Source organism: Coregonus lavaretus (genome assembly GCF_964263955.1).
Source record: "Coregonus lavaretus genome assembly, chromosome: 26".
NCBI classification, from domain to species: domain Eukaryota; kingdom Metazoa; phylum Chordata; class Actinopteri; order Salmoniformes; family Salmonidae; genus Coregonus; species Coregonus lavaretus.
The window spans coordinates 16273113-16345201 of record NC_140013.1 but is presented as its reverse complement, the minus strand read 5'-3'; the positions used below and the strand labels follow the sequence as shown (position 1 = coordinate 16345201).

At 42.2% G+C, this 72089-nt stretch overlaps 3 protein-coding genes across 3 annotated transcripts; 2 read left to right on the top strand and 1 right to left on the bottom strand.

The window, feature by feature from the left end:
- Nucleotides 1-5625: 5625 nt before the first annotated feature.
- Nucleotides 5626-8763, top strand: LOC311101538 (L-amino-acid oxidase-like; the record flags this gene model as incomplete). The annotated part of the gene is made up of 8 exons (XM_084142676.1): nucleotides 5626-5661; nucleotides 5846-5948; nucleotides 6470-6684; nucleotides 6858-6970; nucleotides 7180-7381; nucleotides 7526-7594; nucleotides 7759-7895; nucleotides 7998-8763. 8 exons carry the CDS (start codon nucleotides 5626-5628, stop codon nucleotides 8761-8763), a joined length of 1641 nt encoding a protein of 546 aa, XP_083998802.1.
- Nucleotides 8764-17686: 8923 nt separating this feature from the next.
- LOC311102111 (succinate dehydrogenase [ubiquinone] cytochrome b small subunit B, mitochondrial-like) lies at nucleotides 17687-41366 on the top strand. The gene is made up of 4 exons (XM_084143342.1): nucleotides 17687-17810; nucleotides 18772-18882; nucleotides 20870-21020; nucleotides 39945-41366. The coding sequence occupies exons 1-4, from the start codon at nucleotides 17762-17764 to the stop codon at nucleotides 40108-40110; spliced, it is 477 nt and encodes a 158-aa protein (XP_083999468.1). The 5' UTR covers nucleotides 17687-17761; the 3' UTR covers nucleotides 40111-41366.
- LOC311102110 (interleukin-18-like) lies at nucleotides 41213-47105 on the bottom strand. Its single transcript, XM_084143341.1, has 6 exons — nucleotides 46874-47105; nucleotides 44551-44646; nucleotides 44368-44379; nucleotides 43086-43223; nucleotides 42233-42381; nucleotides 41213-41879 (listed from the first exon to the last, which is right to left on the bottom strand). The coding sequence occupies exons 2-6, from the start codon at nucleotides 44642-44644 to the stop codon at nucleotides 41643-41645; spliced, it is 630 nt and encodes a 209-aa protein (XP_083999467.1). The 5' UTR covers nucleotides 44645-44646; nucleotides 46874-47105; the 3' UTR covers nucleotides 41213-41642.
- Between the last annotated feature and the right edge of the window lie 24984 nt (nucleotides 47106-72089).

The following is a 72089-nucleotide window of genomic DNA, read 5'->3' as shown; positions in this document are numbered from 1 at the left end:
GTTGAGGTAGTTGAGGTAATATGTACATGTGGGTAGAGTTAAAGTGACTATGCATAAATACTTAACAGAGTAGCAGCAGCGTAAAAAGGATGGGGTGGGGGGGGCAGTGCAAATAGTCTGGGTAGCCATGATTAGCTGTTCAGGAGTCTTATGGCTTGGGGGTAGAAGCTGTTGAGAAGTCTTTTGGACCTAGACTTGGCACTCCGGTACCGCTTGCCGTGCGGTAGCAGAGAGAACAGTCTATGACTAGGGTGGCTGGAGTCTTTGACAATTTTGAGGGCCTTCCTCTGACACCGCCTGGTATAGAGGTCCTGGATGGCAGGGAGCTTTGCCCCAGTGATGTACTGGGCCGTACGCACTACCCTCTGTAGTGCCTTGCGGTCAGAGGCCAAGCAGTTGCCATACCAGGCGGTGATGCAACCAGTCAGGATGCTCTCGATGGTGCAGCTGTAGAATTTTTTGAGGATCTGAGGACCCATGCCAAATCTTTTTAGTCTCCTGAGGGGGAATAGGCTTTGTCGTGCCCTCTTCACGACTGTCTTGGTGTGTTTGGACCATGATAGTTCGTTGGTGATGTGGACACCAAGGAACTTGAAGCTCTCAACCTGTTCCACTACAGCCCCGTCGATGAGAATGGGGGCGTGCTCAGTCCTCTTTTTTTTCCTGTAGTCCACATTCATCTCCTTTGTCTTGGTCACGTTGAGGGAGAGGTTGTTGTCCTGGCACCACACGGCCAGATCTCTGACCTCCTCCCTATAGGCTGTCTCATCGTTGTCGGTGATCAGGCCTACCACTGTTGTGTCGTCGGCACACTTAATGATGGTGTTGGAGTCGTGCCTGGCCATGCAGTCATGGGTGAACAGAGAGTACAGGAGGGGACTGAGCACGCACCCCTGAGGGGCCCCCGTGTTGAGGATCAGTGTGGCAGATGTGTTGTTACCTACCCTTACCACCTGGGGGCGGCCCGTCAGGAAGTCCAGGATCCAGTTGCAGAGGGAGGTGTTTAGTCCCAGGATCCTTAGCTTAGTGATGAGCTTAGAGGGCACTATGGTGTTGAATGCTGAGCTGTAGTCAATGAATAGCATTCTCACGTAGGTGTTCCTCTTGTCCAGGTGGGAAAGGGCAGTGTGGAGTGCGATAGAGATTGCATCATCTGTGGATCTGTTGGGGCGGTATGCAAATTGGAGTGGGTCTAGGGTTTCTGGGATTATGCTGTTGATGTGAGCCATGACCAGTCTTTCAAAGCACTTCATGGCTACAGACGTCAGTGCTACGGGTCGGTAGTCATTTAGGCAGGTTATCTTAGAGTTCTTGGGCACGGGGACTATGGTGGTCTGCTTGAAACATGTTGGTATTACAGACTCAGTCAGGAACATGTTGAAAATGTCAGTGAAGACACTTGCCAGTTGGTCAGCACATGCTCGGAGTACACGTCCTGGTAATCCATCTGGCCCTGCGGCCTTGTGAATGTTGACCATAGTCTATACCTTTTGCAGTGTTCTAATAGTCTAGTGTACTATACAGTGGGGAAAAAAAGTATTTAGTCAGCCACCAATTGTGCAAGTTCTCCCACTTAAAAAGATGAGAGAGGCCTGTAATTTTCATCATAGGTACACGTCAACTATGACAGACAAATTGAAAAAAAAAAATCCAGAAAATCACATTGTAGGATTTTTAATAAATTTATTTGCAAATTATGGTGGAAAATAAGTATTTGGTCACCTACAAACAAGCAAGATTTCTGGCTCTCACAGACCTGTAACTACTTATTTAAGAGGCTCCTCTGTCCTCCACTCGTTACCTGTATTAATGGCACCCGTTTGAACTTGTTATCAGTATAAAAGACACCTGTCCACAACCTCAAACAGTCACACTCCAAACTCCACTATGGCCAAGACCAAAGAGCTGTCAAAGGACACCAGAAACAAAAATTGTAGACCTGCACCAGGCTGGGAAGACTGAATCTGCAATAGGTAAGCAGCTTGGTTTGAAGAAATCAACTGTGGGAGCAATTATTAGGAAATGGAAGACAAACAAGACCACTGATAATCTCCCTCGATCTGGGGCTCCACGCAAGATCTCACCCCGTGGGGTCAAAATGATCACAAGAACGGTGAGCAAAAATCCCAGAACCACACGGGGGGACCTAGTGAATGACCTGCAGAGAGCTGGGACCAAAGTAACAAAGCCTACCATCAGTAACACACTACGCCGCCAGGGACTCAAATCCTGCAGTGCCAGACGTGTCCCCCTGCTTAAGCCAGTACATGTCCAGGCCCGTCTGAAGTTTGCTAGAGTGCATTTGGATGATCCAGAAGAGGATTGGGAGAATGTCATATGGTCAGATGAAACCAAAATAGAACTTTTTGGTAAAAACTCAACTCGTCGTGTTTGGAGGACAAAGAATGCTGAGTTGCATCCAAAGAACACCATACCTACTGTGAAGCATGGGGGTGGAAACATCATGCTTTGGGGCTGTTTTTCTGCAAAGGGACCAGGACGACTGATCCGTGTAAAGGAAAGAATGAATGGGGCCATGTATCGTGAGATTTTGAGTGAAAACCTCCTTCCATCAGCAAGGGCATTGAAGATGAAACGTGGCTGGGTCTTTCAGCATGACAATGATCCCAAACACACCGCCCGGGCAACGAAGGAGTGGCTTCGTAAGAAGCATTTCAAGGTCCTGGAGTCTCCAGATCTCAACCCCATAGAAAATCTTTGGAGGGAGTTGAAAGTCCGTGTTGCCCAGCGACAGCCCCAAAACATCACTGCTCTAGAGGAGATCTGCATGGAGGAATGGGCCAAAATACCAGCAACAGTGTGTGAAAACCTTGTGAAGACTTACAGAAAACGTTTGACCTGTGTCATTGCCAACAAAGGGTATATAACAAAGTATTGAGAAACTTTTGTTATTGACCAAATACTTATTTTCCACCATAATTTGCAAATAAATTCATTAAAAATCCTACAATGTGATTTTCTGGAAAAAAAATTCTCATTTTGTCTGTCATAGTTGACGTGCACTTATGATGAAAATTACAGGCCTCTCTCATCTATTTAAGTGGGAGAACTTGCACAATTGGTGGCTGACTAAATACTTTTTTTCCCCACTGTAGGTCAACACTGCTGTTCTAATATATACTATTGATTCCACTACCCAATTTATATTTATAAATACAGTGTAAATACAGTCCATTATTACTATGCATACTACCTCTTCTATTACTCCAACTACATGTTATTTTTGACTTGACTCTTTTCATCGTTATTATTGATTAATGTACTGCATTGTTGAGGGAGCTAGCACATATGCATTTCACTGCACCTTTTATACCTGCTGTAAACTGTGTACGTGACAAATACATTGGATTTGATTTGACTCATGTGGCTCTACTTCGGCTGTTGAAAGGATCTATTCTAGTGTTCAGCGGCTGCTCAAATGACCTGAAAAAAGATGCCACAAAGAACATCAATGTGGCACAATGTAGCGTGGGAAATGCTTAAATCTAGAATCCTTAAAGGTTACATCAATTTGTGGACTTAGAAATTAATTATATAAACAGTGGTGGAAAAAGTACTCAATTATCATAATAGAGTAAAAGTAAAGATACCCTAATAGAAAATGACTCAAGTAAAAGTGGAAGTCACCCAGTAAAATACTACTTGAGTAAAAGTCTAAAAGTATTTGGTTTTAAATATACTTAAGTATCAAAAGTAAATGCAATTGCTCAAATATACTTAAGTATCAAAAGTAAAAGTATAAATAATTTCAAATTCCTTATATTAAGCAAACCAGACGGCACAATTGTCTTGTTTTTTTTTTATTGGCGGATAGCCAGGGGTACACTCCAACACTCAGACATAATTTACAAACAAAGCATTTGTGTTTAGTGAGTCTGCCAGATCAGAGGCAGTAGGCATGACCAGGGATGTTCTCTTGATAAGTGTGTGAATTGGACCATTTTCCTGTCAAAATGTAACAAGTACTTTTGGGGGTCAGGGAAAATGTATGGAGTAAAAAGTACATTATTTTCGTTAGGAATGTAGTGAAGTAAAAGTAAAAGTTGTCAAAAATATACATAGTAAAGTAAAGTACATATACCCCAAAAAACGACTTAAGTAGTACTTTAAAGTATTTTTACTTATGTACTTTACACCACTGGATATAAACCCATTGATTCTTGAAGAATATAACTTATAAAGGCCTCATGCGCTTAGTTCAATTGTTGTACCCCATCAGAACCCCAAATGTAAGCTTGTTTTACTGAAATGTTTGTAAACAATGTAAATGTAAACAAACCCTTTATAGCCTCAAAACATGGTTCAAACTATAATTTTGATTTAATGGATGGTCAGTCCTAATTGAGGGTTGCTGGTATCAAATCCTAGATGCCATTGCCTGCCATTGTGCCCTTGACCAAGGCAACAACAGCTCCCAGGTGCCACCTCTCCAAAACCTGGATGTGTGTCTTTCAGAGGGGTTGGGTTAAAAGCGGAAGTCAAATTTCGGTTGGACCTTGTGTGCAATTGACCAATAAAGTGATCTTAATACATTTGAGAGTGGTTATATTTATCCAGGCCCATCGCTCAGCTTTTTACTAAAACATATGCGGGGTAGCCGCTTTGTTATTGTTTCAATTAAGGATTCTAGATTTAATAAGGCTCAAATGCGAATCTGTCTACAACACCCAATAGAATAAAAGCCAGGTGAACGTCAAAGTTTTACTATAAATCCCAAATGACACCCTTTTCCCTTTGTAGTAGACTACTTTTTACCAGGATTCAAAGCGCAATGTAGGGATAGGGTGCCATTGGGACGAATTTTTAAGTACGAAACATTTCGGGAGATTTATTTTCGTCTTGTTTTTTTTTCTGTTTACCATGAACATTTTTGTTATAAAGAGTAATATAAAAAACACATAGCAATCAAGTTATTATGCACGGTGAAAGGTGCATTTTGGAGCACATTCATTGCATTATCACAGTTAATGTGTTGCTGAGTGTTTACATCACATCAATTAAAAGGCTTGTCAAGCACCTCTTGATATGTATCCAATTCTTAATTTACGGAAATGAAGGAATTCCAATGATGTAACGCTTTTGAAACCTTCACGTTTGCTTTCGATTTGCACTCTCCCGGCACTATAAACGAAGACACGCTTATCATTTGACATCACAGTAAGGTGAGTAGACGTTCTGATTTATTTAACCTAACATTCAATGTATGTATCCAATTAAATATAACTCACTACTTCGAATCTTAAAATACAATGTCTCTATCTCAGGTTAGGTAAGGCAAGGTGCACTTCAGGTGACACTAAAATACACTATAAAACAGATATTATGTTGGTGGGAAGGGGGAAACGAGGTATGCTGGTGAATAGTAAACCTCACTAATCTAATTTGTTCAGTGTGGTTGAATCTCGAGCCGGAGTGGGAAAATATTTCTTTCCGACCTCAGAAGCCCACATAGGTCCCTCATTAAAATGTGTTGGTGCAATTTCACACATACCATGTGTGATTTCCAGTTTTTCATGGTAAGACGCCAACTTGTAAGAATCCTAGAAAAGATTTAGGCTAAGTAATATAGCTAAGCTATATAGCTCAGAGATATTTGTTTCATTCATGCATATCGCTTTTGAGAAGTTTCCATTGATGAAGGAGAGCGGTCTCCAATGAAGGTAGCCTACCTGTATCTCAGTTTAAGTGTGTAGTTCTTAATTTAAAATAATGTGTAACTTAATATTGGTGGGGTAGGGGGTTCACTATTATATAACATTCATAATATTAGTAAAACAAAGTCAATCACATTATCTAGGCTACATGCCTCCACGTTTCGCTTTAGGTTTCTATTTCTCTGTTGGGCGTCAGCATCACTAGACAAGGGAAGGCAAGGACTCTGGGCTTTGGAGTCAAGATGATACCCTATGTTGCGTTGTGCAAATATTGTAAGTATTTTCCTTTTTCTTCAACACATCTGACTTTAGCTTAGTTATAATGACAAATTGACTTGTGGTCAAAGTTCATAGCCTATATTTTTGTTCATTTTAAGAATTTGTAAAAATGCATTGTTTCAGGGAGTCCAGACATACATTGAGCCTACTATCAAAATAACAAGTACTGCATCACATTATGGGGCAATGCAAATACAATAAAAAATTTGATCATCTATGTCTAATTGCAAAACAATAACTTCTGCTTTTGTAAAAACGTGTTGAATTCCTACAACTTATTGGAAAGTCGAGAAGGTGATGTTGTTCAGGAACATTCTAAAAGTCATTCTAGATCTAGTTTTGTGATTTTGGTGTGAAAATAAGAATAGCCTAGCAGACTGTATGCCATTAATGTATGTTGCATCTACTTTAATAATATATCCTTCTGTAGCCCTTTAAAAAATAAATGTGTACATGTTTTTTTTTATATTGTAAGCCTACAGGCCTATTAAACATTTACTTTTGCTCTTTTCCAGTTCCTGTCACTATAGTTGTGATCATAGTTTTCAGTGTCAATGGGTACATTGAGGATCCTCTTTTTGAGTGCCTGCAAGATTCAGACTATGGCGAACTCCTTGAAATTGTGGACAGAGGTCTTCCCTTCACAAAGACACCTCATCATATTGCCATCATCGGTGGTGGTATTGCTGGACTGACTGCAGCAAAGTTTCTGGAGGACGCAGGGCACAAGGTACAGTGTCTTTCATAACATTTCCTGTATCAATGTCAACACAATTAATATCATTGACATATGCTAATTTACGTACGATTTACATACTCAGAAAGGAATTTAGTGTCAGTATTGTAATTATCTGGTTATGACTAATAATAGGCCTACTGATATCTTTTGTTTTTTTGGACAAGGTGACTTTAATGGAGGCGAGTGGTCGAATTGGAGGACGGGTGGAGACCTACAGAGATAGAAGAGAGGGATGGTATGCAGAGCTGGGTGCTATGAGGATCCCTAGCTTTCACAAGTAAGGCCTATTGTCCTACCACATGAAATAGGTAGCTACCTCTTATCCCCTGTCTTCATATGTTATTTTTCAAAAGAGGTCAAGCATCCTATCTCAAATGAATCATTATCTGATACTGGTGCATATCCTATAGAGTTACATATGAATGATAGCAGGTGTTTACTTTAACCATCAATACAAAGTTAACTATGGCATTTTTAATTCAACAGAATTATTTTATCATTTGCATCAAAAATGGGCCTTGGACTGAATCCATTTATCCAGGATGACATCAACACATATTACTATGTGAATGGGTTGCTGCAGAAAACATATACGGTTAAAGAGAACCCAGACGTGCTGAACTATCCCTTGACTGACAAGGAAAGGGGAAAATCGGCTGGTCAGCTCTTCGACTTGGCCCTGTGGAAGGTGTGTGCAAAGGGAGGGGGGCTCCATACACAGCATTAGACTCCTGTGGTGGAACACTGTAATATGTTAAATGTTATGTTATATACAAGTATGTGTCACATAACACAGTTATAACAAATCATTTATACAAATTATTTGTTGTAGATAAGGGATGATATGAAGACAGCTGGCTGCGAGGCCACGTTGAGAAAATATGACTCGTACTCAGTCAAGGTAAGAAAACACTTGGTTGCTTATAGGTAACCATCAGACAAGATACAGGATTATTGTCAGAGTCTAAATTAGTATGCACTTTGCCACTTTCCTTACTAGAAATGGGAATTCATGTTTTTATATGTCTTTATTCAGCCATTTTAATGAGTGTTGTTTTCTGACAGGAGTATCTAGTGAAGGAGGGGAACCTGAGTCGTGGTGCCCTGCGCATGATTGGAGATATCCTGAACGAGAACAGCCTCTTCTATGCATCACTTACTGAGATGCTGTATATTCAGTCGGATATCAACGACAACACTGTGTAAGAACACCACTATGCACATCTAATCAAATTAGACATCCCGCCCTACATCTAGTGTTTGTTAAGTAGTGTATTAAAGTAGTGTTATGTTCTGTTTTTCAGCTATTACGAGATCACTGATGGGTTTGACCATTTACCGAGGGCATTTTACCAGGCCCTCAACTGCACCATCCTTCTCAACTCCAAGGTCCGACTCATCAGTCAAACCAGCAGCTACGTGACCGTATCCTACCAGGACTGGCACAATCCATCCTCCCTGACCAACCTCACAGTAGACTATGCCCTTGTGACAGCTACAGCGAAGGCCACCCTCTTCATGGACTTTCAACCCCCGCTGTCACCCCAGAAGATGGAGGCCCTGCGGTCCGTGCACTATGCCAGCTCCACCAAGGTGGTCCTCAGCTTCAGCGAGAGATTCTGGGAAAAGGAGGGCATCAAAGGGGGGAAGAGCATCACAGATCTCCCCTCTCGTTTCATCTACTACCCTAGCCACAGCTTCCCAGGCACGGCTGGGGGGGCTCTCCTGGCGTCCTACACCTGTTCCGATGACTCCACTCTGTTCCAGGGGGTGAGCGAGGATGAGCTGAAGGCCTTGGTGCTGGATGACCTGGTAAAGATCCATGGGGAGGCTATACGTCCGCTCTGCACTGGAGGGTTGGTGAAGAAGTGGGGGCTGGATCCTTTCAGCCTGGGGGCTTTTGCCATTTACACCCCTTACCAGCAGACGGACTATGCCTCAGACCTGTTCAGGAATGAGAGCAGGGTCCACTTTGCTGGGGAGCACACGGCCCTACCTCATGCTTGGATTGAGACTGCCATGAAATCTGCACTAAGGGCAGCCAGGAACATCAGTAACCTGGCAGGATAGACATCTGGGGCCTGGGCACATCGATTGTATTTTGAATAGCTTGAGAAGCCATGATCGGAGGTTGAATGTTGACAAACTAAATGACGAAATCCAATGGCCAAACCAAAAACGTATATAATGTTTTTTTTTGTACTGTCTGATGATCTTCTCTACTCAATATGAATGGCACAACATGATGAGAGGAGTGTTGACGAAATGTTCAGCAGAACTGAAAATGTTTACTGGGCTACTTATCCATACCTTTTCCCATTTCTAATCTGTATTATTTTTGTGTGTACAGTTTTTTTTTATGTGGGGGGGGGTAGTTCAGCTTTAATATTGCAGATTGATTGTAACATCCATCAATGTAATTGTCTGCATCACTTCCAATCCCCCATATGTTTTTTTTTCTTCTCTCAAATATATATATATATACACACACATATACATACACATATATACATACATACACATACATACATACATATATACAGTTGAAGTCGGAAGTCTACATACACCTTAGCCAAATACATTTAAACTCAGTTTTTCACAATTCTTGACATTTAATCCTAGTAAAAATTCCCTGTTTTAGGTCAGTTAGGATCACCACTTTATTTTAAGAATCTGAAATGTCAGAATAATAGTAGAGTGATTTATTTCAGCTTTTATTTATTTCATCACATTCCCAGTGGGTCAGAAGTTTACATATACTCAATTAGTATTTGGTAGCATTGCCTTTAAATTGTTTAACTTGGGTCAAACGTTTCGGGTAGCCTTCCACAAGCTTCCCACAAGAAGTTGGGTGAATTTTGGCCCATTCCTCCTGACAGAGCTGGTGTAACGGAGTCAGGTTTGTAGGCCTCCTTGCTCGCACACACTTTTTCAGTTCTGCCCACAAATTTTCTATAGGATTGAGGTCAGGGCTTTGTGATGGCCACTCCAATACCTTGACTTTGTTGTCCTTAAGCCATTTTGCCACAACTTTGGAAGTATGCTTGGGTCCATTTGCGACCAAACTTTAACTTCCTGACTGATGTCTTGAGATGTTGCTTCAATATATCCACATCATTGTCCTTCCTCATGATGCCATCTATTTTGTGAAGTGCAGCAGTCTCTAAAGCAGCAAAGCAACCCCACAGCATGATGCTGCCACCCCGTGCTTCACGGTTGGGATGGTGTTCTTCGGCTTGCAAGCAACCCCCTTTTTCCTCCAAACATAACAATGGTCATTATGGCCACACAGTTCTATTTTTGTTTAATCAGACCAGAGTACATTTCTCCAAAAAGTACGATCTTTGTTCCCAGGTGCAGTTGCAAACCATAGTCTGGCTTTTTTATGGCGGTTTTGGAGCAGTAGCTCCTTCCATGCTGAGCAGCCTTTCAGGTTATGTCGATATTGGACTCGTTTTACTGTGGATATAGATACTTTTGTACCTGTTTCCTCCAGCATCTTCACAAGGTCCTTTGCTGTTGTTCTGGGATTGATTTGAACTTTTCGCACCAAAGTATGTTAATCTCTAGGAGACAGAACGCATCTCCTTCCTGAGCGGTATGATGGCTACGTGGTCCCATGGTGTTTATACTTGCATACTATTGTTTGTACAGATGAACGTGGTACCTTCAGGCGTTTGGAAATTGCTCCCAAGGATGAACCAGACTTGTGGAGGTCTACCATTTTTTTTCCTGAGGTCTTGGCTGATTTCTTTTGATTTTCCCACGATGTCAAGCAAAGAGGCACTGAGTTTGAAGGTAGGCCTTGAAATACATCCACAGGTACACCTCCAATTGACTCAAATGATGTCAATTAGCCTATCAGAAGCTTCTAAAGCCATGACATCATTTTCTGGAATTTTCCAAGCTGTTTAAAGGCACAGTCAACTTAGTGTATGTACACTTCTGACCCAATGCAATTGTGATACAGTGAATTATAAATGAAATAATCTGTCTGTAAACAATTGTTGGAAAAATGACTTGTGTCATCCACAAAGTAGATGTCCTAACCGACTTGCCCAAACTATAGTTTGTTAACAAGACATTTGTGGAGTGGTTGAAAAACAAGTTTTAATGACTCCAACCTAAGTGTATGTAAACTTCCGACTTCAACTGTATATATACACATATCCTTTAAAAACAAATATATTTCCCTTTATTACTTTCCCACCCCACCACCCCTTCCCTAATTGGAGTAAACTAGTGAACAACAAAGCTTAGGCCTCTACTTCCAGCTTATACATACTATATATGTTTTATGGACACAGTCAATTTTACAATAATTATATTTTGTTTGTTTTTACTCCTGAACTTCCTCTACCCTCAACCTCTCTGATCATTTTCATGATGTACATCCAGTTTGCTTCTATATGCCATATCTTTCTAACTGTGCTCTTTCACAAAAGCTCTCAACATATAACCTACAGTGGGGAGAACAAGTATTTGATAACTAAGGAGTGGCTCCGTAAGAAGCATCTCAAGGTCCTGGAGTGGCCTAGCCAGTCTCCAGACCTGAACCCAATAGAAAATCTTTGGAGGGAGCTGAAAGTCCGTATTGCCCAGCGACAGCCCCGAAACCTGAAGGATCTGGAGAAGGTCTGTATGGAGGAGTAGGCCAAAATCCCTGCTGCAGTGTGTGCAAACCCCAGCGTCGTCCAGGGTAGGGGAGGGAATGGCCGGCAGGGGATGTAGCTCAGTTGGTAGAGCATGGCGTTTGCAACGCCAGGGTTGTGGGTTCGATAAAATAATGTATGCGCTAACTGTAAGTCGCTCTGGATAAGAGCGTCTGCTAAATGACTAAAATGTAAATGTAAACGTATGATCTCTGTAATTGCAAACAAAGGTTTCTGTACCAAATATTAAGTTCTGCTTTTCTGATGTATCAAATACTTATGGCATGCAATAAAATGCAAATTAATTACTTAAAAATCATACAATGTGATTTTCTAGATTTTTGTTTTAAATTCCGTCTCTCACAGTTGAAGTGTACCTATGTTAAAATTACAGACCTCTACATGCTTTGTAAGTAGGAAAACCTGCAAAATCGGCAGTGTATCAAATACTTGTTTTCCCCACTGTATATACTTATTATGGACACAGTATGCTTACATTATTAGTTATCTTGTTGTTATTAGTTGTTGTTAGTTGTTATTAGTCCCATCCTTCAACTCCATTCAACACCATCCATATTGGATTTCTATTTGCCATATATTTTTCAACTGTACTGTGATGTTTTACAAAAGTTCTGAACCTGTCTATTCTCCTTGTTTCTACAGATTGTAAATTGAATAATAACATTTTTGCTAAAATTATTATTATATTATTGATCGATTGACTATGACTTTTCAGATCACCCAGTAATGCTATCTGCAGGGTTAGCTCCAGGTAAATATTGCAATCCTTTAGCCATTCCTGGACCTGTGTCCAAAAACAAGCTACAAATGGACAGTACCAAAACAAATGATCTAATGATTCTGTCTCTTCGCAGCAAAATCTGCAGAGCTGGGAAGATTGTATCTCCCATATAAATAACATTCTATTGGTAGCAAGAATTTTATATAGTAATTTAAATTAAACAATTCTAAGTTTTGAATCCGGTGTCGTTTTGCGTATCAGTTCATAAACACTATGCCATGGAATCGGTACGTCAAAAATCTCTTCCCAACTATTTTGCAATCTACAGTGGGGAGAACAAGTATTTGATACACTGCCGATTTTGCAGGTTTTCCTATTTACAAAGCATGTAGAGGTCTGTAATTTTTATCATAGGTACACTTCAACTGTGAGAGACGGAATCTAAAACAAAAATCCCGAAAATCACATTGTATGATTTTTAAGTAATTCATTTGCATTGTATTGCATGACATAAGTATTTGATCACCTACCAACCAGTAAGAATTCCGGCTCTCACAGACCTGTTAGTTTTTCTTAAAGAAGCCCTCCTGTTCTCCACTTATTTCCTGTATTAACTGCACCTGTTTGAACTTGTTACCTGTATAAAAGACACCTGTCCACACACTCAATCAAACACATTCCAACCTCTCCACAATGGCCAAGACCAGAGAGCTGTGTAAGGACATCAGAGATAAAATGGTAGACCTGCACAAGGCTGGGATGGGCTACAGGACAATAGGCAAGCAGCTTGGTGAGAAGGCAACAACTGTTGGTGCAATTATTAGAAAATGGAAGAAGTTCAAGATGACGGTCAATCACCCTCCGTCTGGGGCTCCATGCAAGATCTCACCTCGTGGGGCAACAATGATCATGAGGAAGGTGAGGGATCAGCCCAGAACTACACGGCAGGACCTGGTCAATGACCTGAAGAGAGCTGGGACCATAGTCTCAAAGAAAACCATTAGTAACACACTACGCCATCATGGATTAAAATCCTGCAGCGCACGCAAGGTCCCCCTGCTCAAGCCAGCGCATGTCCAGGCCCGTCTGAAGTTTGCCAATGACCATTTTGATGATCCAGAGGAGGAATGGGAGAAGGTCATGTGGTCTGATGAGACAAAAATAGAGCTTTTTGGTCTAAACTCCACTTGCCGTGTTTGGAGGAAGAAGAAGGATGAGTACAACCCCAAGAACACCATCCCAACCGTGAATCATGGAGGTGGAAACATCATTCTTTGTGGATGCTTTTCTGCAAAGGGGACAGGACGACTGCACCGTATTGAGGGGAGGATGGATGGGGCCATGTATTGTGAGATCTTGGCCAACAACCTCCTTCCCTCAGTAAGAGCATTGAAGATGGGTCGTGGCTGGGTCTTCCAGCATGACAACGACCCGAAACACACAGCCAGGGCAACTAAGGAGTGGCTCCGTAAGAAGCATCTCAAGGTCCTGGAGTGGCCTAGCCAGTCTCCATACCTGAACCCAATAGAAAATCTTTGGAGGGAGCTGAAAGTCCGTATTGCCCAGCGACAGCCCCGAAACCTGAAGGTCTGTATGGAGGAGTGGGCCAAAATCCCTGCTGCAGTTTGTGCAAACCTGGTCAAGACCTACAGGAAACATATGATCTCTGTAATTGCAAACAAAGGTTTCTGTACCAAATATAAAGGTCTGCTTTTCTGATGTATCAAATACTTATGTCATGCAATAAAATGCAAATGAATTACTTAAAAATCATACAATGTGATTTTCTGGATTTTTGTTTTAGATTCCGTCTCTCACAGTTGAAGTGTACCTATGATAAAAATTACAGACCTCTACATGCTTTGTAAGTAGAAAAACCTGCAAAATCGGCAGTGTAGCAAATACTTGTTCTCCCCACTGTATATGGGACGGCTGTCAATCCTTTGGTCCTTAAATGAAACTGGTATACTTTTTTATTTATCAGTTTTCTTTAACCAATTATGTTCTTTAATGCAAGGCCGACAGACAAGTTCCTTATTTTTTCCCCCTTCCACTTTCCTCTTCCATTTTTGCGGTAATGCTGCAATTATTTGGTTGTAATTTTGGGTAGAGCAGACATTTCCATATGTTTTTGTAAGCTGCATGTGTGACATAACTCCACCAGTCCTACCGTGATATCATTTACGAAGATTATTCATTTTTTAAACATTTTGTCAAAAATAAATGGCCATTTTGTTACATAGTTTTATTTTCTACAATACTGTAGGCTATGTCAAATGATGTTGTCACACAGATGTTAAAGAGATGTTATGAGCAGTACAATGTAGGTGTAGTTCTTGGGCCTACTTTTATTTTATTTTATATAAAGCTGTATTGCAACCAGATACTTTGATTCTCTATCATGTCCAATTTAGGCCTACCTCTTGAATAATTGTACTGTGGCATATCATCATCTTAGGCAATGATGTTATGGGTTCGAGGCATAAGGGAAAACATAATGCACAGTTCTCTTACAAAATAAAACATTATAGCCTATTCCCCATATTCCAGCTCCCATCAATGGGAACTCTTCTGCACCATCTGCGTGAACCGGTTGGTTATAGACAAGGTAGTGTCAATAAAGCGGTCAACACAGCTCACGAGGCATGTCTCTTTGAACTCGGGCTCCCCTCCATGCACTTGTCCCAGCAGACATCTGTGAAGTTATGCACCTTCAAAAGAAGCAATGAATCAGCTAAGTCAACTTCAGTGTGGAGGTCTCAAACAGAAATATATGATTTCGTAATCAACTTGCAATTCGGTTTATCCATTCTGAGAAGACGTTTGATGGTATAATAAAAAAAACAAATGCAGGATACAGTTCAGAATACAGTTCATGTAGCTAGCTAACTTCGTAGTATAGCTGCTGTTGTATGTAGCTAAGCTACCTACCTGGGCCTGAAACTGCGTTTTTTGTTGTTCAATTGCGATCATCCTTTGGAGGTCTGAAGCGTCAGCCTTTTCTGACGAATTTAAATCAATGCCGTCCAATTACAGTCGGGTTAATTCAACCGGTAGAGCTGAGAATGACCTTCTCTGTAGGCTCGTGCGTTTGTTGCTCAGTAGTATGTTGTGGTTTGCCAATTACCAAGATAATTGACTAACACATGAGTCATGACTCTCCAATATTTTCAATGTTCAGCCTTTCATTTAAGTAATAATAATAATAATAATAATATGCCATTTAGCAGACGCTTTTATCCAAAGCGACTTACAGTCATGTGTGCATACATTTTTGTGTATGGGTGGTCCCGGGGATCGAACCCACTACCTTAGCGTTACAAGCGCCGTGCTCTACCAGCTGAGCTACAGAGGACCATAATTAGCCAACCCATTTTTTTTTAAAAGCCACAATATGTAACTTTTTGGGCGACTTGACCAAATTCACATAGAATTGTGAGATATAGCTCTGTCATTCTCATTGAAAGCAAGTATAAGAAGCGGTAGATCTGTTCTATGTGCGATATTTCTATGCTTCCCCTTCTAAAGTTTAGTTTTTGCATATTTTACTTTTGATTTTATACACCAGCTTCAACCAGCTGAAAATACAATATTTTTGGATATGGAAAATATATTTCACAACTGTTTAGATGGTACAATGATTCTCTACACTATACTTGCTTGTTTTGTCACATAAACTGAAATTAGGCGAACTATTCAAATTTCGCAAACAGGAAATGGTGGAGTATTTTCTGCATATTGCACCTTTAATAAAACAATGTGAAAGGTCTAATAATAGGATACACACATAGATTATGTTAAGGGTTTAGTTCACCCAAATTATATATTGGTTTCCTTACCCTGTAAGCAGTATATGGACAAGGTATGGCATTTGAAGCACAAATCCAATGCAAGTCATGCATTTTCGCAGTGGTGGAAAAAGTACCCAAATGTCTTACTTGAGTAAAAGTAAAGATACCTTCATAGAAAATGACTTAAGTAAAATTCACCCAGTAAAATCCTACTTGAGTAAAAGTCTAAAAGTATTTGGTTTTAAATATACTTAAGTATCAAATTCCTTATATTAAGCAAACCAGATGGCACTATTTTCTTGTAGTTTTTTTTTACAGATAGCCAGGGGCACACTCCAACACTCAGACCTCATTTTACAAACGAAGCATGTGTGTTTAGTGAGTCCGCCAGATCAGAGGCAGTAGGGATGACCAGGGATGTTCTCTTGATAAGTGCATGAATTGGACCATTTTCCTGTCCTGCTAAGCATTCAAAATGTAACGAGTACTTTTGGGTGTCAGGGAAAATGTATGGCGTAAAAGTACATTATTTCCTTTAGGAATTTAGTGAAGTAAAAGTTGTCAAAAATATAAATAGTAAAGTATAGATACCCAAAAAAACTTCTCAAGTAGTATTTTTAAGTATTTTTACTTAAGTATTTACACCACTGCATTTTCGCGCACCACCCTAAAGTATTTCAAAATGGATTGTGTAACTCAATGAAGTTACTTATAGATGATTTGGATATGAAGGACGGAAATGCTAAAATAGGTACCATTGACTTCCATTGGATTTGTGCCACAAATGCTTTATTTTTATTTTTATTGAAACAGTGGCCAGGTAAACAAAACCAAAGCATTGATTGCTGTCGTACCTTGTCCATAGACTGCTTACATGGTATGGAAACCAATATGTCATTGTTTAATTTGGGTGAACTATTATTTTAATATAATCACTGCTATCTGTTCAGATTAAAGGGGTCATCTGCAGTTGCTATATCCATTTTTTAATTTATAAATTAATGATGTACTGTGGTGTACCCATTGATTTTTTAAGAATATAACTTATAAATGCCTCATGAGCTTAGTTCAACTTTTGTACCCCATCAGAACCCAAAATATATGCTTGTTTTACTCCAATGTTTGTAAACAAAGTACATTTAATCAAACACTATATAGCATCAAAACATAGTTAAAGCGTTACCTTTGATATCATGGGTGGTCAGTCCTTGCAACCATAGCTCTGTCTATGAATTTGAGAGTGGTTATATTCCTCTAGCCCCATCCCTAAGCTTTTTACCGAAACAGTGGCAGGGATACGCTTTGTTGTTGTTTCAACTGCTGATTGCCCCTTTAAGATTGACTATTGCAAATGTTTTAAAACCTCACTTTATTATTAGTCCTGCCCAGGGATGTAGTCTAGTAAAACAGGATTTGGCCTAGTTCTTTTTATTAAATCCAGAATTCAAAATTGATTTCAGAGTCATATTTAGTATTATCCTCAGGTAGTATAAGTATTTATCATCTTTCTTGAATGCAGACTTTCTACAGGAGTTGTCAATGTCTGGGACCAGATGCAGACTTTGGGGTCAACATGTTGTTATAATAAATTTGGGAACATAGTGCAATGTGCAGTATTCTATTTTTGCAGATCAACATTGTCCATAAAGTTTGCTCAAAATTGATATGTTTCTTATACTTTAGTATTGGAAATAGCCTATTAAACCAAGATCAAGCAAACATTGCATCATTGTTTGGATTAAAATGCCGTTTATGTGGCAATGCGAATAATACGAAGAAGCATCCGCAGTCGACTATCACCCAGTGCTTATATACTCTTGATCACGGTGACAAAACAGCAACTACATCCGGGTAAATTGTGTGACCTTGGTTGGTTAATTGTCATGGCGGCCATCGTCAGGATAAGTTCTGTCTGCCACAAAGGTGTCAAACGTAGGTGTCTTTGCGTGTAACTTTCTGTTAATTCCAAAAATGTGTGTATTTCATATCGTTGTACTTGATCATTACAGATTTTTGTCCAAAGTAACGTTGTACATATTGTAATTTGCTAGTAGCTAGCCAGCTAACGAATGTTAGCTGATGGATGAGCAAGGCAACGACTTTTGAAGTTCATAGTGACTTCACCTTGTCGGTTCGGGGATTCGAACCAGCGATTGTTTGGTTACTGACCCAACGCTCTTAACCGCTAGGCTTCCTGCGAGAGCTGTCACTGACATCAATTATTGGCGTCACTGCATTGAATCGGATCTGTTTACGCATCTCGTAAAGTAGCCTGAAGCAGCTAAAATTATCAACCTCGATTCTAAACTCTTCATATCAGTTTTAGGCCTCATGCTTGGTAGGAATTAAGGCCATCTCAACATAATCTATCCACGTTTCAAAATATTCTATATACATTTTTGGCTATTCTTCCCCTATCAATCCCACATACTGTGGCATGGATCAAATTAATCCATACTCCTTATATGGTCTTTGGCTTCCTATACTTCAGTTCCTTGAATATCTGCCATTACCTTATGTGACCTCTAGTTGTACTTATACTACTTTTAACAACTACCAAGATGCACACAAACAAGTTACCCTAAAAAACGTATACACCAGATAGGCTACCCCTGATTGATGACAATCACATAACAAATGGAATGGTTTATTCATGATACTCCTTACAGTTTGAGGAAAGAAATACGCTTCCTCTGATTTATAGAGGCCTATGTGTAATAATATTCACATTTTGGAACTGAGCCATGTGTGAACAACTGACTACATTACAGTATAGCCTAACCCGTATTGTTTTTGTTGTTGTTGCTTTGCCTTATTTTATAGCCTCCTTATAATTGAACTGTAAATATTGTGATATAGTTCATGACACTGATTTCTCGTCTTCTCCCCACAGCTCTGTTTTATCGTAGCTCTCTCCTCGCACGACCCCTGGTCGCACAGCAAAAGGACCAAGACCAGTCCTACCCATTGACAGCTAGGATTCATGGATCCTCATCTCTCTATGGTTTGTTGTTTCCACGATATAAGAGCTTTGCTGATAGCCTACAGTTTGCTTGTAGCACTCAAATAATAATGGCCTATATGTTTTGCTCAAGATTAATACCAGTCCTACCAGAACACTGTGGCCATTGTTTGATTTGTATGACTTCTTAAAGTAATCAATGTTCAGGCTAGGCTTCTTATGTAAGGTGATAGTGGTAGGCCTATATTATGAGTATTAGAGCCTACAGCCCTACACCTAAGGGGATTCAAGTATTTTCTTGCTCTCTTGTATACTGAACTGTATCATGCAAGACAGATTTGAGAGAGGGGGATAAGTAATTTATTGGCAGGGAGCCGGTTAATGACGTCCCCACTGGCATGTTGTTTGTGTGGTTGATACATACAGTCCATTCGGAAAGTATTCAGACCCCTTGACTTTTTCCACATCATATTTACATAAATATTCAGACCCTTTACCCAGTACTTTGCTGAAGCACCTTTGGCAGCGATTACAGCCTCAAGTCTTCTTGGGTATGACGCTACAAGCTTGGCACACCTGTATTTTGGGAGTTTCTCCCATTCTTCTCTGCAGATCCTTTCAAGCTCTGTCAGGTTGGATGGGGAGTGTCGCTGCACAGCTATTTTCAGGGCTCTCCAGAGATGTTCGATTGGGTTCAAGTCCGGGCTCTGGCTGGGCCACTCAAGGACATTGAGACTTGTCCTGAAGTTTGGCCGAGCGGCCAGCTTTAGGAAGAGTCTTGGTGGTTCCAAACTTCTTCCATTTAAGAATGATGGAGGCCACAGTGTTCTTGGAGACCTTCAATGCTGCAGACATTTTTTGGTACCTTTCCCCAGATCTGTGCCTCGACGCAATCCTGTCTCGGAGCTCTACGGACAATTCCTTCGACCTCATGGCTTGGTTTTTGCTCTGACATGCACTTTCAACTGTGGGACCTTATATAGACAGGTGTGTGCCTTTACAAATCATGTCCAATCAATTGAATTTACCACAGGTGGACTCCAATCAAGTTGTAGAAACATCAATAATGATCAATGGAAACAGGATGCACCTGAGCTCAATTTCGAGTCTCATAGCAAAGGGTCTGAATACCTATGTAAATAAGATATTTCTGTTTTATTTGTAATAAATTAGCAAAAATGTCTAAACCTGTTTTCGCTTTGTCATTATGGGGTATTGTGTGTAGATTGATGAGTTTTATTTATTTAATCAATTTCAGAATAAGGCAGTAACGTAACAAAATGTGGAAAAGGGAAGTGGTCTGAATACTTTCCGAATGCACTGTAATTAGTTCCCCAAGTGGCAGGCCAGTGACATTTTCAACAGGTTCACTGACAGATGAAAAGTAGGTTAGTGGGTCACGGCACTCCGTTTGAGAGGGACTATATTGTCTTTTAGAACATTAACATCCATTATTTTCTCAGAACAAGGTTAGGCAACACATGGCATGATGTTTGAACTGTGATATCTAGTGAACCATGAAACTTGAGAACCTAAGCAACAACTTATGAGAGCTGGCCACTGGAGGTTGGTGGCACCTTTAATTGGAGAGGACAGGCTTGTGGTAATGGCTGGAGCGGAATCAGTGGAATGGTATCAAATACATCATACACATGGTTTCCATGTGTTTGATGCCATTCCATTTGCTCCGTTCCGGCCATTATTATGAGCCGTCCTCTCCTCAGCAGCCTCCACTGGAGCTGGTGTGTATAGTAGAACCTCAAAGATAAAATCCTCAGTTACAAACTGACTGGGACAATTGTTAAACGCAACAACACAAATCCGTAGGCTAATAGACAAACTTAATTGCTTCTATGTGCTAAAAACACGTCCGGCCTACTATAAATCTCTCTGGCTAAAGAGTTATAAAATACATGTAAATACACTGTTTTCAATGATGAGTCTTTAAATGATTATCCCCCTCTCTCCACAAGAGGTTTGGCTGCATGTGGATGTATGATTGAATGTTTTGCTATTTGCTCTTTTGCAGCTGGCTCTGGGTCCAAAGCTGCCTCCCTGCATTGGACAGGAGAGCGTGTGGTGAGCGTACTGCTGCTGGCCATGGGGCCTGCTGCCTACTACTTCCCCGGACCTGCTGTTGACTACTCGCTGGCTGCTGCCCTCACCCTGCATGGCCACTGGTAAGACAAGAGTTTCCCCTCAAAAAATTGTTCATTGGTTTAAATAGCACTGGCCAGGTGGTCTCACTTCCTTATTCTGGTTAAATGTCTCCCGAGTGGCGCATTGGTCTAAGGCACTGCATCGCAGTGCTAGCTGTGCCACTAGAGATCCTGGTTCGAATTCAGGCTCTGTCATAGCCGGCCGCGACCGGGAGACCCATCAGGCGGCGCACAATTGGCCCAGCGTCGTCCAGGGGAGGGGAGGGAATGGGCGGCAGGGATGTAGCTCAGTTGGTAGAGCAAGGCGTTTGCAACGCCAGGGTTGTGGGTTTGATTCCCACGGGGGGCCTGTAATACAAAAATAATGTATGCACTCACTAACTGTAAGTTGCTCTGGATAAGAGCGTCTGCTAAATGACCTAAATGTAAATATTTACACTAAAACTATCATTTCCGGACTAAAATTGTTGTACATGTTCCGAATAAGCTCAAACCTTAGTTTTTCAGCTTGAAAAAATTACTTGTGTTGTGACTACAGTCGGAAGCTTTTATGAAGGACAATGGTGAATAGAATAGAGTAGGCAAGTGGTTGGGATAACCAACCAAGTCTATGTCCACTACATTTCTGCTCATGCAAAAACAGTTTTGTTCTTAGTATTTATTTTGCTTTCATTTACGAGAGCTTTTAGATTTTTGAAGAGGTGGGCTAAATGTCGCCCTGGGGCACTATGCCATTGCTATACTACTGACTAAATGAAAGTGGCAGGTTTAAAGTACAAATCCTAGTCATGTGTGGTGTTAATACCCCTTAGGTTTTAGTGTTGGATATCCTCAAGGCATGTCCCTCTAATGAAAACCAGCTAATTCCCAGTTGTCAAACTTGTCGCTGAGGAGTTGAAATGCACGCTCATATATATATATATATATATATATATATATATATATATATATTTAAACATCAAGTTCTCTTGTGTGTCCATGTAAATAGCAGTTTTTTTGTATTTATTTTGTATTTTACGTATATATTTCCCTATCACACTTTTCATCCTTCTACTAAATAGACTTTCCTGCAATCCGCCTCACTCAATGCGGAACGGATTCTATTATTTACTCACCTTTTATCTAGAATCTCCAGTTGAAACTATCCAGCCAGCTAACTAGCTACTTGCTATTAGCCGCCGTTAGCGGTTTTCACCCTGAACATCGGATTTTCTGCCAGAATAACTGAATCACTGGACCATAACACCGGATCTAGCTAGCTGCAACCGAATGGATGTCGAATGGATGTTGCTGTAGGCTAATCACCACTGCCCCCGTAGCACCAGTTAGTCTTGAGCCTTGAGCTAGCCCCGGCTATCTACCTCTCTGTCTACCGGACGGGAGTAGCCAGCTAACTAGCTACTTGCTATTAGCCACCGTTAGCGGCTTTTCTCCATTGTCCGTGGCCTGCACTACCTACCAGCCAGCTCTAGCCTGGACTATTATCGGCCAGTCTGCACTGTCTGCACAGCGAGTTATCGACCCAGAACCTATCGGATTTTCTGCTGGAATCACTGAATCACTGGACCATTAACACAGGATAATCGCAACTAGCTAGCTGCAACCAAATTAACGTTGTTGTTGACTAATCAGCCTTGAGCTAGCCTTGAGGCAGGCACATCTCCCGGCTATCTACCTCTCTGTCAACCGGACGGGACCTCCTAGAGTCGACACGGAGCCCTGCCGATCCATCACGACTGGTCTGCCGACGTAATAGTCTGTGGTTTCAACAGGCTTCCCGTTGCGACGACCATGAAGATCCATCTGCTAGCCCCGGCCCGCTAGCACACGCAAACTACAACCGTGCTTCCTGCTCGCTGTGTTGAAGCACCAATTTGAACTGCTCACGGACTCACAAATTGCTGTTCACTGGACCTTATGATCACTCAGCTGCACAGCTGATGCCTGCTGGACTGTTCCTTTACACAGTACCCTGTCCTGTTTATTCTGTTTAGCCTCAGCCCAAACTTTATCGCCATTACCAGTTGTTGTCTTAGCTCTCTCTAATAACACCTGTGATTGCTTTATGCCTCTCTCCCATGTCAATATGCCTTGCCTATTGCTGTTCCAGTTAGTTCTTATTATACAATTTCACTGTAGAACCCCAAGTCCCTCTCAAACTGCCTCAAATAGTTCCTTTGTTCCACACCCCATACACGCCGAGACCGGCTCAATCGGTGCCTCCAGTGATGCTATCTCTTTCATTGTTACCCAAAGCTTATGTTTATCTCCACTCTACTCATATCCTTCCATATCCTTGTCTGTACATAATGCCCTGAATCTTTTCTACAACGCCCGGAAATCTGCCCCCTTTATTCTCTGTACCCAACGCACTAGAAGACCAGTTCTTAAAGCCTTTAGCTGTATCCTTATTCTAGTCCTCCTCTGTTCCTCTGGTGATGTAGAGGCTAACCCAGGCCCTTCCGCCCCCAGTATCACTCCTACTCCCCAGGCGCTATCATTTGTTGACTTCTGTAACCGTAAAAGCCTTGGTTTTCTGCACGTTAATATCAGAAGCCTCCTTCCTAAGTTTGAGTTATTCACTGCGTTAGCACACTCCGTCAACCCTGATGTTCTAGCAGTTTCTGAATCCTGGCTTAGGAAGGCCACCAAAAACTCTGAAACTTCCATCCCCAACTACAACATTTTCCGTCTAAATAGAACTAGCAAAGGGGGTGGAGTTACAATCTACTGTAGAGAGAGCCTGCAGAGCTCTATCATACTATCCAGGTCTGTGCCCAAACAGTTTGAGGTTCTACTTCTAAAAATCCACCTTTCCAGAAATGTCTCTCACTGTTGCCGCTTGCTACAGACCCCCCTCAGCCCCCAGCTGTGCCCTGGACACCATATGTGAATTGATTGCCCCCCATTTATCCTCAGAGTTCGTACTGCTTGGTGACCTAAATTGGGATATGCTTAACACCCCGGCCATCCTACAATCCAAACTAGATGCCCTCAATCTCACACAAATGATCAACAAACCTACCAGGTACAACCCTAAATCCGTAAACATGGGTACCCTCATACATATCATCCTGACTAACTTACCCTCTAAATACACCTCCGCTGTCTTCAACAAGGATCTCAGCGATCACTGCCTTATTGCCTGCGTCCGTAACGGGTCCGCGGTCAAACGACCACCCCTCATCACTGTCAAACGCTCCCTAAAACACTTTAGCGAGCAGTCCTTCCTAATTGATCTCATTCCATCAGTAGAGGATGCCTGGTTGTTCTTTAAAAGTAATTTCCTCTCAATCTTAAATAAATATGCCCCATTCTAAAAATTAAGAACAAATATAGCCCCTGGTTCTCCTCAGACTTGACTGCCCTTGACCAGCACAAAAACATATAACAATTATAGCCCCCGCGATATGCAACTTTTCAGGGAAGTTAGGAACCAATATACACAAGCAGTTAGGAAAGCAAAAGCTAACTTTTTCTAACAGAAATGTATATCCTGTAGCACTAACTCCAAAAACTTTTGGGACACTGTAAAGTCCATGGAGAATAAGAGCACTTCCTCCCAGCTGCCCACTGCACTGAGGCTAGGAAACACCATCACCACCGATAAATCTACAATAATGGAATTTCAACAAGCATTTTGCTACGGCTGGACATACTTTCCACCTGGCTACCACTACCCCGGCCACCAGCTCTGCACCCTCCGCTGCAACTTGCCCATGCCCCCCCCCAGCTTCTCCTTCACACAAATTCAGACAGCTGATGTTCTGAAAGAGCTACAAAATCTGGACCCCTACAAATCATCTGGGCTAGACAATCTGGACCCTTTCTTTCTAAAATTAGCAGCCGAAATTGTCGCAACCCCTATTACTAGCCTGTTCAACCTCTCTTTCGTAACGTCTGAGATCCCCAGAGATTGGAAAGCTGCCACGGTCATCCCCCTCTTCAAAGGGTGTGACACTTTAGATCCAAACTGTTACAGACCTATATCCATCCTGCCCTGCCTTTCGAAAGTTTTTGAAAGCCAAGTTAACAAACAGGTCACCGACCATTTCAAATCCCACCGTACCTTCTCCGCTATGCAATCTGGTTTCCGAGCTGGTCATGGGTGCACCTCAGCCACGCTCAAGGTCCTAAACGATATTATAACCGCGATCGATAATAGACAGTACTGTGCGGCCGTCTTCATCGACCTGGCCATGGCTTTCGACTCTGTCAACCACCGCATTCTTATTGGCAGACTAAATAGCCTTGGTTTCTCAAATGACTGCCTCGCCTGGTTCACCAACTACTTCTCAGATAGAGTTCAATGTGTCAAATCGGAGTGCCTGTTGTCTGGACCTCTGGCAGTCTCTATGGGGGTGCCACAGGGTTCAATTCTTGGGCCGACTCTTTTCTCCGTGTATATCAATGATGTCGCTCTTGCTGCTGGTGACTCTCAGATCCACCTCTACGCAGACGACACCATTTTGTATACATCTGGCCCTTCATTGGACACTGTGTTAACAAACCTCCAAACGAGCTTCAATGACATACAACACTCCTTCAGTAGCCTCCAACTGCTCTTAAACACTAGTAAAACTAAATGCATGCTCTTCAATCGAACGCTGCTGACACCCACCCACCCGACTAGAATCACTACTCTCGACGGGTCTGACCTAGTATGTGGACAACTACAAATACCTAGGTGTCTGGTTAGACTGTAAACTCTCCTTCCAGACTCATCTCCAATCAAAAGTTAGATCTAGAATCGGCTTCCTATTTCGCAACAAAGCCTCCTTCACTCATGCTGCCAAACATGCCCTCGTAAAACAGACTATTCTACCGATCCTTGACTTCGGCGATGTCAATTACAAAATAGCCTCCAACACTCTACTCAGCAAATTGGATGTAGTCTATCACAGTGCCATCCGTTTTGTCACCAAAGCCTCATATACTACCCACCACTGTGACCTGTACGCTCTTGTTGGCTGGTCCTCACTACATATTAGTCGCCAAACCCACTGGCTCCAGGCCATCTATAAATCACTGCTAGGCAAATCCCCGCCTTATCTTAGCTCATTGGTCACCATAGCAACACCCACCCGTAGTATGCATTCCAGCAGGTATATCTCACTGGTCATCCCCAAAGCAAACACCTCCTTTGGCCGCCATTCCTTCTAGTTCTCTGCTGCCAACGACTGGAACGAATTGCAAAAATCCCTGAAGCTGGAGACTTATCTCCCTCACTAACTTTAAGCATCAGTTGTCAGAGCACCTTACCGATCACTGCACCTGTACACAGCCCATCTGAAATTAGCCCACCCAACTACCTCATCCCCATATTGTTATTTATTTTGCTAATTTGAACCCCAGTATCTCTATTTGCACATCATCTCTTGCACATCTATCATTCCAGTGTTAATACTAATTGTAACTATTTTGCACTATGGCCTATTTATTGCCTTACCTCCATAACTTGCTACATTTGCACACACTGTATATACATTTCTGTTGTATTTTTGACTTTATGTTTTATTTTACCCCATATGTAACTCTGCGTTGTTGTTTTTATCGCATTGCTTTGCTTTATTTTGGCCAGGTCGCAGTTGTAAATGAGAACTTGTTCTCAACTGGCTTACCTGGTTAAATAAAGGTGAAATTAAAAAGAAAATGACGCTTAAGAATGCTGGTCATGTGTAATACACCATGGCTTTTCCTTTTGTGCTACTTTTGTTAAGTGTCTAGGACAATAATGAAGCAATTTTTTTAACTGCGCTCCACATATGTTCCAGGAGATCAGTACCATTTAACTTTGCCTTACTTGCTAAGGCTAATGTGTGAGTGCCGCTATTTGAAGTGGATTCATCAAATACCACCATTGTCCAGTTAACTGAGGAACACTATGAGCAAGCCTATGAAGCTCTCAGTCCTCCAAGGCCACTGCTATGGAAATAAGATTGGCTTATCTCTTTAGGCACCATTCAAAAATGTAATCCCTTAATGCTTCCAGTTCTGTTTGTTCTGAGCTACAGTCCCGTGTAGCTCAGTTGGTAGAGCATGGCGCTTGCAACGCCAGGGTTGTGGGCTCGATTCCCACGGGGGGCCAGTATAAAAAAATAAAATGTATGCACTGGATAAGAGCGTCCGCTAAATGACGTAAATGTTCTCAATGTAATGGTATTGCTTCCGTCCCTCTCCTTGCCCCAACCTGGGCTCGAACCAGGGACCCTCTGAACACAACAACAATCACCCACGAAGCATCGTTACCTGTCGCTCCACAAAAGCCGCAGCCCTTACAGAGCAGGGGAAACTACTATTTCTAGGTCTCAGAGCGACGTCATTGATTGAACGCTACTAGCGCGCACCGCTGACTAGCTAGCCATTTCACATGGGCTACATAAACAGGGCAAGACACCCCACCCTGTAGTCTAAACAAAGAATAGCCTAAGGTCACACGATGGTTCCTTGAGCTATTGGTGTGTTCCTCAAGGTCTTAGTGGGTCTTCAGCCATTGAGATTATGCATTTGTCCACTTCCCTCTCCCAAACATTACCCTTGGGAAGCCAATAAAGTCAGGAGGACTATGTCCCATCATGATTATGAAGTCAGGACTATGTCCCATCATGATTATGAAATCCGGACTATGTCCCATCATGACTATGGATGGCTATAACCAGTGGTGTAGTGGAGGGTTAACGCCAATGTTCCCTCTAAGCTGCGTTCAGTAGCCCGAGACTGCTGCCAATCGGATGGCTCAGATTACCGTGTCTGCAGTAACGTAGCAGGCATAAAAGAAAGCTACAGCAAAGTTGTTACTGTGAGATTTCAAAACATTTAAAACCATGACTAGAGAGAGACTGTCAACAAATATTTCAAAGAGCTGCTGTTTTTATGAGTGAGTTCATGTTTAAGTTCTTACTCAGCACTGATAACACTTTGTATTCAACACTTTTATAAGCCATGAAATGCGCGCTCTTCCTATTTCCACTCAGCGCTACAACAAGCACTGCAGCAGTAATGAATGAGTAGGAAAGTGTATCTATAGGCTTGCATTGTTGTTGTTAATAGCGGCTTGGGTCTTTTTATAATCATAGGAGTAACAACATGAATTTGTGCACGAGGCAGAAATAATGCGGTGTAACTCGAGTTTCGTTATTGGCTTGAAGACCGTGTAGCTTTGGTCAGTGTCAGTGGAGGAAAGGGAGAGAGGAGGGATGTTGAGAGGCGGAGCCTCAGTCTGCTGCTCTCTCCCTCCGCTGACACTGACCATCAGATGCAGCCACCATCAGCCCAGTAAAATAAAAATAAAAAGCAAATTATTTAAATGTATGCTCACTCAGCTGTGCCTCACAAGTAATACAGCAACTGATCTATTACCGGTGTGATCATATAGCCTACCTCCATTTCCTCCCCCCCCCCATATAATTCTGTAGAAAATGGCCCGAAGAACAATGCATTGGCAGAGCAATTCAAGCAAAGCCATATGTGGTGATAATGTATTGGGCCTATAACTTACTGCACAAACTTCATTGCTACAGTACTGTTTTTAATTGGTTAATGTTGCATAGGCTTACGTTTTTTAAGTCCTGTTAAAAAATAATCTCAGCGGTAGATCTTGGCTTGCATTTTGACAAAGTGATCTTGACTCAAAGGTTGGTGACCACTGTTCTAGAGTTTTCCCTGTTAACACTATCAACGTTTCCCTTTACTGTGGCAATTGTGATTGAATCAACGCAATATTAGTCACTTTCAACGCAACATACCGAAACAAAACGAACTATGCAAGATATTTTGTTGTAGGCCGAACGCATCGGAGTAGGATTCTATTGCATTGACACCCACTACTTAGCCCGTACTCTACACAGACCGGTGCGGCATAAACAATTAGAGCTGCAGTAGGCCTATATGCAAATAGCCCATTGCCATATATGGATCTGTGCCATTTACTTTGAAATAGACTGTGAGTAGTAGTGCTTGTTTTGAGATCAAAGCGAGAGCTGCATGTAGCCACGTGTGCACATTTTGTTCATATCCTTTGCTAGTTAGTGAGTTATTAGCCCAGTTATAGATAATTTGTAGTCAGCAATAGGGGAGTGATTGCTTCCTACGAGCACAAAATGTGTACATTTCTAGACATATTTGAAAAGCGAGTCAGGTAAACAGCTTTTTTTTTGGTCTTAAAGGGGCAGTGTTGTATTTTAAAACAGGCTTGAATAAGCTAAGTAGGCAGACGGTAGCATAATTTGTCTGATTCTCTAAAATAATGGTATGGGAATAATATTTTGTTTGTAAAGTGTTTTCTTGCGTCAAACAACAAAACAACATTTTCAGTCAACTCCTTGTCTGAAGGAGAAGTGGATAAAGAGGTTAATGTCAAGCCCTGCATGTTTGTTTCAAAAGTCTCATGGAATGTAGGCTGACATTGAACACCACACATTGGCTGCTACTGTAGGCTGAATTATATAACAGATATTTCTGTTTTCAAATGTTATGGAATATTTTCTCCAATGTTTTTGATGGTAGGCCAGTCTGGTAGGCCTACATTATGATCAAATAGTCACTGTAGTTAAAACTGTAACTTAAAGCAGTTACAGCCTGTGTTCACAGTAAACGCGTGCTGGAAGTTGCACAGAATTTTCACAACGTTTAAATTCGCGCTCAGCAGACCTGACATTTGCTCATGAACTGTGTATACAGTTGAAGTCAGAAGTTTACATACACCTTAGCCAAATACATTTAAACTCAGTTTTTCACAATTCCTGACATTTAATCCTAGTAAAAATTCCAGTTAGGATCACCACTTTATTTTAAGAATATGAAATGTCAGAATAATAGAGAATTATTTATTTAAGCTTTTACTTCTTTCATCACATTCCCAGTGGGTCAGAAGTTTACATACACTCAATTAGTATTTGGTAGCATTGCCTTTAAATTGTTTAACTTGGGTCAAACGTTTCGGGTAGCCTTCCACAAGCCTCCCACAATAAGTTGGGTGAATTTTGGCCCATTCCTCCTGACAGAGCTGGTGTAACTGAGTCAGGATTGTAGGCCTCCTTGCTTGCACACGCTTTTTCAGTTCTGCCCACAAATGTTCTATAGGATTGAGGTCAGGGCTTTGTGATGGCCACTCCAATACCTTGACTTTGTTGTCCTTAAGCCATTTTGCCACAACTTTGGAAGTATGCTTGGGGTCATTGTCCATTTGGAAGACCCATTTGCGACCAAGCTTTAACTTCCTGACTGATGTCTTGAGATGTTGCTTCAATATATCCACATACATTTCCTTCCTCATGATGCCATCTATTTTGTGAATTGCACCAGTCCCTCCTGCAGCAAAGCAACCCCACAGCATGATGCTGCCACCCCCGTGCTTCATGGTTGGGATGGTGTTCTTCGGCTTGCAAGCATCCCCCTTTTTCCTCCAAACATAACGATGGTCATTATGGCCAAACATTTCTATTTTTGTTTCATCAGACCAGAGGACCTTTCTCCAAAAAGTACGATCTTTGTCCCCATGTGCAGTTGCAAGCCGTAGTCTGGCTTTTTTTATGGCGGTTTTGGAGTAGTGTCGTCTTCCTTGCTGAGTGGCCTTTCAGGTTATGTCGATATAGGACTCGTTTTACTGTGGATATACACTGCTAAAAAAAATTAAGGGAACAATAAAATAACACATCCTAGATCTGAATTATTGAAATAATCTTATTAAATACTTTTTTCTTTACATAGTTGAATGTGCTGACAACAAAATCACACAAAAATTATCAATGGAAATCAAATTGATCAACCCATGGAGGTCTGGATTTGGAGTCACCCTCAAAATTAAAGTGGAAAACCACACTACAGGCTGATCCAATTTTGATGTAATGTCCTTAAAACAAGTCAAAATTAGGCTCAGTAGTGTGTGTGGCCTCCACGTGCCTGTATGACCTCCCTACAACGCCTGGGCATGCTCCTGACGAGGTGGCGGATGGTCTCCTGAGGGATCTCCTCCCAGACCTGGACTAAAGCATCCACCAACTCCTGGACAGTCTGTGGTGCAACGTGGTGTTGGTGGATGGAGCGAGACATGATGTCCCAGATGTGCTCAATTGGATTCAGGTCTGGGGAACGGGCGGGCCAGTCCATAGCATCAATGCCTTCCTCTTGCAGGAACTGCTGACATACCCCAGCCACATGAGGTCTAGCATTGTCTTGCATTAGGAGGAACTCAGGGCCAACTGCACCAGCATATGGTCTCACAAGGGGTCTGAGGATCTCATCTCGGTACCTAATGGCAGTCAGGCTACCTCTGGCGAGCACATGGAGGGCTGTGCGGCCCCCCAAAGAAATGCCACCCCACACCATGACTGACCCACCGCCAAACCGGTCATGCTGGAGGATGTTGCAGGCAGCAGAACGTTCTCCACGGCGTCTCCAGACTCTGTCACGTCTGTCACGTGCTCAGTGTGAACCTGCTTTCATCTGTGAAGAGCACAGGGCGCCAGTGGTGAATTTGCTAATCTTGGTGTTCTCTGGCAAATGCCAAATGTCCTGCACGCACAACCCCCACCTGTGGACGTCGGGCCCTCATACCACCCTCATGGAGTCTGTTTCTGACCGTTTGAGCAGACACATGCACATTTGTGGCCTGCTGGAGGTCATTTTGCAGGGCTCTGGCAGTGCTCCTCCTTGCACAAAGGCGGAGGTAGCAGTCCTGCTGCTGGGTTGTTGCCCTCCAGGGCCTCCTCCACGTCTCCTGATGTACTGGCCTGTCTCCTGGTAGCGCCTCCATGCTCTGGACACTACGCTGACAGACACAGCAAACCTTCTTGCCACAGCTCGCATTGATGTGCCATCCTGAATGAGCTGCACTACCTGAGCCACTTGTGTGGGTTGTAGACTCCGTCTCATGCTACCACTAGAGTGGAAGCACCGCCAGCATTCAAAAGTGACCAAAACATCAGCCAGGAAGCATAGGAACTGAGAAGTGGTCTGTGGTCACCACATGCAAAACCAGTCCTTTATTGGGGGTGTCTTGCTAATTGCCTATAATTTCCACCTGTTGTCTATTCCATTTGCACAACAGCATGAGAAATGTATTGTCAATCAGTGTTGCTTCCTAAGTGGACAGTTTGATTTCACAGAAGTGTGATTGACTTTGAGTTACATTGTGTTGTTTAAGTGTTCCCTTTATTTTTTTGAGCAGTGTAGATACTTTTGTACCTGTTTCCTCCAGCATCTTCACAAGGTCCTTTGCTGTTGTTCTTGGATTGATTTGCACTTTTCGCACCAAAGTACGTTAATCTCTAGGAGACAGAACGCATCTCCTTCCTGAGCGGTATGACGGCTGTGTGGTCCCATGGTGTTTTTACTTGCGTACTATTGTTTGTACAGATGAACGTGGTACCTTCAGGCATTTTGAAATTCCTCCCAAGGATGAACCAGACTTGTGGAGGTCTACAATTCTTTTTCTGAGGTCTTGGCTGATTTCTTTTGATGTTCCCATGATTTCAAGCAAAGAGTCACTGAGTTTGAAGGTAGGCCTTGACATACATCCACAGGTACACCTCCAATTGACTCAAATGATGTCAATTAGCCTATCAGAAGCTTCTAAAGCCATGACATCATTTTCTGGAATTTTCCAAGCTGTTTAAAGGCACAGTCAACTTAGTGTTTGTAAACTTCTGACCCACTGGAATTGTGATACAGTGAAATAATCTGTCTGTAAAAAATTGTTGGAAAAATGACTTGTGTCATGCACAAAGTAGATGTCCTAACCGACTTGCTAAATTATAGACTGATCATTTCTTTGTCAGTGGGCAAACGTACAAAATCAGCAATGTATTTCATCCCCTGCTGATTTTGTACATTTGCCCACTGACAAAGACATAATCAGTCTATAATTTTAATGGTAGGTTTATTTGAACAGTGAGAGACAGAATAACAACAAAGAAATCCAGAAAAACGCATCTCAAAAATGTATTTTAATGAGGGAAATAAGTATTTGACCCCTCTGCAAAACATGACTTAGTACTTGGTGGCAAAACCCTTGTTGGCAATCAGAGGTCAGACATTTCTTGTAGTTGGCCACCAGGTTTGCACACATTTAAGGAAGGATTTTGTCCCACTCCTCTTTGCAGATCTTCTCCAAGTCATTAAGGTTTCGAGGCTGACGTTTGGCAACTCGAACCTTCAGCTCCCTCCACATATTTTCTATGGGATTAAGGTCTGGAGACAGGCTACTCCAGGACCTTAATGTGCTTCTTCTTGAGCCACTCCTTTGTTGCCTTGGCTGTGTGTTTTGGGTCATTGTCATGCTGGAATAACCATCCACGACCCATTTTCAATGCCCTGGCTGAAGGAAGGAGGTTCTCACCCAAGATTTGACGGTACATGGCCCCGTCCATTGTCCCTTGGATGCGGTGAAGTTGTCCTGTCCCCATAGCAGAAAAACACCCCCAATTTTTGGTCTCATCTGACCACAACACCTTCACCCAGTTCTCCTCTGAATCATTCAGATGTTAATTGGCAAACTTCAGATGGGCCTGTATATGTGCTTTCTTGAGCAGGGGGACCTTGCGGCCACTGCAGGATTTCAGTCCTTCACGGCTTAGTGTGTTAGCAATTGTTTTCTTGGTGGCTATGGTCCCAGCTGCCTTGAGATCATTGACAAGATCCTCCCGTGTAGTTCTGGGCTGATTCCTCACCGTTCTCATGATCATTGCAACTCCACGAGGTGAGATCTTGCATGGAGCCCCAGGCCGAGGGAGATTGACAGTTATTTTGTGTTTCTTCCATTTGCGAATAATCGCACCAACTGTTGTCTCCTTCTCACCAAGCTGCTTGGCGATGGTCTTGTAGCCCATTCCAGCCTTGTGTAGGTCTACAATCTTGTCCCTGATATCCTTGGAGAGCTCTTTGGTCTTGGCCATAGGTGGAGAGTTTGGAATCTGATTGATTGCTTCTGTGGACAGGTGTCTTTTATACAGGTAACAAACTGAGATTAGGAGCACTCCCTTTAAGACCTACCATTACAATTATAGACTGATCATTTCTTTGTCAGTGGGCAAACGTACAAAATCATCAGGGGATCAAATACTTTTTTCCCTCACTGTGTGTGTGTGTATATTTTTACATTTTAGTCATTTATCATTTAGCAGACGCTCTTATCCAGAGAGACTTACAGTTAGGAAGTGAGTGCATAATATTTTTCATTTTTCATACTGGCCCCCCGTGGGAATCGAACCCACAACCCTGGCGTTGCAAACGCCATGCTCTACCAACTGAGCTACACTTATGTATATGTATACATATATGTATGTGTATATTTATATGTGTGTGTGTATATGTGTGTATATGTATATGTGTGTGTATACATAAATGTATGTATATGTATATACATAAATGTATGTATATGTGTATGTATATACAGTGGGGAGAACAAGTATTTGATACACTGCCGATTTTGCAGGTTTTCCTACTTACAAAGCATGTAGAGGTCTGTAATTTTTATCATAGGTACACTTCAACTGTGAGAGACGGAATCTAAAACAAAAATCCAGAAAATCACACTATGATTTTTAAGTAATTAATTTGCATTTTATTGCATGACATAAGAATTTGATACATCAGAAAAGCAGAACTTAATATTTGGTACAGAAACCTTTGTTTGCAATTACAAAGATCATACGTTTCCTGTAGGTCTTGACCAGGTTTGCACACACTGCAGCAGGGATTTTGGCCCACTCCTCCATACAGACCTTCTCCAGATCCTTCAGGTTTTGGGGCTGTCGCTGGGCAGTACGGACTTTCAGCTCCCTCCAAAGATGTTCTATTGGGTTCAGGTCTGGAGACTGGCTAGGCCACTCCAGGACCTTGAGATGCTTCTTACGGAGCCACTCCTTAGTTGCCTTGGATGTGTGTTTCGGGTCGTTGTCATGCTGGAAGACCCAGCCACGACCCATCTTCAATGCTCTTACTGAGGGAAGGAGGTTGTTGGCCAAGATCTCGCGATACATGGCCCCATCCATCCTCTCCTCAATACGGTGCAGTCGTCCTGTCCCCTTTGCAGAAAAGCATCCCCAAAGAATGATGTTTCCACCTCCATGCTTCACGGTTGGGATGGTGTTCTTGGGGTTGTACTCATCCTTCTTCCTCCAAACACGGCGAGTGGAGTTTAGACCAAAAAGCTCTATTTTTGTCTCATCAGACCACATGACCTTCTCCCATTCCTCCTCTGGATCATCCAGATGGTCATTGGCAAACTTCAGACGGGTCTGGACATGCGCTTGCTTGAGCAGGGGTACCTTGCGTGCGCTGCAGGATTTTAATCCATGACGGCGTAGTGTGTTACTAATGGTTTTCTTTGAGACTGTGGTCCCAGCTCTCTTCAGGTCATTGACCAGGTCCTGTCGTGTAGTTCTGGGCTGATCCCTCACCTTCCTCATGATCATTGATGCCCCACTGTATGTATGTGTGTATATTTATATATATACTGCTCAAAAAAATAAAGGGAACACTTAAACAACACAATGTAACTCAAAGTCAATCACACTTCTGTGAAATCAAACTGTCCACTTAGAAAGCAACACTGATTGACAATACATTTCACATGCTGTTGTGCAAATGGAATAGACAACAGGTGGAAATTATAGGCAATTAGCAAGACACCCCCAATAAAGAAGTGGTTCTGCAGGTGGTGACCACAGACCACTTCTCAGTTCCTATGCTTCCTGGCTGATGTTTTGGTCACTTTTGAATGCTGGCAGTGCTTTCACTCTAGTGGTAGCATGAGACGGAGTCTACAACCCACACAAGTGGCTCAGGTAGTGCAGCTCGTCCAGGATGGCACATCAATGCGAGCTGTGGCAAGAAGGTTTGCTGTGTCTGTCAGCGTAGTGTCCAGAGCATGGAGGCGCTACCAGGAGACAGGCCAGTACATCAGGAGACGTGGAGGAGGCCGTAGGAGGGCAACAACCCAGCAGCAGGACTGCTACCTCCGCCTTTGTGCAAGGAGGAGCAGGAGGAGCACTGCCAGAGCCCTGCAAAATGACCTCCAGCAGGCCACAAATGTGCATGTGTCTGCTCAAACGGTCAGAAACAGACTCCATGAGGGTGGTATGAGGGCCCGACGTCCACAGGTGGGGGTTGTGCTTACAGCCCAACACCATGCAGGACGTTTGGCATTTGCCAGAGAACACCAAGATTGGCAAATTCGCCACTGGCGCCCTGTGCTCTTCACAGATGAAAGCAGGTTCACACTGAGCACATGTGACAGACGTGACAGAGTCTGGAGACGCCGTGGAGAACGTTCTGCTGCCTGCAACATTCTCCAGCATGACCGGTTTGGCGGTGGGTCAGTCATGGTGTGGGGTGGCATTTCTTTGGGGGGCCGCATAGCCCTCCATGTGCTCGCCAGAGGTAGCCTGACTGCCATTAGGTACCGAGATGAGATCCTCAGACCCCTTGTAAGACCATATGCTGGTGCGATTGGCCCTGGGTTCCTCCTAATGCAAGACCTCATGTGGCTGGAGTGTGTCAGCAGTTCCTGCAAGAGGAAGGCATTGATGCTATGGACTGGCCCGCCCGTTCCCCAGACCTGAATCCAATTGAGCACATCTGGGACATCATGTCTCGCTCCATCCACCAACGCCACGTTGCACCACAGACTGTCCAGGAGTTGGCGGATGCTTTAGTCCAGGTCTGGGAGGAGATCCCTCAGGAGACCATCCGCCACCTAGTCAGGAGCATGCCCAGGCGTTGTAGGGAGGTCATACAGGCACGTGGAGGCCACACACACTACTGAGCCTAATTTTGACTTGTTTTAAGGACATTACATCAAAGTTGGATCAGCCTGTAGTGTGGTTTTCCACTTTAATTTTGAGGGTGACTCCAAATCCAGACCTCCATGGGTTGATAAATTTGATTTCCATTGATAATTTTTGTGTGATTTTGTTGTCAGCACATTCAACTATGTAAAGAAAAAAGTAATTAAGATTATTTCATTCATTCAGATCTAGGATGTGTTGTTTAAGTGTTCCCTTAATTTTTTTGAGCAGTGTAAGTACAGTGGGGGAAAATAGTATTTAGTCAGCCACCAATTGTGCAAGTTCTCCCACTTAAAAAGATGAGAGAGGCCTGTAATTTTTCATCATAGGTACATGTCAACTATGACAGACAAAATGAGGAAAAAAATCCAGAAAATCACATTGTAGGATTTTTAATGAATTTATTTGCAAATTATGGTGGAAAATAAGTATTTGGTCAATAACAAACATTTCTCAATACTTTGTTATATACCCTTTGTTGGCAATGACACAGGTCAAACGTTTTCTGTAAGTCTTCACAAGGTTTTCACACACTGTTGCTGGTATTTTGGCCCATTCCTCCATGCAGATCTCCTCTAGAGCAGTGATGTTTTGGGGCTGTCGCTGGGCAACACAGACTTTCAACTCCCTTCAAAGATTTTCTATGGGGTTGAGATCTGGAGACTGGCTAGGCCACTCCAGGACCTTGAAATGCTTCTTACGAAGCCACTCCTTCGTTGCCCGGGCGGTGTGTTTGGGATCATTGTCATGCTGAAAGACCCAGCCACGTTTCATCTTCAATGCCCTTGCTGATGGAAGGAGGTTTTCACTCAAAATCTCACGATACATGGCCCCATTCATTCTTTCCTTTACACGGATCAGTCGTCCTGGTCCCTTTGCAGAAAAACAGCCTCAAAGCATGATGTTTCCACCCCCATGCTTCACAGTAGGTATGGTGTTCTTTGGATGCAACTCAGCATTCTTTGTCCTCCAAACACGACGAGTTGAGTTTTTACCAAAAAGTTATATTTCGGTTTCATCTGACCATATGACATTCTCCCAATCCTCTTCTGGATCATCCAAATGCACTCTAGCAAACTTCAGACGGGCCTGGACATGTACTGGCTTAAGCAGGGGGACACGTCTTGCACTGCAGGATTTGAGTCCCTGGCGGCGTAGTGTGTTACTGATGGTAGGCTTTGTTACTTTGGTCCCAGCTCTCTGCAGGTCATTCACTAGGTCCCCCCGTGTGGTTCTGGGATTTTTGCTCACCGTTCTTGTTATCATTTTGACCCCACGGGGTGAGATCTTGCGTGGAGCCCCAGATCGAGGGAGATTATCGGTGGTCTTGTATGTCTTCCATTTCCTAATAATTGCTCCCACAGTTGATTTCTTCAAACCAAGCTGCTTACCTATTGCAGATTCAGTCTTCCCAGCCTGGTGCAGGTCTACAATTTTGTTTCTGGTGTCCTTTGACAGCTCTTTTGTCTTGGCCATAGTGGAGTTTGGAGTGTGACTGTTTGAGGTTGTGGACAGGTGTCTTTTATACTGATAACAAGTTCAAACAGGTGCCATTAATACAGGTAACGAGTGGAGGACAGAGGAGCCTCTTAAAGAAGAAGTTACAGGTCTGTGAGAGCCAGAAATCTTGCTTGTTTGTAGGTGACCAAATACTTATTTTCCACCATAATTTGCAAATAAATTCATTAAAACTCCTACAATGTGATTTTCTGGAGAGAAAAAAATCTCAATTTGTCTGTCATAGTTGACGTGTACCTATGATGAAAATTACAGGCCTCTCATCTTTTTAAGTGGGAGAACTTGCACAATTGGTGGCTGACTAAATACTTTTTTCCCCCACTGTGTAATATATATATATATATATATATATATATATATATATATATATATATATATATATACACACACACAATGCTATGAAAAAGTATTTGCCCCCTTTCTAATTTTCTCTACTTTTGCATATTTGTGATACTGAATTATCTGATCTTCAACCAAAACCTAATATTAGATAAAGGGAACATAAGTGAACAAATAACACAACAATTACATATTTATTTCTTTTATTTCATAAACAAAGTTATGCAACACCCAATTCCCCTGTGTGAAAAAGTAATTGCCCCATAACACTCAATAACTGGGTGTGCCACCTTTAGCTGCAATGACTCCAACCAAATGCTTCTTGTAGTTGTTGATCGTAGTTGTTGATCAGTCTCTCACATTGCTGTAGAGGAATTTTGGCCCACTCTTCCATGCAGAACTGCTTTAACTCAGTGACGTGTGGGTTTTCAAGCATGAACTGCTCGTTTCAAGTCCTGCCACAACATCTCAATTGGGATTAGGTCTGGACTTTGACTAGGCCATTACAAAACTTCAAATTTGTTGCTTTTTAGCAATTTTCATGTAGACTTGATTGTGTGTTTTGGATCATTGTCTTGCTGCATGACCCAGCTACGCTTCAGCTTCAGCTCACAGACGGATGGTCTGACATTCTCCTGTAGAATTCTGATACTGAGCAGAATTCATGGTTCCTTCTATTAAGGCAAGTCGTCCAGGTCCTGAGGCAGCAAAGCATCCCCAAACCATCACACCACCACCACCATGCTTGACCTTTGGTATGATGTTCTTACTGTGGAATGCAGTGTTTGGTTTTCGCCAGGCATAATGGGACCCATCTCGTCCAATAAGTTGACTCAAGTTTGCCAAAAAGCACCTGGATGATCATCAAGACTCTTGGAAGAACGTTCTATGGACAGATTCAAAAGTATAACTTTTTGGACGACATGGTTCTAGTAATGCCTGGCGAAAACCAAACTCTGCATTCCACAGCTGGCACAACCAGTTATTGAGTGTAAGGGGACAATTACTTTTTCACACAGCGGAACTGGGTGTTGCATAACTTTGTTCATTAAATAAATATGTAATTGTTATTTGTTCACTTATGTTCCCTTTATCTAATATTAGGTTTTGGTTGAAGATCTGATAATTCAGTATCACAAAAATGCAAAAGTAGAGAAAATTTGAAAGGGGGTAAATACTTTTTCATAGCACTATATATATATTTAAAAAATGTTTTTTCTTGCACTACATCACTGGCTATTACGTAATATTGTGGTTTTAAGCAGTCTCATACATTTCTTGTATTGTCTTCTCTCTCCAGGGGGATTGGACAAGTCTTAACGGACTACGTCCACGGAGAACCGAAGATCAAGATGGCCAACGCAGGCCTCTTCCTGTTGTCGACTGTCACCTTTGCCGGTCTCTGCTACTTCAACTACAACGATGTAGGCATTTGCAAAGCGGTGGCCCTCTTATGGAGCAAATGAATGGATTGAGGTTTGGGATGGGTGGCGTGGGCACTGGGACATCAGCCATCTTGTTCTGGTATGATTGTAAACATTCAAGGGATTATATGTACATTTCTATAAATATATAATTTCACAATATTACTGTGATTCACAAGTGTTGTAATTCATGTTGAGTCAGGCTTTTTGGGGGATGGGGAAAGAAATGTACTTTTTTTTTGCAAGTTCTGGAGGTTTGTGTTGGCATGTTAATGATCTGCTCCTGTTGATTTATGTTAACAAACTGCTAATAATCCAAACACTTGTGTAATGCTTATTATCTGAGGAAGTATCGACAGTGATTTACATATATTTTACCTGAATTTCAGATCCAGTATGGCAAATTACTTCTCATCTCTTCTGGACTAACTGAATTTATTATGTAGACATTGCATTCTTATTTGTGGGATGATTGTGGTATGTTTCGTGTCCGTCACCAGTCTAAATACCAGCTAGTGCCCTTCAAGACCATTGCAGTCAGCTTAGTGCCACACATTTAGTCTGTTTGAACTTGCTGGTCTGGTTTGATTGACAAGAGCAAATGGGTGTATTTGGGTTTATACTGGCAGTATTTAAACCCCATAGCCATACTGTTCTTGAATTCAGTGGTCTGTTCAGAAGGTGTGCGACGTTATAGAACGTTCAGATAGATATGCATTTTGTAGAACTGATATGATTTGTCATGTGGAAACGGCTTCACCGCAGCTCTATTCATTAAATGTCTAACTGCAACGTTCTGAACATTTCACCTCACTGAGCACATCCCAGGTTGAGCATGTAGAAGAGTAGCCATTCTGATCTGTACACCATTGCGCTTCCTCCTGTACCAGTCCTGTGTAAGTTATCAGTCAATAATATCCTATGACAATATCCTGGTTTGGAATAATGTGCATATTTACTTTCTTAGCTGTGCCTGGCATCATACTCTTGCTTGAGTATTTAACATTGTACACTGGATTATTTTGTTGGCAGGAATTTAACTTTCCATTTATCTGATCAAGTGTATGTATGAACAGCTTCTAAGCATCAACAAGTACAGCTGGCATCATATGAAGTCAAGTCAACACAGAGGGTGCACGCACTTGGTCAAAATGGCAGAGCTTTATTTTTGTACTGTTGGGAGTGTCGGCAGAAACAAGTAGGAGTTGTCCGTGTTAAATCTAAGAAAGGTATAGGTCTTTGTCCTCATATTACTCGTATATAAATGTCTAAAAGCTTAAATGGCTTTGGAAATTCAACTGTGTTTTGTCTGTTTATTAGGTCTCGTCGATTAATACATCACCAATCCGTTCGGTCAGATTGTTACCCGCAAATTAGCTTTGGGAAGAATAAAGTGGATATTATGGATTGTTTGCGACAAGATTACGGATAAAAAATCAGTTTAATATAGAGCATATACAATGATGATCAGATACAGGATGGTAGACTACAAACTTAGAAAAAGTGTCAGGTTTTGAGCAAGTGGATTATTCATTAACATTTTCCTCAGTCATTAACAAAAGCACCATAAAACTCTATGTCATATTCTCAGGATTTTGTAAGGCCATACAACACCTCTCATCCACAACATCTTCAAGCACCTCCCTGAGGATTAACTTCATGGGCTCTTCATCTGATCCAGCCTCAAAGCTCAAGTACCACCCACTCCACAGCGATGACTTAAATCTGTACATAGATGTACCAGGAATTACTTCCATGAAGAACACAGCCTCATGTTGTGAGCAGAGAATTTGGTCAGGCAAAGGTTGCTCCTGGGGGAAAATAGGGGAGGGGTTGGTTACCTTTGTCTTGTCAGTGTGAAGTGTGTTTGTGCAAACAGCTGGTAAGAAGGTAATAATCACACCTGGGTCATGTTCAGTAGGGAGAAACTGAAATGGGGATGTACTTCCTGATCTTGTCTCATAAGGAGAACACCGATTTCTGTTTTTCTTGAACAACTGCTGAACCTGACCCAGTTGTCAACCCAAACTAAGGCTAAAGGGACTGTTCAGAGTGTGTCTATTGCTTTGTGGGAAGTTCAGCTGTAAAATGTTGTGAAATAAAGCCATACATTACATGTAATATAGATGTAAGCACTGTTAATTTCAACAAAATGTATGCTTACCAGTGGTTTGGCAGAAACTTCTTTTTTGTTCCCATTATTCTTGCAGCACACCAGATAAGTTTTCTTACAATGTGATGTCACAGAGAGAGTAACAGCACATCCTCTGGGGTCATTGTTTCTATATACTTGGATATTGAACCGGCAATCTTCTAGAAACCAGAGAACAACAAAATATGCATTCAACAGAGGGAAATATGTCTTGCAGCAATGTGCTTAAAGTACTTTTGCATGTTTTTGTCATATGGATGTCACATGATCTTCCCTGATGCATGGGGTTGTGATATGCAGCAGGTGCATCAGTAGCCTAATCTCTGTACCATACTTTGAGGGCCGGTTTACTGGACACAGACTCAGGGGTTAAAGGCCAAAAAAATCCCATGACTTAAACTTAGAGGTAGACTCAGCAAAATGACGTTGCCACGAGCAACACCACAGATTTGAAATGAGCAAGATTCAAGACTTCACTCTCACAGTGACACAGAATCTGCGCACGTGCACAGGTTCGCTTCACGCTGTTACAGCGTGGTAGCCACCGGACCAAAACAGCAGAGAAGTTGAGCCTCGCACTTCAACGCTCTTAGTTGTTGTGGAAATTGCCCCACAATGCTGTTTACTTTCTGCATCTAAGTCATATCGCTGTCTACCTTTAAGTCGATCTCAGATCGATTGTCTGTGGAGCCAAGTTAACCTCCCCTTTCATGTAAAAAAAGTCATGACCATCATGCTTTTAGGGAAAGAGGATCATTTTGTACATGTATTAAACTGTGAGTTTGGCCAATTCCATATGACAGAAATCCTTCACAGTGACAGATAAGTTGAACCCCTGCAAACTGGGTTCACTAGGTACATTTACCTGCTTTGCATTGCTCCTTATTCTGCTCTTTGAACTTGAGACATTGTTCATCTACAACCAGGAATCGGTTGTTCTTGATTTGGATCATTCTTTGGTAGCATTTATTAGTCTCTTTTTTAAAATCATCCGACTCTAAATCTGCAGAAGAGGAGGGAATGTGTGAACACAACAACAAAAACATTTGACTGATATACACAGAGTATACAAAACAGACTGACCAGGTGAATCCAGGTGAAAGCTATGATCCCTTATTGATGTCACTTGTTAAATCTACTTAAATCAGTGTAGATGAAGAGGAGGAGACAGGTTAAAGAAGGTAAGCCTTGAGACATGGATTGTGTATGTGTGCCATTCAGAGGGTGAATGGGCAAGACAAAATATTTAAGTGCCTTTGAACAGGGTATGGTAGTAGGTGCCAGGCGCACCGGTTTGTGTCAAGAACTGCAACACTGCTGGGTTTTTCACGCTCAACAGTTTCCCGTGTGTATTAAGAATGGTCCACCACCCAAAGGACATCCAGCCGACTTAACACAACTGTGGGAAGCATTGGAGTCAGCATCCCTGTGGAACGCTTTCGACACCTTGTAGAGTCCATGCCCAGACGAATTGAGGCTGTTCTGAGGGCAAAAGGGGGGGTGCAACTCAATATTAGGAAGGTGTTCAGTGTACATGTTTTAAAGTAACTGTCCAGTGTTTCCAGATTTCTTTGAAATATGACCTATAATTAATTACAATATGAGTTAAATAGTTTTCCTTCCAAATAATAGTAATTAAGTATGTTAAAAAGCAGCTTATCCGTGTTGGAATGGTGTGGGCGTACACCAACAACAGAATGGTGTGGGCGTATACTGGTTTTCAGGAGGATGACATCAGAGAGGAAGAGGCTAAGCGAGAGGATCCACTCCCGCCAAAATCTGTCCACGTGGGAATACAGCGATAAGCAGACCAGTAAGCAGACCGACTGCCTTCCCGCCTTGATAACTCCCATTGTTAGGGCGGACACAAGACCATCTCATCATTATATACAGCATCTGTGATGGCATCATCCTCTATGAGGAAATAGCAAGCATCTTGAAGTGTTTTTTCTCCAATTTATGCTTTGGCCACAAACACGAGTATAGGATGAGTCAACAACATTATTTGGGTATGAGTTAACAGAATGTGAGATTTTCACTGGACAGTTACTTTAACATTCTATTATTTCAGCTGGATCTAAATAGCACATGGTCTAGGTAAGACATCTACATGACTTATAATAGTAATTGTAAGAAATGTATATTACCTTCATTTTCGACTTTACAGGGAATCAGTCCATACAGATAACATGAAGAAAACACAAAGACAAGGAGCTGAGGGTGAAATCTCTGTCTGACAAACTTTGAACATAATTCACATTTAAATCGATAGTTTACACGTGTGGATATAAAAAACAAAGTTCAGTCAACCTTTTAAAGCACCACCTTACCTTGAAAAAATATGTCCTCCTTGTCTACTGTCGCAAACTCAACACACTTACAGTCGGAGCTGCTTGCCATCTTCTCAGAATCAAGCTTGAACATCACTAGAGGCAAAAATATGTTATTAGGCCTATATTTATGACAAATATTGTCATACATGTATTTATCCACTCACTGACCATTTGCCCTTCATCTATATTGATCTATAAGTAGGCTAGTTAAATAGCCTACTCAAGTAGCCTTCAAAATACTATAATATAGCTTATATAATTTACATTTAATAAAACACTACTAATTAGAATAGCCTCTACTCATACCAATGCAGATGTTGGTCTGAGGATTTTCTTTCAAACACCATAGTGTGGGGATCTATTTTCTTACAACTAGATGTGATGCCTAGCTTAGAAAGAATACATTAATGATTAAACATAATAGGTTTGTGCTGTACTGATATAGATTGTTTAACATAACAAGCTGTGATTAATGTGAGGAACCGTTAGGGGGTAGGCTGAGACAGACTTGTGACTCACATACACACACACTGCCTCTTTGTTAAACCGCTCAAGGACAAAGTACTGCAACATGAAGAAGAAAACTGTGTCTGGGGTTGCTGACTCGAGACAAGTTGTGAAGATAACAACTAATGCCTGGCAACAGTGAAGCGCCAAGGGTCTGGGACCAGCCTGTGCGCCATCGATAGGCTGGGTAAGTTTAAACCACGCCCAGCCTCTATCCTGACAGGCCCAGCCGGGAGCGGGAACTATCTCAGTCAGAGTATTTAAAGAAGAACTTATAACAATGGCTCAGTTCTCTGTCTGCCCTGCGTGGTTTTTCAGTGGGCCCGTATATACGAACATCATATTTAGAAAGAAAAGAAAAGAAAATGCCATTTAGCAGACGCTTTTATCCAAAGCGACTTACAGTCATGCGTGCATACATATTTTTTTTTGTGTGTATTTACCAATTCAAGTGTTTACATTAATTAAAATAGTAGTCTATTTTAGAAGACGTGTATTGACCTCTTTTTGTTCCTATACCAGATTTGAATTGACGCAACTTAACAATAGGGAGACATTTAACTTGATTATGCCATGAATGGAGCTGCACTGTGTATACAAAACATTAGGAACACCTGCCCTTTCGATGACAAAGACTGACCAGGTGGGAGGGCTGGGTGCAACTCAATATCAGGAAGGTGTTCCTAATGTTTTGTACACTGTGTAATCACCATTCTTGGACTATGGTTAATGCTATCGGGATCCTTGGGACGTCCCTACCCTAAACCCTAACGAACCTTAACCCCTACATGTATCTTAACCCTTACCTAACCCTTAACTATTTTAAATGTAAACTTCAAATGAGGTAGGGATGTCCCAAGGGTCCCAGATTGCAAGGACCCTAGATCTATCCCCATTCCAGAACTAGCTCTATCATCTTTGATCCATCATCAAGTTCCATTGGCAGATAGTCCTCCTATCATACACATAGCCCTACTTTTAGGGATAGGAGTACGCTGCACGAGTTGCGCCCGCGAGGTGAAACATCATAAAAAGGTCGATAAGTCAACTCAGAGAACAGAACCCAACATGTTCATAAAACACTCATATTATTGTCATTATCGTTGAATCAATGTACAACAAATGTCTTAATAAAACTACCCAATTGGCCTACTCTCAGGCTACATGTGTTTTTTCCCCACACGTGTTTAATGCACGGCGCTTGTAACGCCAAGGTAGTGGGTTCGATCCCCGGGACCACCCATACACAAAAAAATGTATGCACGCATGACTGTAAGTCGCTTTAAATAAAAGCGTCTGCTAAATGGCATATTATTATATTATATTATATAATGCCGTGTTCAAAACAACTGGGAGCTCCGAACTTGAAACTCGGAAATCTCCGACTTCAGTGCGTTTAAAACATCTGGGAACTCGGAATAAAACCGGCTCCGACTGGGGAAAAAATCGATTTCAACAATCATCCATCTGGGAATTCCTACTCTGGAACTCGGTCGCTCCGACTTTCCGACCTGAAGATCACGATTTGACCTCATATTTTTCCGAGTTCCCAGTTGTTTTGAATGTGGCATAAATGCCGGCAGGTAGGGAGGGTACAACCAGGAAGTGGCTTTAATCATAAACCATTTAGATGGTCAACTCTACAGTATGTGGTCCTTTGTAGCTCAATTGGTAGAGCATGGCGCTTGTAACGCCAGGGTAGTGGTTTCGATGTATGCACACATGACTGTAAGTCGCTCTGGATAAGAGCGTCTGCTAAATGACTAAAATGTAAAAAATGTATTCCTAAAGATGAAGTGTGGCTATATCTTACCTCGGAAATGTAGCCTTCTGTAGTCTATTCAGCCACGCCTTGAATTTAGAAAAGGTTTCTTAAATCTGTTATTAATCTTCCCGGAGATAGTTTGTACCGACAGATGTAACGTCACTCGGTCGCATTGTTGCTAAACCCAATTTATGCTTGAACCAAAATGATCCGGAGGCTGCATATGGAAGGAGTGATGAAATCGCAGCGCCTCTTGTGCAGCATTATGGTGACATGCAGTGGCGACCAGTCATTCAGGGCAGGTGGAGCCCCACCTGTTTAGCAAAAATAAAAATAGATATATTTCATTTTTATTATTTGTTTTGCATGTTATTTTGGCATTAATACATGTTACATATCAGTTTGCAAACAATGTAAAAAAAATAATCAAAAAAATCATTGAATTAATAAAGCCGCTGTGGTGAAAAGACAAACTTTGCTGATAATGCCGTGATGATAAGAAGTCCGCCGACACTGTACTTTGTTTATAAAGGTTTATTATAACAAAGAGTTTCAGCGTCAGATTTACAGATACCTGCAGATATCTGAAGAACAGCCGGACCCAATTCTGTAATTTGCTATTCTCCCCTCCCTTGTTCAAGACCTGGCATTTATATCCTATGTGACATATTATGGCGTGATTTTAATACACCAATCCCTGGCTTTTCTACATATCTTCCCATATCCTTTTTCCCAGGAATTCAGTAATGCTTTCCAGATGTTTCAGCAAGCAGAGCCAAGTTTCCTCTAACACACTCTTCTGCAAACGTCAGCACAATCACAGACCCTCAGACACTACACCGCATACAAACATGGTCTATTTTTTGCTTTCTTGAGTGAGGCAGCTCCAAGATGCAGGGTGTTTCATCCTAGCTCAGTGCTTTCTGTGGTGGTGGGGCAGACAGTGGAAAATATGGAGCATAGGGGTTGGTAATGTTCTCTAGTTGCGCATTGATTGGCTCAGTGTTCTGTCACTCATGGTGACACTATGTCACTGCAAAATCTACGGGAGAGCTCGAAAATTCAAGCCCCTTGGGTGCTGCAATAGATTTACATTAGAAGTGCCCATCCAAGAATGCTCAAGATCATTTGCCACAGATAAAATTGTTATATCTACCTTAGCTTTAATTGGACTAATCATGTCAACATCATACTTTCAAAATCTAAGCTAGCAAGCTAGCAGTCATCATCATGAATCAAGTCGACAATCTACTGGCAAATCCTTTTCAATCCTTGTCATATGGAGAGAAATTAAGAAGTGAAATTATAGATAAAACGGATCGGTGCTCATCGGCCTTTGGACATAAACATTACACAACAAGCAAATTCAACAATGAGTGGTTTGGAAGGAATCAGTGGCTAACTGCAAGCATTACAAAGCAATCACTAGCCTGATATTCAGTGGAGTTTGTGTGTGGTCCAAGTCTGGGTTTAAGGGTCTCTTTTCCAAGATTAAAAGGATAAACATTCAACATTGGCCATGGTGTCAATACAGCATGACTTCTGCCGCGTTCAAAACAACTTGAAACTCGGAACTGGGAAATCTCTGACTTCAGTGAATTCAAGACAACTGGGAACTCTGAAAAAAACTAGCTCCGACTGGGAAAATATGTTTTGAATGGTCATCCAACTCGGGAACACGGGCCTCTTTCCAGGCCTCTTTCTAGAGCTCTGACCTGAAGATCACTGACGTTATGAATCGACCTTGTTTTTTTTCCGAGTTCCCAGTTGTCTTGCAAGCACCATAAATTATTGGCAGACTAAATAGCCTTGGTTTCTCAAATGACTGCCTCGCCTGGTTCACCAACTACTTCTCAGATAGAGTTCAGTGTGTCAAATCGGAGGGCCTGTTGTCTGGACCTATGGCAGTCTCTATGGGGGTGCCACAGGGTTCAATTCTTGGGCCGACACTTTTCTCCGTGTATATCAATGATGTCGCTCTTGCTGCTGGTGACTCTCAGATCCACCTCTACGCAGACGACACCATTTTGTATACATCTGGCCCTTCATTGGACACTGTGTTAACAAACCTCCAAACGAGCTTCAATGCCATACAACACTCCTTCAGTAGCCTCCAACTGCTCTTAAACACTAGTAAAACTAAATGCATGCTTTTCAATCGAACGCTGCTGGCACCCGCCCACCCGACTAGAATCACCACTCTTGACGGGTCTGACCTAGAGTATGTGGACAACTACAAATACCTAGGTGTCTGGTTAGACTGTAAACTCTCCTTCCAGACTCACATAAAGAATCTCCAATCCAAAGTTAAATCTAGAATCGGCTTCCTATTTCGCAACAAAGCCTCCTTCACTCATGCTGCCAAACATGCCCTCGTAAAACTGACTATCCTACCGATCCTTGACTTCGGCGATGTCATTTACAAAATAGCCTCCAACACTCTACTCAGCAAATTGGATGTAGTCTATCACAGTGCCATCCGTTTTGTCTCCAAAGCCCCATACGCTACCCACCACTGTGACCTGTACGCTCTTGTTGGCTGGTCCTCACTACATGTTCGTCGTCAAACCCACTGGCTCCAGGCCATCTATAAATCACTGCTAGGCAAATCCCCGCCTTATCTTAGCTCATTGGTCACCATAGCAGCACCCACCCGTAGTCTGCGCTCCAGTATCTCTATTTGCACATAATCTCTTGCACATCTAGCATTCCAGTGTTAATACTATTGTAATTATTTTGCACTATAGCCTATTTATTGCCTTACCTCCATAACTTGCTACATTTGCACACACTGTATATATATTTTCTGTTGTATTTTTGACTTTATGTTTTTTACCCCATATGTAACTCTGTGTTGTTTTTATCGCACTGCTTTGCTTTATCTTGGCCAGGTCGCAGTTGTAAATGAGAACTTGTTCTCAACTGGCTTACCTGGTTAAATAAAGGTGAAAAAAAAAAAAAAAAAAAATCCAGAGATTGACAGACTTTGATGACAAAGTTTGATGACAAAATTTGCCCACAAAGGACCACCGCGCCACCCTCCTGTTCAAGTGAGCGCAGCACAACAAGGTGAGTCCAAAGATGTATTGTATGCTGCTGCATAAGTTATGTAATATGCCAGGGAGATATGTATACTGTAGCTAAAAAAGTAATACTAAGTATATGTTGTGTAGTAAGCTGTTAGTAGCCCATGTGCTTCACCCTTATAATTTGGTCCCTTTTCCCCCTCATAATTTAGCCTACTGTTCTGACTTGGTGGTGCACATGTAGCCTTTAGCCTGCAGGGGTGGAAAAAGTACTCAATTGTCATACTTGAGTAAAAGTAAAGATACTTTAATAGAAAATGACTCAAGTAAAAGTAAAAGTCACCCAGTAAAGTACTACTTGAGTAAAAGTCTAAAAGTATTTGGTTTTAAATGTACTTAAGTATCAAAAGTAAATGGAATCGCTAAATGGACTTAAGTATCAAAAGTAAAAGTACAAGTATAACCCATTTCAAATTCCTTATGTTAAGCAAACCAGACGGCACGGTTTTCTTGTTTTTTAAATTACGGATAGCCAGGGGCACACTCCAACACTCAGACACCATTTACAAACGAAGCATTTGTGTTTAGTGAGTCCGCCAGATCAGAGGCAATAGGGATGACCAGAGATGTTCTCTTGATGAGTGTGTGAATTGGACCATTTTCCTGTCAAAATGTAACAAGTACTTTTGGGTGTCAGGGAATGTAGTGAAGTAAAAGTAAAAGTTGTCAAAAATATAAATAGTAAAGTAAAGTAGAGATACCCCAAACAACTACTTAAGTAGTACTTTAAAGTATTTGTACTTAAGTACTTTACACCACTGATAGCCTGTTTTAGAGAAATGTCATCTTGGAATATTGTAAGAGCTTTCATTGTCTGCTTATATGCCCCCTTTATTTATCCTACAGTTCTGACTTGTCACTGTACATTTCAAAAGTGCTGAACAAATAGTTATATTGACTACGTCCGTCCTAGCTCGCTCAATATTGTCTTAATCGAAATTACGGATTGCCTCTTATCCGCTCGTCGTTCCCTTATGCCATAGTTTGTACATCTCAATTGTCAGTTGAAACCACATTTGTTTAAGCAAGTCAGCCATATCAGCTTTGTTTGTTTAAAAGGCAGTAAATGAGGCTGAATGAACTGTTTCGCTACCAGAGAAGGCTCTGTTGATAGCCAGGTGTAGCAGTGGTAAGGTGTTGGGACTGCTGTTGTGACTCTGCTGTTGGGACAGCTTTATCTAGGCCCTAACAGTTTGTGTGCACCGTTTGTCACCGTTATAGTGCAATTCATGTATTGTTTAGTGTTGTGTTGTATTGTGTAGTGGCTTTGCTGGCATGCATCACGTTTGTTTTTTTGTTTGCCCCACCAAGATTTACATGCTAAAATCACCACTGGTGATCTGGCCTTTGCAGAAGTCAGGGCATTCATATTTATTGTGCTTCATGGAGCAGCGCAGAGCTGTTGAGCATAGCTGTTGTGAAGGAAGTTGTCAAGGAAGTGAGTTTGTGTTTATACAGGACTTCCCGCCCCCACCTACCAATCATGCCAATGCCACCTAAAAATCATGTTAATGCAGAGGTACAGTGCCTTCGGAATGTATTCAGACTCATTGACTTTTTCCACATTTTATTACGTTACAGCCTTATTCTAAAATGGATTAAATAAAAAAATGTCCTCAGCAATCTACACACAATACCCCATAATGACAAAGCGAAAACAGGTTTTTTAGACATTTTTGCAAATGTATAAAAAATGTATAAATGTATAAAAAAGACCCTTTGCTATGAGACTCGAAATTGAGTTCAGCTGCATCCTGTTTCCATTGATCACATCCTTGAGATGTTTCTACAACTTGATTGGAGTCCACCTGTGGTAAATTCAATTGATTGGACATGATTTGGAAAGGCACACACCTGTCTATATAAGGTCCCACAGTTGACAGTGCATGTCAGAGCAAAAACCAAGCCATGAGGTCAAAGGAATTGTCCATAGAGCTCCGAGACAGGATTGTGTCGAGGCACCGATCTGGGGAAGGGTACCAAAAAATGTCTGCAGCATTGAAGGTCCCCAAGAACACAGTGGCATGCATCATTCTTAAATGGAAGAAGTTCAGAACCACCAAGACTCTTCCTAGAGCTGGCCGCTCGGCCAAACTGAGCAATCGGGGGAGAAGGGCCTTGGTCATGGAGGTGACCAAGAACTCGATGGTCACTCTGACAGAGCTCTAGAGTTCCTCTGTGGAGATGGGAAAACCATCCAGAAGGACAACCATATGCAGCACTCCACCAATCAGGCCTTTATGGTAGAGCGGCCAGACGGAGGCCACTCCTCAGTAAAAGGCACGACAGCCCGCTTGGAGTTTGCCGAAAGGCACCTAAAGGACTCTCAGACCATGAGAAACAAGATTCTCTGGTCTGATGAAACCAAGATTGAACTCTTTGGCCTGAATGCCAAGCATCACGTCTGGAGGAAACCTGTCACAATCCCTACAGTGAAGCATGGTGGTGGCATCATCATGCTGTGGGGATGTTTTTCAGAGGCAGGGACTGGGAGACTAGTCAGGATTAAGGAAAAGATGAACAGAGCAAAGTACAGAGAGCTCCTTGATGAAAACTTGCTCCAGAGCGCTCAGGACCTCAGACTGGGGCGAAGGTTCACCTTACAACAGTACAACGACCCTAAGCACACAGCCAAGACAACGCAGAATGTCCTTGAGTGGCCCAGCCAGACCCCGATCGAACATCTCTGGAGAGACCTGAAAATAGCTGTGCAGCAACGCTCCCCATCCAACCGGACAGAGCTTGAGAGGATCTGCAGAGAAGAATGGAAGAAACTCCCCAAATACAGGTGTGCCAAGCTTGTAGCGTCATACCCAAGAAGACTCGATGCTGTAATCACTGCCAAAGGTGCTTCAACAAAGTACTGAGTAAAGGGTCTGAATACTTATGTAAATGTGATAGTTTTTTTTTTATATACATTTGCAAATATTTCTAAACTTGTTTTTGCTTTGTCATTATGGGGTATTGTGTGTAGATTAAATTTGTTTTTTTACTCATCAATCAATTTTAGAATAAGGCTGTAACGTAACAAAATGTGGAAAAAGTCAAGGGGTCTGAATACTTTGTAGCTTTATAAACTGGGTGGTTCGAGCTCTGAATGCTGATTGGCTGACAGCCGTGGTATATCACAGGTATAACAAAACATGTATTTTTACTGCTCTTATTAAGTTGGTAACCAGTTTAGAATAGCAATAAGGCACCTCTGGGGTTTGTGGTATATCGCCAATATACCATGGCTAAGGGCTGCATCCAGGCACTCCGCATTGCGTCGTGCTAAGAACAGCCCTTAGCTGTGGTATATTGGCCATATACCACACCCCCTCAGGCCTTATTGCTTAAATATGGAGCCCTCTGCATTGTACATTTCTTTATTTGGGAGGCGCACTGCGATGCAATAAGGAGCTCAATTTGGCCTCTGCATGCAATTGCGTCACACCCTCCATAGGGAGCCTCCAACCACATTTTTGGATCAAGCATAAATTGCTTTTTAGTAGGAAACAACTTTGCCATCATCATGTTGTCAAATTTACTTTTGACAAATGTCAATGTTGTCATTAGCTAGCAAAGTTAGTAAAAAAAATAGCTAGTAATGCTAACGTTAGCTAGCTGAAATCTGTCGGTCACCCCTCAATCTTAGCTAGGTAGCTAACGTTATACTACATCTAAAGTCAATCTGGCGACTTCAAAATGATGGCAAAAGGTTTTCCTACAAATTATTTGCCTTTAGAAATGTTATCGTGTTTTCAAGCCACAATAATGCACTTTAGACCAAATCTTAATCAGCGCACAATTAGGATGCATTGAGTAGAATGCTCAGTTGGGCTTCGGTCCTAAAAACCAATGTTCAAAACAATATTGTGACGCATAGTGCAACTTATTAATTAAATGATAATGCCCGAGAAGCCAGTGTTTGGATGATATATTGGAATGGGTGTTGTTAGGCCCGAGACAAAGGTTAGGGCCAGTAAACCGTGCCAATATATCCTCCAAACACCGGCTTCGAGGTCATTATCACTTTTATACAACGGGCTACCAACATATTCAAATAATGATTTAAATATTTTAAATTAAAAACGTTATTTTGATGAATTTATTCATACTATTTCATCCTTCCAGGAGATATAGTCCAGACACAAATCTAGGGTTGCTACCCAAGCCGTTCGGTTGCCAGAGACGCGACCCAGTAGTTAAGTATTTTTGTTCTGTATCTATGGACCCGACACAGTCGTTAGTTCTAAATGTTCTATTGTCATACTGGCTGGCAACGTTCTTATCCCTTGCTTGCTAGCTAGCCAACTACAGCTAATTTTCAGTCATGTCAAATAGTGCAGCCAGAATAACAGCAAAGTAGCGGCATTTGTGTTTGTTTAAGCTGTTTTGGATACATCCATAACAATGAGCTAATGATGCGCGATTTCGCCTGGCATAGAAAATGTGCTCTCTCGCCAGGACACTGTTTAAATGAGCTAGCCAACTACACAGCTAACACAATCACTTCAAACTGAAGCTGGTAAGACAGCAAACTAGCTGCATTTCATGTGTGATGAGGGTGCTGCAGCACCCCCTGAAAAATACACACAAAAAAACGTTCACAAAAGTAGTGCACTGGGCCTTTAATAGTCTTGTATTAGCAGATGATATAGCAGTCTGCAGAATGGGCAAAAACATTTTCCAGATCGAATTTCAATATTGAAACTATGTTGCAAATGTCAAGACTTTTGTATGTACAAACTCCTGTTGTTGCAAACCAAATGTTAGGCTAGAAGCAAATGGAAATAATGTCTAGATGCCTTTTACAGTGGAGATTAAGTTAATGCTTTGGATGGCTGGGCTGATGGGACAGTGGATGAGCAGGGATTTCTCAGATGGAACAGAAAACAAGATTCCCATTTTTGAGTCATAGGCTTACCCATGCTAAACAGTTTTTTTTATTATGGCTTAGAACGCATCTCAACCAATCACAATGCTTGTTTTGACCAACCCCTTGTAGAAATATACATGCAACACAATGTCATAATGTTAACCCACCCCTTTGTTCAGTTACATCCAGCATAGTTACAGACAGCATCTGGCTGTTACATCCAGCAGGATGTAACTATGAGCTGGATGTAACACACTTCAAAATAAGAGTCCCGTGCTTTGTCATGCCAAAATAAAATACCTGCTATTTCCAATTTCAAAAATAAAAGTCCCTCTATTCATCATGTTTTTATGTATTTCATTTCAATAGTAATAGAAAACCCCAGGGGGAATGTCATAAAATGTATTGTCAAGGCACAGATATACATTAAACACAATGTCATGCTATTAACCCACCCCTTTGTTTGTGTTAGCCCAACTCATGTTAGGTTGCCTCTGACCAGAACAGACGCATCTACATCTGCATCTGTCATATGTTATTTTGACCATTGCAACTGTCAACACAGAAACAAATACCAAAACATAGCACACAGACATTTATGTAAATGATTAGTGAGATACACATAATGAAACATCATGGGAATGGCGATGTTTTTGGGGCGGTATTAGCAATGCATTCAGCTACAAGTGTTTGTGCCAGACAAGACTAACTGTCAGGATTTATAAAATCATATCAGGAAAGGGTAACAAAATATGTAGTCAACATGTAATTCATCATTAGTTTATGATAAAACAGTTTCAATCAAACAATCACTTTATTCACTGTTTTTAGTCTATCTTGTGAGGGATAGTGTTCTGGTGGTTTCAGTTTGATAAATACTTGTAATTGTGCCATTTGAAGCATTTGGGTCGGGCAGGACCCTTCACAGCAGCGTGTCTCATCCTGTCAGTGTGGAGATGGTTGTAGACACAACATGGACCATAGCTGCAGCCAGCTCTTCCAGTTCAGCTAGTGGTATGTGGCATCCATCCAGCTCACCCATGCAAAGAAATAAAAAAGCAGTACGAGTCAGCACATGTAAGACATTCAACATACTGAGAGCATCAACATGTTTTGCAATATTGTCCAGATAAACAATGTTGTGCGTTTGGTTCGCACAGACTGGGCATTGATGTCCCCTCCTTTATCCAGCAGGATCTCCACCTCAACATGACCCACTGTAGCAGCCAGGATTAGAGGAGTGAAACCTGGGGACAGATAGTTAGATTACTCTGTGTTAATGGACGTCTGTGCTGTGGGTATGGGCGAGGTTGTAGTGTTCGACATAGGCACCCTGCTGCTCACCACTACTGTCACAGGGGGAGAGAGAGAGCTGTTAATGAGAGTCAACCATCACATTTTAACTACATCACATTAACATTTTTTCTTTTATTTAAAACCAGTTGTGAATTATGTTAAAAATGTATTGAAACCATGTTCAGCATTAGGAAAAGGATGGGGGACGGAACACTGTTTCTATTTTTAGTTATTAGAAGAATTATGGAAAGAAAAGAACCAGCTCCTAACGTAACTGTTCACATACCTGCCATTCTGTCGTCCTGTGCAGGGAAGGCCACTATGAGTATGTCGGGGGCCTGGGTGAGAAGGCCGAGTCCCAGGCCTGTCAACTGCTGCTGCTGGCTCACCATCAGTCTGTTCCTTCAGTAAACTACAAGCCAACCGTTCACTGTGTCTTGCCATCATTGCGTTCTGGCAGATGCCCAGAGGCGAACACACCCAAACCACAAACCTAAGAATAATACAGTCCTTTAGCCCTCCATTACACATAATATTTGGAAACTGGACAGAACACAGAGACAGAGACAGAGACAGAGACAGAGACAGAGACAGAGACAGAGACAGAGACAGAGACAGAGACAGAGACAGAGACAGAGACAGAGACAGAGACAGAGAGAGAGAGAGAGAGAGAGAGAGAGAGACACGCCAGAGTGGCCTGTGTATGATGCGACCAGGATGTCCGGTATAATCTTTCAGTGTAATTTGTTAAATTAGGTTACCTTTATCTGTCAATAGTGTTGAAGTGAAGATTACATATCCATCTGTCCAAAACAAACCAAAAATCCAGGGGGTGTACTTACTTTTTCACATGACTGTATGTTATAGTATGCACTGAATATACAAAACATTAAGAACAACTGCTCTTTCAATGATATAGACTGACCAGTTTAATACAGGTTTAAGCTATGATCCCTTATTGGTGCAACTCAATATTAGGAAGGTGTTTCGAATGTTTGGTATACTCAGTGTATAATGACTGTGTTCGAATGTATGCAAGTAAAGCATCTAAAGAAGCATACTTGCTGCAGTCGAAATCAATACTGTAAAACCTTGAAAGGTTATGCTTGTTAGGTCATAAGACCTAACATCCAAAGCCAGAAGAATACAGTTGTTCCACATTGCCAACTGCGGGTCAGCATTAAAGGGTTAATTTAAAAAAAGTGGGTAGATGTTGGTTTTAAAATAGAAGAAAAGAGGGGAAAGAGAAATAAATAAGGGTTTTCCTTCTTCCTGATGACTGGGTTGGCAAAGTGGTCCGGGTTGGTTGATCCATTGTCTAGATAACACCAGAGAGAGAGAGAGAGAGAGAGAGAGAGAGTGATAAGAGAGAGTGGCCAGGGAGAGAGTAAGGAGAGGGCTGAAAAGAGAGCCAAACAGTTAGGAGAGGTTCTGCTCACCTGCAGCCAACAGGTAATCAGCTCAAGGGGTCGCTCCTGTGTCTCCTCTGTCTGAGCGTTGATGTTGGCACCTGCAGACAACAGAGGGAGGATTTAAGATGGTTAGGTTAAGTTACACATGGTGGTTTATGAAAGTAGACAGGTAGCTATCATCATCAGCTAGCTACAGTGGGGGAAAAAAGTATTTAGTCAGCCACCAATTGTGCAAGTTCTCCCACTTAAAAAGATGAGAGAGGCCTGTAATTTTCATCATAGGTACACGTCAACTATGACAGACAAAATGAGAGAAAAAAAATCCAGAAAATCACATTGTAGGATTTTTAATGAATTTATTTGCAAATTATGGTGGAAAATAAGTATTTGGTCAATAACAAACGTTTCTCAATACTTTGTTGTATACCCTTTGTTGGCAATGACACAGGTCAAACGTTTTCTGTAAGTGTTCACAAGGTTTTCACACACTGTTGCTGTCAGTGAAGACACAGGTGCCCCTGGGTGAACCATCACAGATCCTGGCAGTGACTCGGGCATGTTTGCTGTGAAACTCTGGGGGGCACTGACAGACAGTGGACTGAGGTGGGAATGTTGAGAATGTAGATGTTGAGCCACTGGAGCCCAGTGACTGCTGGTTTGAGAGGCATATGTGTGCCCATGACTGTGTCTATGGCTGGAGCTGTGTTAGTGACTATGTCCATGACTTGGCCCAAAGCTATGCTTGAGGACATATCCATGGTTGTGACCATAATAACCTGAGAGCTGAACCGGGCTCCCCTGTGTATAGTATGAGTGGGCCCAGCCTTCAAATGTCTTTGGTGTGGTCTCGGTAGCCTGTAGATTGGAGGAAACTGGAGCGTGGGCGTGGACTGGGTAGGAGCCTGGGGATGGAATGATTCTGCAACCAATGAGAATGTGGAGAGATTACAGAGCGCTTATCTAACTAAACAGTGATTCTCTATCGAATCATGGGGACCACTAAGTGCCTATTGTACAGTATTCAATTACAGCTGAGTATCCTCTATTAAAACTGCACCTCATTATACTGTAGTACATCACGTTCTCTGGCTTGCACCCAGAAATCATGTTAATTTAATGACCTTGTCTTGAAGTATAAATAATGCGTCTAGTGCGTTCTCAGTACTCACGGTGGGTGGACCGTCTTCCTTCTCTCCTCTGTTGATGCAGGGACATACAGGACACCAATGATCCTCAGCAGCCTGAAAGGCATATTCTTGTCCAGCACTGATGCCCTAGCATCAGACATGTCTAGAAGTGAGAGCCAGCCCTTTCCGTCTGTTTCACCAGAGCAAGATAATGAGAATGTGTGATGCAGTGATGCAAGATTTTCCTAACCAAACATCCCATAATGTTCAGCATGAGGACTCAAACATTTCAAGCATATACAACACATACAAATATTACACTTAACTACACTACTACGCACACTTAAAGCTGTGACACACTGCAGAGTGTATCACAGTTCTTTTCAACCACAATGAGGTTGGAGTAAGGATACAGATCCCGCCCTGCAATGATGACGTTGGAGAGGAAGACAGTGTGTGGGACCAAAAGTGTTACGATGAGCAGTAACAGCCAGGGCAGGGCTAACATGGGTACACTGACTCCAAAAAGAAAGCCCTTAACCATACGGGAGTGCACTGTGGCCATACCCATAAGGGAGAGGGATACAGAAACTAATCCCTCCACTTGATTCTGGGAAGATGCACCAAACAGTACCAGCCCCAGGATGGTGTACAACACCCCTGTGCTGATAGAGAGCAGCTGAAACATGAGGAGGAAACGAACAGGGTCCACACTCTTCTCAGTACCTCCACAGAGGGGCACCAGAACCCCAATGCTGAGGAGTAGCTGGGTCACTGTCTTGTAGTGGAAGGAATATGTGATGAGCTTGTGTACTGGAATAGGAGAGGATTCAAACTGAAATTATAGGGTTGACAGACATCAGTGGCATTGATGTGTTGTGCTCTAGCTTGCCGCTGTAGCCTACTGGCACCATCTTTTACGTCATTAACGTTAGCTACAAATTGTAGCAAGCTAGCTAACGTTACAACACTCCCATTCAAAGTAGCTAGCTACTGAGCATATGATTCTTGATTCACTCAGCCCCTCCTTGCTAACTTACCATGCCCATTGCCAAAAACTGTAGTTCCAAGACTGAAGGCATACTCTGATAAACCGAAATATGTAGTGACAGTAAACAAAACAAAGGATACTATAATGACAGCAACAATGCCACTCGTGAGCCTGAACTCAAGAGTAAAACTCTTGAACCTCTGAACCACATTGTTGTGGAAAATTCGATCCAAGATTAAGGCAGAGGCTATTTGACGATATAATAGAAACATATTTAATACGAGCAGCTGCAGGGGAGATCCACTGATTTCAATGGGAAGAACTCAAGGAAGAAATGCTTACATGTCCCTTATATTGCGGGAGGTGATAATACAACCAATTTGTTTACTCAACAGTTCTTTCAATACATCAACAGTTCCGGAACACAATTTCCTTGTGTTAGGGTGCAGACATACCAGGTGTCAATGAAAGGCATAACATCACAGTCCAACACAGAACATATCCCTTGAGAAGTTACAACAGCTCACCCAAAATTCTGCCAACACAACATCTTTCAAAACTATTCGGGAGATCATTTTGATGATCAGTGCATATTTGTCAAACTACTAGTGGATAATCAAGCACAATACAAAATTGTCAGTTACGACACCTGTCCTCCAATATTGCAAAACACTTAAACTAATACTTGGGGTAGCTAGCTTACTAAGCCAAAACAAATGTACTGGACTACCGCATTTGGATTAATCACGTTCACAACCACAAAGTTACTGATCTGCAGATCATGAAGTAGCTCCCATGTAGCTCAGTTGGTGTGATCGATTCCCACGGGGGGCCAGTATGAAAAATGTATGCACTAAATCGCTCTGGATAAGAGCGTCTGCTAAATGACTAAAATGTAAAAATGTAATGAAGTGCACTAAGGCAATGCTGCATGTAAAGGGGCGGCAGGTAGCTTAGTGGGTAAGATGATTGTGCCAGTAACCGAAAGGTCGCTGGTTCTAATCCCCGAGCAGACTAGGTGAAAAATCTGTCGATGTGCCCTTAAGCAAGGCACTTAACCCTAATTGCTCCTGTAAGTCGCTCTGGATAAGAGCGTCTGCTAAATGACAAAAATGTAAATATCTGATGACAGAGTGAAGAAAAAACATTGGAACAGCAACATATCAACCTCTACGCGAGCTCTTCAACATTCCAACAATCCCTAATGAGATTTCTCAGTTGGTACCGATGGGGACACCTCCCTACCAGAATTCGTGACAAAATACAAATTCAGATGCTAATCTGGTTCACAACGCTAGCTAGTTGGGCTAGCATGCTAGCTAGCCCAACTGCTAGATAATAAATAATTGTTTGCAGCAATAACAGCAGAGTTTAACCTTAACAAATGTCTTAAACAGTCCAAAACAACATATAAGCCTGTTAGAAAAAAACACATTCTTATGAATTGTACAGGCAAAATGCAAATCACTACGGAATCCGTCAAGCTAGTTCTACTTCTGCTCCTTGTTCTATCTGTGCAGTGGCTTTCTCTGACGGAGACGTCCTTGCATCCACGAAACTACACATCCCTCTCTCCCTGAGATGTCTCGCTCTTTCAAAGGGACGTCCCGCTCAACATCCACTCGAGGGCTCCCCTAGGGGTCAATGATAAGGGTACAAACCCCTCTCTCCCCGAGACGTCTCGCTCTTTCAACGGGACGTCCCGCTCAACATCCACTCGAGGGCTCCCCTAGGGGTCAATGATAAGGGTACAAACCCCTCTCTCCCCGAGACGTCTCGCTCTTTCAACGGGACGTCCCGTTCAACAACCACTCGAGGGCTCCCCTAGCGGTCAAAGCTGAGGGGTACACATCCCTCTCTCCCCGAGGGGATGTCCAGGTCTACCTCAGAGTTACAGCTGCCTCTCTAGTGGTGTGCACTGTTGAGTTTTGGCCACATGAGGAAAAAAATTGACTATTCAGCTTCAGATAGGCTAAGAAATGACAGAGTATGTGTTTTTGGTGTAACATATTACAGGCCTACTATGCTACATTACATGCTATTATATTCTGTTCTGTTATGCAAAATACACTGCTCAAAAAAATAAAGTGAACACTTAAACAACACAATGTAACTCCAAGTCAATCACACTTCTGTGAAATCAAACTGTCCACTTAGGAAGCAACACTGATTGACAATACATTTCACATGCTGTTGTGCAAATGGAATAGACAACAGGTGGAAATTATAGGCAATTAGCAAGACACCCCCAATAAAGGAGTGGTTCTGCAGGTGGTGACCACAGACCACTTCTCAGTTCCTATGCTTCCTGGCTGATGTTTTGGTCACTTTTGAATGCTGGCGGTGCTTAGCATGGTAGCATGAGACGGAGTCTACAACCCACACAAGTGGCTCAGGTAGTGCAGCTCATCCAGGATGGCACATCAATGCGAGCTGTGGCAAGAAGGTTTGCTGTGTCTGTCAGCGTAGTGTCCAGAGCATGGAGGCGCTACCAGGAGACAGGCCAGTACATCAGGAGACGTGGAGGAGGCCATAGGAGGGCAACAACCCAGCAGCAGGACCGCTACCTCTGCCTTTGTGCAAGGAGGAGCAGGAGGAGCACTGCCAGAGCCCTGCAAAATGACCTCCAGCAGGCCACAAATGTGCATGTGTCTGCTCAAACAGTCAGAAACAGACTCCATGAGGGTGGTATGAGGGCCCGACGTCCACAGGTGGGGGTTGTGCTTACAGCCCAACACCGTGCAGGACGTTTGGCATTTGCCAGAGAACACCAAGATTGGCAAATTCGCCACTGGCGCCCTGTGCTCTTCACAGATGAAAGCAGGTTCACACTGAGCACATGTGACAGACGTGACAGAGTCTGGAGACGCCGTGGAGAACGTTCTGCTGCCTGCAACATCCTCCAGCATGACCGGTTTGGCGGTGGGTCAGTCATGGTGTGGGGTGGCATTTCTTTGGGGGGCCGCACAGCCCTCCATGTGCTCGCCAGAGGTAGCCTGACTGCCATTAGGTACCGAGATGAGATCCTCAGACCCCTTGTGAGACCATATGCTGGTGCGGTTGGCCCTGGGTTCCTCCTAATGCAAGACAATGCTAGACCTCATGTGGCTGGAGTGTGTCAGCAGTTCCTGCAAGAGGAAGGCATTGATGCTATGGACTGGCCCGCCCGTTCCCCAGATCTGAATCCAATTGAGCACATCTGGGACATCATGTCTCGCTCCATCCACCAACGCCACGTTGCACCACAGACTGTCCAGGAATTGGCGGATGCTTTAGTCCAGGTCTGGGAGGAGATCCCTCAGGAGACCATCCGCCACCTCATCAGGAGCATGCCCAGGCGTTGTAGGGAGGTCATACAGGCACGTGGAGGCCACACACACTACTGAGCCTCATTGACTTGTTTTAAGGACATTACATCAAAGTTGGATCAGCCTGTAGTGTGGTGTTCCACTTTAATTTTGAGTGTGACTCCAAATCCAGACCTCCATGGGTTGATACATTTGATTTCCATTGATAATTTTTTTGTGATTTTGTTGTCAGCACATTCAACTATGTAAAGAAAAAAGTATTTAATAAGATTATTTCATTCATTCAGATCTAGGATGTGATATTTTAGTGTTCCCTTTATTTTTTTGAGCAGTGTACTAATGAATCATTATGTGATCTTGCTGGACTGATTCAGCTTTTATCTAACTTCACTAAATGAGCACCATTGTGAGAAGTGACAATCTTCTACTGTAGCCTAATAATAATAAATAATAATCTTTATGATAATGGTTATTTAAAACGATTTGAGCGCCCTGCGAATCGTGATGCTGAAAGGAGAGCATCATAACCAAGTGGTCACATATCGTTCTGGGTTCCACTGTGCAAGAGTGGGTCCGTGGAGTTTTATGAACAACAACTCAAATTGTATTGGTCACATAGGCCTACACATACAGTATTTTGCAGATGATATCGCAGGTGCTGCAAAATGTTTATGTTTCTAGCTCCAACAGTGCAGTAATACCTAACAATACACACACATTTAAAACATTTAAATAAAGAAGAAAGAAAATAAACAGTTAGTTTTCACTATGCAAAATCTTAAATCAGTCCTAAAATTTCAATATTCAAATTCTTACTTTCCATTTTAACGTTATATTTAACTTTCCATTTCCTTTCTTTCTCACTTTCACTAGTCTACATATATCTTTACTTCAACTCCGACTCTTCCATTAAGAAAGCCCTCAATCACCATCACCTACATCTCCCGTCCACTCTAACACTTCTTTCCCTCTACAATCTCTACTATACTCTAGCTCTCTCGGGTGTGAGTTGCCTCTCGCCCTGTAATACCTAACAATACAAAACAATAAACACAAATTCAAAACATTTAAATTAAGAAATATCAGAACAAGCAATTTCAGAGTCCGGAATATAAATATTTATGTGTATGATGGTGTGTATAGACAGTATGGACAGTATATTAATAGTAAGGGTGTGTACAGCAGTAGTTACAGTGCCTTCAGAAAGTATTCATACCCCTTTGACTTATTCCACATTTGTTGTATGGTACAGCATGAATACTAATTGGACTAAATCGGTTTTCTTTCTCTCACCCATCTACACACAATACCCCATAATGACAAAGTGAAAACATGTTCTCATTTACATAAGTATTCACACCCCTGAGTCAATACTTTGTAGAAGCACCTTTGGCAGCGATTACAGCTGTGTCTTTCTGGGTAAGTCTAAGAGCTTTCCACACCTGGATTGTGCAACCTCTGCCCATTATTCTTTTCAAAATTATTCAAGCTCTGTCAAATTAGTTGTTGATCATTGCTATACAACTTTTTTCAGGTCTTGCCATAGATTTTCATGTAGATTTAAGTAAAAACTAACTCGGCCACCCAGGAACATTCACTGTCTTCTTGGTAAGCAACTCCAGTGTAGATTTGGGCTTGTGTTTTAGGTTATTGTCCTGCTGAAAGGTTAATTCATCTCCCAGTGTCTGGTGGAAAACAGACTGAACCAGGTTTTCCTCCACTCCATTTATTTTTTATCCTGAAAAACTCCCCAATCCTTAACGATTACAAGCATACCCATAAGATGATGCAGTCACCACTATGCTTGAAAATATGGAGAGTTGTACTTAGTAATGTGTTGTATTGGATTTGCCCAAAACATAACACTTTGCAATCAGGACAAAAAATGAATTGCTTTGCCACATTGAGCGGTCTTCTTCCTCTCCGGCAACTGAGTTAGAAAGGACGCCTGTATCCTTGTAGTGACTGGGTGTATTGATACACCATCCAAAGTGTAATTAATTACTTCACCCTGCTCAAAGGGATATTCAATGTCTGTTTTGTTTTTTTACCCATCTACCAATAGGTGCCCTTCTTTGTGAGGCATTGGAAAGCCTCCCTTTGTGGTTGAATCTGTGTTTGAAATTCACTGCTCGACTGAGGGACTTTACAGATAATTGTATGTGTGGGGTACAGAGATGTGTTAAACACTGTTATTGCACACAGAGTGAGTCCATGCAACTTATTATGTGACATGTTAAGCACATTTCTACTCCTGAACTTAAGCTTACCATAACAAAGGGGTTGAATATTTATTGACTCAAGATATTTCAGCTTTAAATTCATTTGTAAACATTTCAAAAAACATAATTCCACTTTGACATTATGGAGTATTGTGTGTAGGCCAGTGACAAAAAAATCTATATTTAATACATGTTCAATTCAGGCTGTAACACAACAAAATATGGAAAAAGTCAAGGGGTGTGAATACTTTCTGAAGGCTCATCCTGGAGTTCTGTCTGTGGCAGTTCTTGATAAGTCTGATTTGGCCCGCTCAAAGAGGTCAAGGCCCCTACCGATGGGCCTCTGCACATGCCTACAGTTATTAATAATTTGCACCACCGCCAAAGAGGGAGAAGAAACCACAATTTACCTACCTATAATATTTTTACCAGCTCTGTGTAATCTCAAATGGAAAAAGTTAGGGAGTGCCCCTTCCCAGCGCCACGTCAGTACTGTCTACATCACTGCTCAGTGGTTATATTTATGAAGCGACACCCTTGTTCCTGCCAAGAATGTGACAGTAGCATTCACACAGAGATCCTATTACATTTCTAATTCCTAATTGTATGCGTAGCCTATTCATTGCTGGTCCGTCTGAGTTTATTATGAGACAGCTGTTTTCACTCAATAGCTGGTTCAGTTTGTTTCAAGCCTAGGCTACTCATTGTCTATTCAAAAGTTCTAGAGTATAGAGGCTAAATTCCAAATTAATCTCTAACACATGGCACTCGAACAGTGATTCCCAAACTTTTTTTAACCATGGCACACCTTGATGGGATAAAGATTATGCGGCACACCTAAAATGTCCCTATGAATGTTTTTGGCAGTAATGATCTACATCTCATCTGATCCATACTGCAAATAATATATTTCTTGTAACAGTTTTTTTTATAGATTAAATAGGATTTATTTGAAATATTTTAAATGGTTCCATACGCATGATAATTCATTTGCGTGTACGTACCCCTTTAAGATTTTCCCACGAATCCGCACAATCATTTATTTATTTTTTTGCTCTGGTAAAATAGGCATGGCCGGCCCGCAAGGCAGATGAGCGGGCCGGCCATGTTTGACGAAGGCTGCATTTTCTGAGCTAAACTGACGAAGACGGACCTCCAACAACAACACATAAAACCTCACATAATTCTACCCAAAAACAATGACAATTTCTCTCAACCAGTGGCATATGGGCTTTTTAGGTGAGCGCTGATGTCGCCCTTTGATAAACAGTTCCCACTTTGTCAAAGGCAGGGGCGCAAAATATTTTGCTTTCTCAGCGCTCCTCTCCATCTCTGCAGTGCTCCACCAACGTTGATGTGTGTGAATTTGACCATTTTCCTGTCCTGCTAAGCATTCAAAATGTAACGAGTACTTTTGGGTGCCAGGGAAAATGTTTGGAGTAAAAAGTACATTATTTTCTTTAGGAATGTAGTGAAGTAAAAGTAAAAGTTGTCAAAAATATAAATAGTAAAGTACAGATACCCCAAAAATCGACTTAAGTAGTACTTTAAAGTGTTTTTACTTAAGTACTTTACGCCACTGATTATACATAGTATACTCATTTACCTCAAAAATATGGGTGTGGTGGAAATGACAAGGTGTGGTGTTAATGACATATGAAAACATACAACTTGCACACCCACACGTACGTACAGTGAGGGAAAAAAGTATTTGATCCCCTGCTGATTTTGTACGTTTGCCCACTGACAAAGAAATGATCAGTCTATAATTTTTATGGTAGGTTTATTTGAACAGTGAGAGACAGAATAACAATAAAAAAATCCAGAAAAACGCATGTCAAAAATGTTATGAATTGATTTGTATTTTACTGAGGGGAATAAGTATTTGACCCCCTCTCAATCAGACAGATTTCTGGCTCCCAGGTGTCTTTTATACAGGTAACGAGCTGAGATTAGGAGCACACTCTTAAAGGGAGTGCTCCTAATCTCAGTTTGTTACCTGTATAAAAGACACCTGTCCACAGAAGCAATCAATCAATCAGATTCCAAACTCTCCACCATGGCCAAGACCAAAGAGCTCTCCAAGGATGTCAGGGACAAGATTGTAGACCTACACAAGGCTGGAATGGGCTACAAGACCATCGCCAAGCAGCTTGGTGAGAAGGTGACAACAGTTGGTGCGATTATTCGCAAATGGAAGAAACACAAAATAACTGTCAATCTCCCTCGGCCTGGGGCTCCATGCAAGATCTCACCTCGTGGAGTTGCAATGATCATGAGAACAGTGTGGAATCAGCCCAGAACTACACAGGAGGATCTTGTCAATGACCTCAAGGCAGCTGGGACCATAGTCACCAAGAAAACAATTGGTAACACACTACGCCGTGAAGGACTGAAGTCCTGCAGCGCCCGCAGGTCCCCCTGCTCAAGAAAGCACATTTACAGGGCCATCTGAAGTTTGCCAATGAACATCTGAATGATTCAGAGGAGAACTGGGTGAAAGTGTTGTGGTCAGATGAGACCAAAATGGAGCTCTTTGGCATCAACTCAACTCGCCATGTTTGGAGGAGGAGGAATGCTGCCTATGACCTCAAGAACACCATCCCCACCGTCAAACATGGAGGTGGAAACATTATGCTTTGGGAGTGTTTTTCTGCTAAGTGGACAGGACAACTTCACCGCATCAAAGGGATGATGGACGGGGCCATGTACCGTCAAATCTTGGGTGAGAACCTCCTTCCCTCAGCCAGGGCATTGAAAATGGGCCGTGGATGGGTATTCCAGCATGACAATGACCCAAAACACACAGCCAAGGCAACGAAGGAGCGGCTCAAGAAGAAGCACATTAAGGTCCTGGAGTGGCCTAGCCAGTCTCCAGACCTTAATCCCATAGAAAATCAGTGGAGGGAGCTGAAGGTTCGAGTTGCCAAACGTCAGCCTCGAAACCTTAATGACTTGGAGAAGATCTGCAAAGAGGAGTGGAACAAAATCCCTCCTGAGATGTGTGCAAACCTGGTGGCCAACTACAAGAAACGTCTGACCTCTGTGATTGCCAACAAGGGTTTTGCCACCAAGTACTAAGTCATGTTATGCAGAGGGGTCAAATACTTATTTCCCTCATTAAAATGCAAATCAATTTATAACATATTTGACATGCGTTTTTCTGGATTTTGTTGTTGTTATTCTGTCTCTCACTGTTCAAATAAACTTACCATAAAAATTAGACTGATCATGTCTTTGTCAGTGGGCAAAACGTACAAAATCAGCAGGGGATCAAATACTTTCTTCCCTCACTGTAAGTGGTGTAAAAAGTATTCTGAGAAATGTTCAGAGTGGTTCCTTTATGGATCATTTGAGGTATGATAAGGTTAAAGCGTTGTACGCGACTTGACTTACCCTGTCACAAACTTTGGGAGACGGGTCAGACCAAGGTGCAGCGTGAAAAGCGTACATGTTTATTTAACTCAATAAACAAAACAAGAATCGAAGTAACGTGAAGTCCTCAGGCTATGCACATACACGCCTAACACGGAACAAGATCCCACAACTAAGGTAGGCAAACAGGCTACTTAAGTATGATCCCCAATCAGAAACAACGAGCGACAGCTGTCTCTGATTGGGAATCACACCCGGCCAAACATAGAAACACCACATCTAGATCATAAACATAGAAATTCTAACATAGAGTTTCACACCCTGACCAAACTACCTAGAGAATAACAGTCTCTCCAGGTCAGGGCGTGACATACCCCTAACCAATAAAACTATAAATAGAACCAATGAATGTTGAACATGATTTTCTGTTAACTAAACTTAAGGTTACAATTTATTGTACTCCCGATGGAGTTTTCGTTGATTTCCGAAATTATGACGTTCTAAACCAATTCCTGAGTAGGCAAAATGGAGACTGCATCTTTATCCCTGTCTATGCTGTCTCAGGTGTCAGACTTATTATGGATGGAGCACGCCATCTACTGGGTACTGAGACAGTGCCAACCCAGTTAATACAGTGAGGGAAAAAAGTATTTGATCCCCTGCTGATTTTGTACGTTTGCCCACTGACAAAGAAATTATCAGTCTATAATTTTAATGGTAGGTTTATTTGAACAGTGAGAGACAGAATAACAACAAAAGAATCCAGAAAAACGCATGTAAAAAATGTTATAAATTGATTTGCATTTTAATGAGGGAAATAAGTATTTGACCCCCCTGCAAAACATGACTCAGTACTTGGTGGCAAAACCCTTGTTGGCAATCACAGAGGTCAGACGTTTCTTGTAGTTGGCCACCAGGTTTGCACACATCTCAGGAGGGATTTTGTCCCACTCCTCTTTGCAGATCTTCTCCAAGTCATTAAGGTTTCGAGGCTGACGTTTGGCAACTCGAACCTTCAGCTCCCTCCACAGATTTTCTATGGGATTAAGGTCTGGAGACTGGCTAGGCCACTCCAGAACCTTAATGTGCTTCTTCTTGAGCCACTCCTTTGTTGCCTTGGCCGTGTGTTTTGGGTCATTGTCATGCTGGAATACCCATCCACGACCCATTTTCAATGCCCTGGCTGAGGGAAGGAGGTTCTCACCCAAGATTTGACGGTACATGGCGCCGTCTATCGTCCCTTTGATGCGGTGAAGTTGTCCTGTCCCCTTAGCAGAAAAACACCCCCAAAGCATAATGTTTCCACCTCCATGTTTGACGGTGGGGATGGTGTTCTTGGGGTCATAGGCAGCATTCCTCCTCCTCCAAACACAGCGAGTTGAGTTGATGCCAAAGAGCTCCATTTTGGTCTCATCTGACCACAACACTTTCACCCAGTTCTCCTCTGAATCATTCAGATGTTCATTGGCAAACTTCAGATGGGCATGCATATGTGCTTTCTTGAGCAGGGGAACCTTGCGGGCACTGCAGGATTTCAGTCCTTCACGGCGTAGTGTGTTACCAATTGTTTTCTTGGTGACCATGGTCCCAGCTGCCTTGAGATCATTGACAAGATCCTCCCGTGCAGTTCTGGGCTGATTCCTCACCGTTCTCATGATCATTGCATCTCCATGAGGTGAGATCTTGCATGGAGCCCCAGGCCGAGGGAGATTGACAGTTCTTTTGTGTTTCTTCCATTTGCAAATAATCACACCAACTGTTGTCACCTTCTCACCAAGCTGCTTGGCGATGGTCTTGTAGCCCATTCCAGCCTTGTGTAGGTCTACAATCTTGTCCCTGACATCCTTGGAGAGCTCTTTGGTCTTGGCCATGGTGGAGAGTTTGGAATCTGATTGATTGATTGCTTCTGTGGACAGGTGTCTTTTATACAGGTAACAAACTGAGATTAGGAGCACTCCCTTTAAGAGTGTGCTCCTAATCTCAGCTCGTTACCTGTATAAAAGACACCTGGGAGCCAGAAATCTTTCTGATTGAGAGGGGGTCAAATACTTATTTCCCTAATTAAAATGCAAATCAATTTATAACATTTTTGACATGCGTTTTTCTGGATTTTTTTGTTGTTATTCTGTCTCTCACTGTTCAAATAAACCTACCATAAAAATTATAGACTGATCATTTCTTTGTCAGTGGGCAAACATACAAAATCAGCAGGGTATCAAATACTTTTTTCCCCTCACTGTATTATATGATTTATTATCAACCATGTGTACCGACTTCAAGGTGAAATTGAGAAGATGAGAAACAAAATGTTTGTTTGAGAACTAATCCTTCATAAAAAGTCAATATAATAGTAGGAAACCTTGATAGTTAGTTGATCAACCTAAATCCAGGTTAAAGATGATTAACTCACATTGCAATATTTCAATAACTTGCATTCAAACTATGGTCAGGAATTCAATATTAGCTTCTGATGGCGTAGCAGTGCGGTCGCTTTTATTTCTTCGTCCTGTGTAAATATCCCGTTTCTTGTTTTTTTGTCTATTTTGTATATATTTCTAAATTTTTTACTTTCATTCTTTAACTAAATATACTTTCCTGCAACCCGCCTCACCCAACGTGGAAAGGATTCTATTATTTCTTTATAACTTTCATCAAGAACCGTAAGCTGAAACGAGTGTAGCCGCAATCTGAATGGCTACCTACTATTAGTCAACGTTAGCGTCTTCACCACTGTCCGTGGCCTACACTATCCACCAGCCAGCTCTAGCTCTAGCCTGGACAATTCGTCGGCCAGTCTGCACAGCGTGCTATCGACCCAGCGTGCTATCGACCCAGAGCTTATTGGACTTTCTGCCGGAATCACTGGACCCTAGCGCCGGATCATCACAACCAGCTAGCTAGCTGCAACCTGTTGTTGGCTGATTACCATTACCATTGCCCTATAGCAAGCACCAGTTAGCCTTGAGCTAGCCTCAGGCCCATCTCCCGGCTATCTACCTCTCTGTCAACCGGACGGGACCTCCTAGTGTTGACACTGAGCCCCGCCGATCCAACACGACTGGTTTGCCGACTAAATAGTCTGATGTGGTTTCAACAGGCTTCCCGTTGCGACGACCACGAAGATCCATCTGCCAGCCCCGGCCCGCTAGCACACGCAAACTACAACTGTGCTCCCTGCTAGCTGTGCTGAATCACCAATTTGAACTGCTCTCGGACTCACATATTGCTGTTCACTGGACCTTATGATCACTCAGCTGCACAGCTGATGCCTGCTGGACTGTTCCTTTACACGGTACCCTGTCCTGTTTATTCTGTTTAGTCTTAGCCCAAACGTTATCGCTATTTCCAGTTGTGTCTTAGCTCTCTCTAATAACACCTGTGACTGCTTTATGCCTCTCTCCCATGTCAATTATGCCTTGCCTATTGCTGTTTGGGTTAGTTCTTATTATACAATTTCACTGTAGAACCCCTAGTCCCTCTCAAACTGCCTCATATAGTTCCTTTGTTCCTCCCCCCATACACGCCGAGACCGGCTCAATCGATGCCTCCAATGACGCTATCTCTTTCATTGTTACCCAACGCTTAG

Excerpts from the sequence above, each read along its gene's own strand:
- LOC311102111 (XM_084143342.1), top strand. The coding sequence starts at position 17,762 with ATGGCGGCCATCGTCAGGATAAGTTCTGTCTGCCACAAAGGTGTCAAA. Across the intron at positions 18,883-20,869 it reads TGGATCCTCATCTCTCTATG|CTGGCTCTGGGTCCAAAGCT; the intron begins GTTTGTTGTTTC and ends GCTCTTTTGCAG. Across the intron at positions 21,021-39,944 it reads CTCACCCTGCATGGCCACTG|GGGGATTGGACAAGTCTTAA; the intron begins GTAAGACAAGAG and ends TTCTCTCTCCAG.
- LOC311102110 (XM_084143341.1), bottom strand. The coding sequence starts at position 44,644 with ATGTTCAAGCTTGATTCTGAGAAGATGGCAAGCAGCTCCGACTGTAAG. Across the intron at positions 42,382-43,085 it reads TAAGGAGCAATGCAAAGCAG|AAGATTGCCGGTTCAATATC; the intron begins GTAAATGTACCT and ends TCTGGTTTCTAG. Across the intron at positions 41,880-42,232 it reads AAGTTTCTGCCAAACCACTG|GAGCAACCTTTGCCTGACCA; the intron begins GTAAGCATACAT and ends ATTTTCCCCCAG.